The sequence below is a fragment of the Impatiens glandulifera genome, chromosome 7, assembly GCF_907164915.1.
Source record: "Impatiens glandulifera chromosome 7, dImpGla2.1, whole genome shotgun sequence".
NCBI lineage: Eukaryota > Viridiplantae > Streptophyta > Magnoliopsida > Ericales > Balsaminaceae > Impatiens > Impatiens glandulifera.
In genome coordinates, this window is record NC_061868.1 from 20,525,969 (window position 1) to 20,589,055 (window position 63,087).

Sequence of the window (63,087 nt, forward strand, 5' to 3'; positions counted from 1 at the left end):
TAAGGTAAATGTGATTCACTTCTAAGGCGTATTCCAGAAGGTGATAGAATCCTAAACCTAATGAGGCAGAAGCAACTCAATGAAAGAAATGATGAAATATGCTAGAAAATAAAAGGCAACAAGAAGTTCATTATAGGAAAGGCATGGGAAATGGTTAGAACAAGAGGACATGGGGTAGATTGGCATAATGTGGTATGGTCTCCAAATGTTATTCATCGTCACCAATTTATTCTATGGCTGGTATACAGGAAAAGGTTGACAACAAAATACATAATTCTAAAATACATAAACATTCATGATATCAACTATGTCCTATGTTCGGGAGTTGAGGAAATCATAAACCATTTATTTGGGGAATACTCTTTTGTAATACAAATTTGGATGAGGTATGCTGCAAACATGAACATCATCAACTTTTTAGAAATGTGGGAAGAAATCCAATAGTGGATGAAGAATAAAGAAAAAAGAAGATTCTTCTATGTAAGTATGCTGAAATGCTACTTTGGAGCAGTAATCTACAATATTTTGAAAGAAAGAAATTCAAGAACTCATAGTGAAAAAATTAGAATTGATGGAGATATTTGGGGAGATATAACTTCAGATGGAAATGCACTCATTCAATCCTAGAGAGGAATCGAAGGGAATGAAGAGAATAGAAAGATCTGTCAGATATGGGATATTTCATTTGAAAAACTCACAAGTAGAATCAAAGTAAAAATGATATAGGCGCTAATTGATTGTTGTTGATGTCTGTAATTCAATTCTTGTTTCATTGTTAAATCTAGAAATTGTCTAGATCTGATCTTAAACTTTTGTATTTTTTCCTTCTTTTGGATTTTTTTTTTAATGAAATGGAACTAAACTGTTTTTCCAAAAAAAAAAAATTTAACTGAAAAGTTTGAAAAAAAATTAATGGTGGATTTTTGTTGAAGGTTGATTGATGGTTGGAGTTTGAGTTCTTGTTCTTCGTCTTGGCTAAAGGGTCCTTTTTATAGTTGGCTTAGGTCGGTTGATGGCCTTAGTCGGCCGAATTCCAGATAAAGCCATTAATGGCAGCAAGTTGTTCGACTCAATTCAATCCCTTTAAGCAATCATTCAACTTAGGATCATAGGCAAAATTATCATACGACCAATGTGATCATTATATTTTCGAACTTTCTCTTTTTGTTGAGCGTGGACGGAGATAAATTTCACCGTTGGTTGTTCTTATTCTTGTCGTGAGGAAGAAGGCAACTTCAAGTCGCTTGGCCGCTCTGTTGATGATATGTCAACGTTTGTTAGTGTTTGGCGCCACGTGTCTTGGGTGTTAGCCTTCCTAACGCGTTGCGTTGATTGGTCCGGGTGAATTAGGTCTTGTTTGATTTAGGTCAAACAGTTTGCCTTATTTGACATTTTTGCTCTTTTTATTATTTTTTATTTTTTATTATATTTACTTGTAAAAGATATAAAATTTATTAAAAGATATAAAATTTATTTGTTTTATTATTTTTTTATTTTTGAACTTTATAAATAAATATTTTTGAGTTTAAATGAATACAACATTTTCTTAAATAATTATTTAATTTATTTTTGGATTAAATTTTAATTAATTTGTGATTAATGAATACAATATTTTTTCCTAAATAATTATTAAATTTTTGGCCTTTAATTTAATTATTTTGAAATAAATAAATACAATACTTTCTCTAAATAATTATTTGATTTATTTAAATCTCTTAATGAGTTTATAATTTGTAAAAAAATAATTTTAATGACTCAAAATTTTTAAAAATATTCTATAAATTAGATAAGTTAAATTTTAGTGTTGGTAATATTTTATTGTATTTTTATTATTAGGTGAACCTGATATTTATTTTTCATTTTCTCATAGTTTAATTCTATTAAATTTGTGATAAATCATATTACAGTTTTATTTATATTAATAAATATTTGCCTTCTATAGGTGTGATTTTTAAGGGGTTGAAATACATTTTAAAAATCATAATGATTGGAAGACAATAACAAAAGCTATAAATTAAATTAGAACAATTTGTAGAGTGAGGGAGACCAAACATCACAATCCATCTTTTCCTAGAATCGCTATAAAATTAACCTAGAACCCACTAATGCTCGAAGCCTTGTGGTTATTTGTATTTATTTTATCTTCCATTTCAATATTCAAACGAGTTCACTGTTCGTTAGATTTAACATGTAGTTATTATTTTATAATTATTTTTTAGAAGGTTGGTTTCGCCAATCTTTTGAAGTATAACTTATTCGGTGTGAGTTAAACATATATCCCGTAAACATACTCAATTAATTTAACAAGATTTGTCAAACGTGTCAACTGACGAACTCGAACATAAAGAGTTGAGGATATCCACTTTTGTTTTTTTTCCGCTGGACTAGGCTAGAAGAGAATCATTTTAATGTTCCTTGCAATCATAATTATCTTCATCTCATTTGATAGTTGAATAGTGAAAAATAATTATGAAAAATGGCTCACATGTTATCTACAACATCAATTAGAGCATCTTCTCATCCCACTCGTCATTTGTCAATATTGCTCAAAACGTCATAGGGTCATAAGTTGTAGTGAGAATTATTCGTCCGAACTTCTTATATAATTTATATTATATTCAAATCCTGCTATCAAATATTGATATTTTTGAAAGAAATATTGCTTCATGGTTTTGATTTTTTTTATTTATTAAATAAGTGTTCCAAACAAGTCCAATTATTCGACGATTTCACAAAAATAAAAATCATATTTAAAAATAAATTTATTATTTAGAAGAGAATCTATCAATAGCAAACAAGGTAGGATCTATGTGGTCTTTGGAGGTTTGCTTTTTCATTTCTTCTTTTTCCCCACATAACAACACTATTGTATTGCCGCGTATACTTTTTATTCTCATCGCATCTATATGTCAACTTCTTTATTTGAAAATGATATATATGTCAACTATTTTTATTATATTTTTCTTTTATAGTATGAAACTCTTGTTTTAATAAACCAAGTTCCCTTAAAATTTGTAAACAAGATGGATGAATAAAAGAAATATCCAATTTATCCATGAGGTTAAATCGAGATACTCAAATTATCTATAAACTAAAAATATATCATCAACAAAACAATCACATTTATTAAAACAATAATTATTTACAATGTAATTTTTCACAATAACTTAATCATATGTATATTTTTTATAATATAAATTTTTAAATAATTCATTAATTTATAAAATTAAATAATTTAATTAAAATACAATATTTTTAATATGTAATTTTTATATATTTAAAAGTATTAAATAATTTTTTATATATTTAAAAGTATTAAAATAATATAAATGTATTAAACATTTATATATATAGACAGAATTCAATATTGAGTCCTAGACAACAATATTAATATTTTTAACTTCTTCAAGTTCCAGTATAATCCAATTACTGTTTATAAATAATAAGACTAATGGATTTATTATCATTGGGTTCCAGATTTGATTACTATTGAAAATCTAGATTAAAAGTTGGGTCATTGTGGTATTTTTTATTAGATCATTTAAAAAATACTTACTTTATATGGATATAAATTTGTATGTATATAAATGAGAAGTTGTGAATGAATTTTTAATCTTTGCTTAACTATATTATGTTTGCAAATATAATCTGAATACGTTCAAATGAGATACATGTTTTAGTTAAATAATTGAAATAAGAACAATATAAATAAATAAAGTAGTTAACAATTATATATATATAAATATATATATATATATATTACATTATTTTTAAGAAAAATAATTAAAGAGAGAATGATGTGAAAATTTTGATTGGTTAAAAAAATAATAAAAATTCTCTATCTACTCTTCCTCCTTATATTTTTTTTTACCAACCAATAATATGATGACACGGTAATTTCTTTTCTCATTTTCTCTCCCCATATCATTACTCTATTTGACTAATCTCTACGGGTTAAGGTCATCTTCAACCAAAATACTTATTTTCAAACCCAAAATACAGTAAGAATCACATCAAACAGTAATTCATCTCCAACTCAAAAACTCAAAAAAATATTTTCAAAATATTCTTTTTTATAATAATTTTTAATTTTTTTAATATTATCTATATATTTATCTAAAATTAGAAATTAAACCCGTAACTTTATAACAACTTATTAATTACTTTTAAATTCTTATTCAATTAAAATTATTTTTTTATAAAATTAATATAAATAAATTTTTATCAATATTGTTTATTATTATAAATTTATAATACGTAAAAAATATAAATATATAAAAAAAAAATTAAATATAAATTAATCATATAAACAAATTAAAATTATCATGAATTAAACATATAAATAAATAAAACATGTAAACAAATTAAAATATAAATAAATTAAAATATAAATAGATTATATAAATTAATTAAAAACAAACTAAAATGACTGAAATGAAAGTTTTGAAAACTTTTGAGTATATGAACAGTATTCCTGTATATTTGAGTTTGGAGGGGATAGATTTTGCAAGAAAACAAAAAATGCAGTTGAGTTTGCAGGTGGGTTGGAGATGATCTAAGCATAGCCTACAAATCTACTCAACCAACTTAACTAAACGAGCAGAACTTGTCGTCTAACGGGCTCAAATCTAGTACCTTAGAGAGGTTCAGGACCTTAGAGGTTCAAAGAAGAGGAAATTACTATTCACTTTTTTTTTTATCTAAAATGGTATCAAAGTTTTTATTAATATATTTTCTTTTGAACAAAACTTGGAGGCAAAATTGTAAATTTGTTAAGTTAAAAATCAGAATAGTTGAGACAATGTCTTTGAATGATGAGAGATTTCAGATTGATTGAGTGATGGTGTGAGACAAATAAAGAGTTTATGGTCGACATCAAATTTTATAGTCGATATCAACTTTTATAGTCAATATTTATTTTATCGAATTTTATATTCAGCATTAACTTGTATAGTTGATATTTATTTTATCGATAATGAAGTTGTCATCAATTTGTGTAGTATGGATATATGTATTAATGTGTGTTGAAAACAAGATAAGAATATGTGACTAATGAGACGAAGAAGAGATGAAGTATCAACCAAGAAAGCACGATAAATGATACAAGATTTACATGGAAATCCAAGACGAAAAAAATCACGGACAAAATAGGAAAAATTCACTATGGTTAAAGTAGAAAATTACAACTTAAAAAGAGAAGAAGAATTATGTCAAATATTATGTGTGTGAATGTTGTGAATAAAACTTTAACTAAAAACATATATTTATAAGTCACATAATTGGATCTGGTGAGCACAATATCAAACCGTTAGAATTTTATATTATATTATATTATATATATTATTATTGCGAGCCTAGGTTTAGGTCCCGGTCAAAACTCATATAGGTCATCATAATCTAATAATGTGGGATGACAATAGTGGATAAAGTTTTAAAATTATGTGTGTTGATGGCTAAGATATGATGGGGTTTCAAAAATCGATAACGTGACGTAATTTGATTGGCTAAAAAAATAATAATTTTGTTCTCTCTTTTATCTCTCCTCACCCTTTATTCTTTTTTAAGTCACTGATGTGGTGACACATCATTCCCTCTCCTATCACTTCTTCAACAAAAATATGGAAAAACTGGAGAATGGAGAAGAAAAAATAAACATATAAAAGATTGGTAGATAGATTTTGATATTTTCAAGAAAATAATTTATTAATTAAAAGTAACACTTTTATGGTGTTATGAAATAAGAGTGTAAGTAGATACTAGATACTATTTAACATAGAATTAATAATCTTATATTCTCCTCTCTAACCCAATTGATAATTGTGGATGTTAACCCAATTGATAATTGTGGATGTTAAGTTGAATGAATAATAGGATAGTAAGTTAAATAATTGAAATAGAAACCATATCAACAAAAAAAATAAAAATAGTTGTTTCTTTTATATTTAGTACTCTTATTTTACTTTTATTTATAACATTAGTATTTTATAAGTTAAAATTGAAAACTAAAATTATTATTCTTAAAGTGTCTCTACATATTAAATCACTATTATACCAAATATTTCTATTAATAGTAATATTTTTCTCAAACCTTCTCACTCACATTTGCATTTTCACAAACAAATAAGGTTTATTTTTTAAATAATTTATCAAATACTACTTGACTCTCTTATGGTCAATTATATCATTTAATTTATTTTGAAAAATATATATTTTATCATCATATATTAATAGATTTAAATAAAAAAAATTAATATTAATTATAATTATAATTTTTTTAAATAACTAATCCCTTGTCGAACCAAGGCCCAAGTTCTAAGTGTGCTGACCCGAATTCGAGTGAGTTTATTTATAGATATAATGATTTTGAGTAGGTTAAGATTTTTTTATAAAAAGATTAAAGAGTATTAATATATAATAATAAGATAAAAAATGATAATTTAAAATATAAAATAATTTATTATTTTGAATAATGAATTAAGTGATATAATAAATAAAAAATAGAGTAAAATAATGTTTGTTTAAGATGTGTTATTTAAATAATTGAAATCAAACAGCACCTCAAGATTAGGATAAAAGTTTGATGTTAATGTTCCCTCTCATCTTTCCTAACTCTTTTGTCCTTGGTAGTTTTTTTCCAAAATAAAAAAATAATTAAGAAATAAAAAAAGGAATAGAAGCTGAGATAGAAAATTGTGAGTATCAAACAAGACCTATATAGAGTTGAAATAGTCCCCACTCTCTATCTCTGAGGTACACTTTTACACATGCAAATAAATGCAAAGCACTTGTTCTTGTAATTCATATTCCCTTCCTTGTTCGTACACATCCATCTTCCAGCGTTCAGCAACGCACAAACAGGCCCTCAGACAACAATGGAAGATTGTGGTCCTCCACATATACTTCTCTCTCTATCTGTGTGTCTCTCAAAAAAAAAAAAATTATTATAATTCCTCCCCAATAAATGTCCATCATGATTCTCCACTGTTTACAGTACTACTATTCACATTCATAATAAACTAAATAATAATCTATCTTCTTCTTCATCCCCACCCCACCCCACCAGTACCAGATATTGGAATCCATGAATGGAAACAGAGGATCATCAACACTTGAAGCTGCTGCAAAACAGAGATTGAAGGTTAAGAAGGAGACGACGACTCTATTCCCATCATCATCATCCTCCGATGTTGCCTCTGCAGCAGCAGCAGCTGATCAAGTGGATGAGGTCGACGTGGCGAATTATGCATTAATGGAAGATCAGGATAAGAGAAAGAGATCATCAGGCGTGAAGAAGCCGTTAGCTGGTGGTGGGACTGCAGGGAGGTGTTGTCAAGCGGAGAGGTGTACGGCGGATCTGACGGAGGCCAAGCTTTATCACCGTCGTCATAAGGTATGTGAACTTCATGCTAAGGCGCAGGCTGTCATCGTCGCCGGAATCCCACAGCGTTTCTGTCAGCAATGCAGCAGGTAATTAAGTTTCTTTTATTTCATTTTTAAAAACCCTATCAAAATTAATATAAGAAGAGTATAAATCAACAGCCAATTTTTTATTTATTTTAAGAAGCTAATTAAAGTGAAAGTTATCCTAATTTTTAAATAATATTTTAAACCCTACACTCTAATACATTTATTTTTATTGTTTGGCTAATTAGAAGAAAAAAATTGAAATTAATTAGAAATAAAGAAAGTTGAGACATATCAACGAACATATAAGAATCCAATATTCAGAGAAAGTTTATTCATTGTTTGCATAATAATATATTACACAGTAATTTTGTGTAATAAATTATTTACTCCTCCAGTGAATAAGTTGAGTATAATTTGAATAATATCAAATGTATCTAATAATAAACTAAATAAATTGAGTATAAGTTTAATTAAACCTACCCTAAAAGTTTTTATAATTTTTTTTAATAACTTATTATTTTATTTTTGAACTCCAAATATTCTATGTTTTAAGTTCATAATATAATTAAGACGCGTTTAAATTTAATAATAAAAACAATATAATATGAAAGTAGCACAAAATGCACCCAAAATATAATGGAATTTAACCATTTATAAAATAATAATAATAATAAAATATAAAACACAATAATAATAATAATAATAATAATAATAATAATAAATAGAAAAAACATAAGAATACTAGCATTAACTGGATCATAGATTTTCACTACAATAAACTAGTCGAAATATTCTAATTTATACTGATGGGATAATCCTATAATTTGCATATGTTTGCAATGAATCTGCACTTAATTGACACAAGAATAAAACATTCGGTTCACTAGTAAATAGTGATGAATTTATTTGATATATTAAAATTACTTTCATACTTTTGTATTAGATAAATTTATATTAATTATTCTTTTTAGATTTGGATTTTGTAAGTATTTTTGTTCTCTTGATATTTATAACATAATCCAGTCTCTCTCTCTATAAATATATATATTAAAGGGATAATTATTCATTTTCTCCTCCACTTTTTTTAGATAATAATATTAATTATTAAAACAATATATATATATATAAACTTTTTTTATATAATAATATTAATTATTTAAATAATATATATATATATATGATTTTAAACATATTAAAATATCATGTATATTTTAAAATTATTAATTATTCTTATAAATATATATAAATAAATCAATAAATTATAATAATTACTCAGTACATATTCAAACATTAAACATTAAATAAAAAAAATTAATAGTATTATATTTATTATTTTAAATTATAATATTATATATACAATGAACTTTTTAAATTGATTAATATATTTTTTTATTTTAAATGTTTTATGTATTATAAAAAGATGGAGAGTGATTTAATTATACTGTATCTAAATAAAAATTAAAATGATTAATTATTATATTTTTATATTGGTATTTATAACTATTCATTATTTATGAAAATATATATAATACTTTTATAAAATATAAATATATATATTCAAATATCAAATAAAAATAATTATCCTACTATATTTTCATATATTTTAAATAATTTATAAATATTTATTACTTTAATTTATAATATTATTGAAGTTGTACATTTTTATATAAAATATTATCTTATTATTTTTAAATAAAAATAATAATTAATATTACTGTTTATAAAAAAAAGTAATTATATTATTTTTGAAAAAAAAATATTATTAAATAAAAAAATGGGAAATAAAATAATAAATAATATTTAAATAAAAATAAAAACATATATTAATGATATTAAAATTTAAGATTAGTGAAAGAAACATTTAATTTAATAATACAAGAAAAAAAATATATATATAATAAAGAAAAGAAAAGAAAAGAAAATAGCCTTGTAAATATGCTCTAAAAAAAGTAAGTAAATTTAGAAAAAGACTTAAACTTGTACAAGAGTTTCATATGTAACCCAATCTATATTTATATGAATATTAGGAACTAAACTGATTGATGTAAGTAGTGAAAGTTTACAAGTTTATTTATAGATTCCACGAGGTGTCAGAGTTTGACGACGCCAAAAGAAGTTGCCGGAGGAGGCTGGCCGGGCACAATGAACGGAGGCGGAAGAGCACGGTGGAGACACAATTACCAGATGGAAGCTCCGGCAGCCGTGGCGGCGGCGGTGGCGGTGGCGGCGGCGGACAACAAGGATCGGAAAACAACGGTTGTGGACAAGTGGTGGATGAAAGAGGGAGGATTCAGTATCAGGATCCTAACTCTGGATCCAACTGCAACTACAAACACTTTCAAATCAGATAAACGACGTCGTCGTCTTCTTTAGCTTTCTCTCTTCTGTCATATCAATTATAATAATTAATTAATTAATTAATTATTCTACCCAATAAATATCATAATCATAATGAAGAAGCATCAAGAGAGTCTATTATTCTATTATTAATAACTGGGGAGATTGAGTCTGATTCAAGTATTTCAACTCAAATCTTAATATCAGTCTGAGTTTTATTATTTGTCATTTCTAATTATATAATAATATCGTAATTGTAACAATATTATCATTGAACGGTGATTGGATTTCAAGAATATTATTACCCAATTGCATATAGTAGTCTAATTTGAAAACACCCCAATACTAACATCTATAAATTATATTCTCAATTTATTTACTTAAAATATTTTTTAAATTTTAAATTTTAAATTTTATTATTATATATTAATATCAACACAATTTTTAAAATTTTAAAATTATCACGTTTTATTCAACGTTTACATAATAATCTGTTAAAATAATTTTATGTAATAAATTAACGCAACAAATTATCGTCAAACACATTTTACGTTTAAACCTAATTTTGTTTACAAAAATTACACTATTGATAATATATAATTATTCTCTAGTTTTGCACTAGATTATACCAACAACAACCAAATTTAGATTTTAGTTTCTATCCAACTTAAAATATTATGATTAAAATTATAATTATTATGTTAAATTGTAAGAAATCAAATTATTAAAAAAGACGTTCATTATTTTCAATTGCTTTGTCACTTTTATTTATTTTTCTTGTTGAGCTAATTTATTTCATGTCTGGATTTTATTTGTTAAGTGGGTTATTGTTATTTGTTTGTCTTTGAACTAAATGGATTATTACCATGAAATTTTAGGTTTAAATGTTAATTTAATTGAGAGATAATAATAATAATGAATTAATTATAATAATATTTAATAGAACCCTAAGTGGGGGTGCTCCAAAAGGAAAGGATTCCTAATTAAAATCTATTATTTTGATATGGTCATGTAAATAAGAATAGAAAAGAAAAATGGTTTAAATCAACGTGAATAAATAAGAATAAGAATTAGAATTAGAAAAGAATAGAAAAGATAAGCAAGTGTGTGTATATATTGTTGAATGTATGCGATGAAGGTGCTGTATACCGTAAAAGCCAAAAATCCAGCGCAAATCTCCAATTTCAGACTTTGACGACTCTTCTTCTTCTTCTCCTTCCCTTGCACCACACAAGACCGATCTCTGTATCTCTCTCTCATAAATCATTGCGTTAGAACAGATATAGAGGAACAGAATCGGAGAAGAAGAAACAGCGTTGAACTTGAACAGTCCTTTACTTTCGTGGAAACGCAATGCCTGCTCAAAAACGTCACTCATCCTCGGAGGATCTTCACGACGATGACTCCTCTCCTCCGCACCAGAGCCGTCGCAAGCAATCGCGAAGAGAGAGACTGGCTGAGGATGTAAGAGATGACGAGGAGGAGGAAGATGAAGAAGACGAAGAAGATGAAGAAGAAGTGAAGGAGGATCTGTCTGAAGGAGAAGGTAATCTCTATCCTTTTTGGTTTCTCTTCACTGTTTATTCTCATGCACTCTGTGTTTATTTCTTTGATTATCAATTCATAGCCTCATCCGTCTGAATTTTCAGATTCCGATGGTAGCCGAGCATCCGACGACCCAACTACCCTTCCAGAGTACGTACACGCTCTCCACATTTATCAGATTGCTGTTTCTCACACTTTTGCATGTCCTTACAACTGTTTTCCGAATCTTGTTACGACTTCGATCACGGACCTTTCTTACTTTATTCTCTTCTCATCCTTCTTCTTCTTCTTCTTCTTCACTGAATCTTCTCCCTCCGTTTTATATGGCTCTGCTACAATACTTTGTTTGTAGAACTCTCCATTTCCAAGTCTATTTTGTACTCAGCTGGATTAGACTTCATCGATAACTTTTTTCCTTGTGGTTGATGGAAAAAGGTTTGCCATTAATTACTTCACCGGTCATCTGATTCAGTCTGGTTCATGTCGTCGTGATTGATTTATTGCAAAGGAAAAAATTGATGCATCTTGCTCCTCAAAGACTTTCTGCATTCCCGATAACTCTGTGGCTACAGTATTGACTTCGATAGGCCAGATTTCATATGATTTTGTCTCTGAATGGTTTTAACTAGCTGTTGTTAAGTTATATATTGTCATGATGTTTATTTATTTTTCTCTGAGTTGGAGATTTCATATTGTTTGTTTGACTACCTTGATAAACACTTTAAGCCATTCTTTGCCATTTTTTTTCATTAATGTATTATAATCTTAGATGGGTCTGAACTTTGGAAGCCATAGACGCCCTATTATTTGTCAACATATTAAAATCATAGATATTATCTGTAGGATTAGCAATCTAGCCTTCAGCTATAAACATTTGCATGCAAATTTTGCTTTATTTCCTTAAGGTAAATGACAAAAAACAGTTACCTTGTTTGGAAGCCTACATTCTATAGTGTTTGTAAGAGGATGCTGTTAGGAGTTCATTAGTTGCTAGCATAATAACAATTGGACTTTTATTCTCTGTTTTTGCTCTTACTGTGACATTGACTCTCACCAGAACCTTTTGGTTGATTTATGGATTTATTCTTGAATAACCCTTTTAAGCCTTCTTTGAACTATAAATAATCTTCTTGTGTTAAAGTTTCTCTAGTATCTGTGGAGGTCCTGGCTAACTTGATCACTGTGTTGTTAATAGGTGATTTTGCCAGTCTTAGGATATTCACCATTTTAATTGGTTTGGTTTTCATCTGGAGGTGATTAAATCTTATAGCAGGGATTCTATATAGTAGCTATATACTTCTTCAATCTTCATTGACTTGTCATAAAGCAAGTAACTACCAATATAATTTGCTAGGATTAGGAATGTGGTTTTCTTTTTCTGTTTTCAGGGTGTTTTTTTCTCCTCGTTTAATTGTGATGATAGTCTTGTTAGTGTTAGTAAATTGTCTTTTCTTTCTCCTCATAAGAATTGTAAATGGCTGATTTATTTGGTGAATCAGAAGTTACCTGATTTGTTAATTAAACTATCATTTTGGTGTTCTTTTTGCAGATGGGTACCTGCTGACCTGATTGCTCTTCGTACCTATGTTCAATGTCCAATATGCTTAGGTTTGATTTCTTTCTTCTTTTTCGTGTTTCTCATTTTGCTTTCAGTTTACTAAGTAAGGGTGTGCTGAATGATATTTTGTGATTTAGGAACAAAATAGTTATAGCCATCATTGTGTTCAATGGTGCCTTTTCTTCATTGTTCCATTACTTCCTCATCATTGTAGCATGAGCACACACACACATGCACGTTAGTCGGGACAGTTATTGTAGGTGTAACATGATTTAAAGTTGATTCGTCTACTTTTCCTTTCTTTATAATATACAATCCTAAGAAATAGTTATCAAACTTTTGGACATATGAATACAGTTGAAGTTAAAATGACATACTTGTTTCTGCACTTTGCTATGAAACCTAAACTTTTCCGTTTCCTTGTTCTTCCTGAGGGTTGTTCTTACTGGGTCCACAGAAAAAGAGCTCAGGCTGCTTAAATGTGGCTTCTTTTGTGCATTAATCAATAGTTTTTAACTAGAGGGGATTATAACAATCCTTCGTGTTAGTACAACCTTTTATAATCTAAATATCGTGGTTGGTGATTGCATGGCTTCAAATTTCAGTGCAACTGTTTTTCTTAAATTATCTTTGTCTTCCACTTTATACTAGTTCAACCAAATAGTCAAGTGATTCTGTGGTCTGGGCATGAGATAAGTAACACCCAAAAGTGTGTTTCAGGAGCAAAGAATTGGCTACACTTAGCTACTAAGTTACATATGTGGTTAGTGATGTATGAAATGGTTTAGTTGGTAAGATGATAAGTTGAAGCAGGCTGTCATCCTGGAGTATAGCTATGGGTTGACGAGCAAATAGAAAGAAACAAAAATGGCCAACATAGTAGATTCCCCTTCATGTTGCTCCTCTGTTTGAGATCTGCTGCTGAGATGTACTTTACTGATCAAATTGTTGGAAGAAAGCTCCAAATAATACAAGCTTTGAGCCTTTTCTGTACCAATACTTTATTTACTACTCCCCTTATTTGGATTAAATCCCAAACCCTTATCCCATCATCAATCAAATAATCAACTAAAATATAAAGTACTCTTACTTTATTTTATTTTTTATAACATTTTAAAATATCAATTACAAAGGATATTTTAGTCATTTAACCCAAATAATCCAATTTTTCATCAAACAATTTATCCTTTCTCAAAAAGTTGGATTCTTTCGATAGAGCCCTACATCTAACAAACTCTTATTGTGTAAATATCTCTATTTATTAAGAAGTGGGAAAATAAGCTTAAGTTATTATGCAGGATTAAGGCTTTTTTTTTTCTTTTCTATTTGAAGCTTTGGGAAGATGAGGTTGATTTATTGCATAAACCTGTGATTAAGTCCATCTATGAATTAGTGGCATCAAGTTTGTATTGCATTAATAATTTGTTTGTTGTGTCAGGACAAGGCTATAAAAAACTTATATTTGATCAAATTGAAAATTAAGTGTTAAGTGTTGAATGAGTTAAGAATGTGTTATGTTCTTGTAATCATACAAACTATAATCAATAGACAATTTATTGGCAAAAGTAACAAATACTTTGACATAAACAGGTATTATCAAGAAAACACGAACTGTGATGGAATGCTTACACCGTTTTTGCAGGGAATGCATTGACAAGTCAATGCGGTTGGGGTATGCGATAGAAACCTTAAATCTTTATCACTTTTCATATTTCGCAGCATTAATGTTTCATTGGCTGACCTATCTCAGTAGACATTTGAGTGCACCATAACATAACAAACATATTCAGTTAACTTGAAATTAAAATATTATATGTTGCAGTAACAATGAGTGTCCTGCTTGCCGCACACATTGTGCTAGTCGACGTTCTTTGAGAGATGATCCAAGATTTGACACATTGATTGAGGTCTTATATCAAAATATTGAGAAGTATGAGGAAGAGGTAATAGTTTATTAGGCTATGTCCTTTTTATTTTGTTTTGAGTTTCAATTATGACTACACATACGTGTTCGCTGATTGACTGTTTGATTAGGAATTGGCTTTTCATGAAGAGGAGAAAACTCGTAACAAGCAGGTTAGTACAATAATGCACGATTAACTTCAAGCTGCGTTTGTCTTTTACATGCCTACATGAGTGTTGATACCAATATCCAATCTAATCCCAAATAAATCACTTTTTTTACCTCAACCAAGACTTTTTTGAATTTTGTTGCAAAAACAAAAACTAGATCAAATAAGCTCTTACTTAACGGGCACACCTGTTCAGAAAATGTGCTTGCTATTTACCACTATCAGGCCCTTGACTGAAAATTTCCTTCTGAGTCTATTTGAAAACTACTATTCTGTCACAATTCCATTGGTAAATCACCAAATTTGAAACTGAAAATTGATTTTTTTTTCTGTTTGGTATAAGATATTTTCTACAATGTGATCCATATTATAGTTTGATTTTTAGCTTTATTTAGTATAAATATTACTTTTTAGCATTATCTAGATTATAGTTTGATTTGTTGCTTCATTTGGTATTTATAAACATAACAAATATTGATTTTTCTGGATCATAATAATGCAGATGAAAACAATGGGTACCAAAACAGCCTAGTGTAAGACAATAGATAAAGGGGCCATTATTTCTCTTGAACCATATACGATGCATATGGATGTTCATCCACATAACATATATCTGTGGAGCATTTTCTTGACATGTCAATGTTCTTAAACATCACCACATTAGATTCCCTCTAGTGGCATTAAATTAGTATATTTTTTTTATGATTAATTTTGAAACTCCGCCTTGAACAGATACAAGATTCCATTGCTCAAATATTTCGAAGGCAATCAGAAGCACTTGCAGTCAAGCGCAAAACAGGTAAAGATTTAGCCGCATCAAGATTGCCACGGAATTATCGCCATTCTTACTCCAGAAGAAGACGAAGTGGCCGTGGCACAGAACTTGAAGGATCTGATGACAATGAAGATGAAAATAATCATGATGGAAACAAAGATTCATCTTCAGCTGATGAACTTAGAACTGAAACTAAGCAGAGGAGAAACAGGAGAAGGGCGGTTGCAACTCACCCTTCTTCTTCTTCAGCTGTTAACTCTGATGGAGGAGGATGTGCTGAAAATGAATTGGAAACAAACAGAGAAATTAGACTTTCCTCTTCCACACCTTTGCGGAGTTCAGAGATAATTGGTTGGGGTGGAGGTGGTGCTCGGAGCAGGAGCCTCCGGAGCTCTCGATCAGCAAAACTGAAAGGATATCTTGAAAATTCAAAAGATAATTATGATAAGGTATGTATTGTCATACTAAATGTATAATTGCGCTGTAAAAAGTTGTTATTCTGATAGTGCATTCTCTCTTTTGCAGTTAGATGTTCATCTCATGCTTATTTCCTTGAACTCGAAGACAGTGCCCGGTTTGGCGCAGCCATTTCTCTGTTGTCGTCCTAGCTTGTTGGTTCAACACCTTATTGATGTAAGATTCTACTCCATAAATCTTTGTCTAGGCAAACGGTTTAGACTATTTTTATACACTAAGAGCTTGTGTTAAGTGTAGATTATTTTTAGAAATAATCCAATCTTTTAGGCAAAAAAAACACTGTTTCATGAAAAACGGATAATTTGGGTTAAATGACTAAAATATAGAGCTATTTGAAAACTGGTATTTTATCACAATCTCATTCATAATCACATTGGAAAATTGACAAAGTAAAAAGTGCAAGTAATTTCTTTTTTGTATTTGTTACGGAAAAATGTGATTGGATTAGATAAAACTTCATATTTTGTATAATTTTTCTTGGGTATTTCTTAATCCAATTTTATATTTGGAATTTTACCATTTTTCTTTTACTATATATTCATTATTGAGTTGAAGGGTAAGAGTAAACACAAGGATCTTTATGACATTTCACCATGTCAGTTTATTTACTTTTTACTTTGGAACACTAGACCAGAAGGTGAGCCAAAACAAATTCTATATCAAATGTTTATGCACTTTTTTTTTTATCTAGTTTTGTCAAAGTGGCAAAAGAAAATCCTTTTGGTAAAAGAATTCCATGATCTACAAATTTGGCAAAATCAATTTTTTCATTTTACTTATCCAATAAAAAAGTTTCATCTACTTCAATCATACTTTTCATACCAAATACAAACAAACTCACATTGACATCTTGTTTTCCACTTTGACAATTTTAAAAAGTGATTGTGATGGTAATGGTATATTTAACCATTTGATAAAATGGCAAACCAAAACATGTTGTCCTTTGTATTTAATATTTTAAAATATTATGAGAAAAAAAGTGAAGTTATTTTAGTTGATTATTTGATTAATAAAGTGATTGATATGGGATGAGGATTTGTTACTTCATTAAATAAGGCCTAAGTTTTGTATTGTACTCTCAACATCATGTTTACAGTATGTGGCTCAAGAGACCGAAATGCAATTGGAAGATGTTGAAATTCTGCTAGTTAAAAGGGCCGATACTACAGGCAACAGCCTTGATGGGGATATAATAGACCTTTCAGTGTTACTTGGAAACGTCAGCTTACCATCCGACCTGTTTGATTTCTGTAAGGCAATGCTGCAGCCTGTGGAAGGGAAAGAAACATTGGGAAAACTTAGAAGCAATTCAAGTATTGGCGTCAACCATTTGGTGAGTATCTACTTGTTGATTTCTTATATAAAACTGAAAGTTAAGTGTTTTTTAACTTTCCAATTTTCACGTGACATTGCAGATTCTTGCATATAGGGTGAAGAATCAACTTAAATAATGGAATGTCTTTGGGTGAAAATCAGAATCCTGGTATAACTTTATATTTGAACCTTTTTCCAGGGGAATTGAGCAAGAACATTTTCCTAAGTGTGACAAAAAAAAAATATATATGATAGTACTATACCATAACTGAGTGATATTGCTATCTTATTTATAACTTACACATTTCACAGTTTGGAGATTTGATATTTGAATATTCATTATGGACTATATCTTATCTTCTCTTATATGTTCTTCAACATTACCTGAAAAACTAGCATGAAATTTTGCTTGAGTTCTAGAATTTTATACAGATTTCTAATCTGGATTTGATTTTTTTTGTGTGACCCAGGTTTATTCGGATAGTGGCTAGCATGAGCTTTTTTAGTTTTAATATACTTCATAGCCTTGTTCTCTCTGGGCTTTTTAAAAAACTCATTTAAAATCAATTTTTAATTAATCACTTCTCAACAATTTACATCACCTATTTCATTAATTAAAATACTCTCTATTTTAAATTATTATTTTTTATTTTATTTATATATATCAATACCATTTTTTAAATCTTTTTACTATTCATCACTTCTTCAAAATTATCACCAACAATTGTTTTTTTTTTCTCTCAAACAAGATCCAAAAGGGAGGCTAAAGTTTGATATTATAAGGGTGATTAAATTCTACACCAGAATCTTTTAATTTTAGGTGACTCTAGTTCTGAATTAAGGTTAGGGTTTTCCTTTCCTTTACTTTTTTGCTGTTGCTAGTGTATTATTTTATTTTGGCTTGATTTTGATTAATTCTTGACCTCATAAAATAAATAGAAAAGGATTAAGGTTAGGGTCTCTAGGGTAATAATTGAGATTGTTTGACATCATGTTAGTTCTATTAGGTTCTTTGCCATTTTGAAATACATGAGTTTATTAAAAGATTAATGTATCTCAGTAATTAAATGTAAGATTACAAATTCGAGTTTTAATAAGAAAATCATTTATAAATTAAAACAAGAATATACATGTTGTTTTGAGCTAACTTTCAAAATAAAATAAAAAAATACATTTTAAATTATTTGACATTATTCTTACAATTTTATATTAAAAATATATAAGCTTGGTATTTGTTGAATTATTCGGTTGATGGTGATATTGAATTATTTGAATAGTTAGATTTGATTTTTTTTTTTTAAATCAATTCAATAAAATTCGCTATAGATCATGATGCATAAGAGCTTGTTTGACATGGTTTATTTGGATTAATCTTAAAATTAATTAAAAACTTATCATCACTAATTTATTTTATCACATTTTTTAAATATCAATAAAAAAAAATTCATTCTTAAGCTTTGTTTGGTTGAACAATAATCAAATGTCATTTTACCCAACATCATTTAATTATATATCAATATTTTTTTAAACAAATTCTTATCTCAAAATTACCGTTAATCAATAATTTTTACACAAATCCCTAAATTTATTTAAATATTTCCTTACCGGTAATATCTTACTCATTTGTGATAAATAAAACAGTTATATGTTTCTATATCAAACAAGTCCTAATTATAAGTGGACATTTTACAATTACGCTAGCATCGGATTGGGTAAGTGGAGAAGCAATTTTATATCAGCTGCGACCCGTTGGCAGCCAATCAGAGGCTCAGAGCTCCATTAATTTCCATTTTTTTTATTATCCATTATAATTTAAAAATGAACTAACATTAAGATAGAGTTTCATGCCTATTAAAAACTTTTTAAATAAAAAGGTTAATATATTAGAGTTGAGATAACTTTCTAAAATAATAAAATAATAATAATAGTTTCTCATGTATTTTCAAACCGACTCTATTATTGTCAAGCCGCCACTCCAGGTACTATCCAATTATTGTCTCATGCCGCCGCCGACTCTTAATTAATGCTACTTTTATTATTTTAATTTTCACACTTTTTTCATTAATCAATTAATCCTACCGACAAACTTTATATATATATAAATATATATGAATTTATAAATACAAAGTTTGATTTCAGCTTAAGCACTCTATTGTATATGTTACTTTTGTAACATTTAGATAAATATAACTTAAATATTGAAGTCTAGTCAAATTAAAGATCATTATTATCTCTCCCAAGTTGCCTATTTAGAAAGTTTGAATTCAAGATAGGTCATTAAAGATATATTTACAATCAAGTGGTTTAAAATAATTATTATATTTAGTATTGATAAGAGAATTCAACGTTCAAAATATGTTAATTATTTCATCGTTTTTTATTACAAGTATGTATATATTTTAATTTTAAATAAATAATAATAGCCATATTAATTGCTTAGTAGTTAATATGATAAATTTAATTTGTATATCACATCTAAGTTATCTCTAATTACATATTATTTTTCTTTATTGATTCAATCTGAACAGATATTTAATCTATCAAATAATAATAAAATATTGCTATATTATGATCTATTTAAATAACCAAATCATTTAAGTAACACTCAAAATATATTAATTAAAATTCTGATTTATAAATATATGTTACTGTTAGATAAATCCAGACCGGTTCAAATAAACCTAACTTAAATAAACTTTCCATGCAGGAACAAGGAACCGGACCGGATGAACAATACAACATATAAAGAAATCCTACCGGGCTTCACGCAAAAGGAATGCATCGACAGATTGGAGGAAGTAGAGGACCTGATGTTGCGCCTCACAAAATCCAACACAATTCAAGAGGTACAAAGCCGAACCCGTCTCCTGATACCGAGGATCCAACTTCGGAAACTAAGAAAGCGCATCCGGAAAATTAAGGAAGAGTATATCGAGACGGGATCGGTGGACACCGTAGCGCCGCGGGTGTTAACAAGGCTTGCAAAAGGCAAAATGAAAATACTTCAAGAAATCGAGCGGCTGGAAGCGATATGCAACCGAAAGCAAGTACCGGTCTATACTGCTCCGGTAATCGAAAAATTTCCAGTTAACTGTCCAACACCTCCAAGGGAGGTTGAGGTACCGATCTTGGAGGTTGAGGTACCAATCTTGGAGGTTGAGGTACCGATCTTGGAGGATGCGGCACAATTAGAACTTCCAAATAAAAATGCTGCACCAATAGATTCCAGTGACAGAGCCGATCCAGATCCCACCGAGCACTCGCCTCCCCCACCACCGGAAGTCACCGCTTCGGACCCTCCTGAAGAATGGGCTGCTAAAGAATGGGTTGAAGACCGACTTCAAAAGCTTGAAGCATCCATATCGGAACGGATCGATGACCGCATACAAGAACACAACGTGTCCGAGCTTCAACCATTCAAAGATAAATACAACGGAATAGTTGATTCGGCCATGAAGTTCACCGATGTGACAAAGCTGCTTCTAGAAAAACATCAAGAACAACTCTCACAACTCGGCATCGGTCTATGGGAAGAAGCGGGTGAGCGCGAAAAATGTGTTCAGCAAACCGCAACTCTGGAGGATGTGACCTCCAACTTAAAGAAGGATTTCGAACGGGTCGACACGACAATTAACCGGGTCTCAGAACTCTAAAAGACAAACGAGAGTCTCGTGGCCGAAGTAAAGGCACTTACCGAACAGATGGCCGAAATTCTAAAGGCTAAGGAGAACGCGGACGCCGCGGCTATAGAGGCGGATGCTCAAGTGGCTAAAAGGGTCCAGGATGCGCTGGATGCCGAAGTTAGCAAAGATAAAGAGGCGCCGCGATCGTCTCAACTAACCGAAGCGGAAGTGGAAGCCGCGCGAATTCAAAGAGGAGAGGCCCTGTTCCCAGGGTTTGCTGATAAAGTAGCCGCTCGAGCTGCAGAGGATGCTGAACGGTTTGAAAGGGAGGAACGGAGGCTAAAAGCTTTTGCAAAGGAAAACGAGAAGAAGAAGAAGGCGGCCGCCTCCGCTTCAGCACCGAAAAAGAGACAGAGGGAGGCTCCTAAGAAAGTTCAGATAGCCGAGATGTTCAAAGAAATCTCTGAACCGGTCACTACGGGTACTTCGCAGCAAGCCGACCTAGTCGAGGACGAAGTCGAAGAACAGCTGCGGTCCCGGTCTAAAAGGCGACGCTCTTCCGAACAGACCAGGCAACAGCAACCGAAGAAAAAGAAGAGCGCCTATGATTTCACGGACTCTGAATAGGGACTATCCTTCTTTTCTTACTGGCCTTAGTATCTCTATATATTTTGTCTCTTCCGGTCATCTACATATAAATATATAAAGTTATTTTTAATCCGGCCTTATTTTGCATTTCTACTTAGTTTTGATAATTTTAAATAAAATAATCAAAAAGGGAGAAATTGATAAGATAAAAGATAGAGACTCATATAAAAACTTTTCCAAAATTTTTCTCAAACACTTTTCGAAAAATTCTCCCAAGTCAAAAATCCGGCCAAACAAAACAACCGGCCTACGGTTGCAAACTTACATGATTTTGATAATTTTAAATAAAATAATCAAAAAGGGAGAAATTGTTAGATAAATCCAGACCGGTTCAAATAAACCTAACTTAAATAAACTTTCCATGCAGGAACAAGGAACCGGACCGGATGAACAATAGAACCGACTAAAGAAACCTAACCGGTCAAGCTACCAAACCGATCAAGAGTATTCGGAACGTGACCGCACAAAGAAAGGATCGGCCAAAGCTCAAAACCGGAATCATCAAACAGCCGATCATCCACAAGACGAATAACCGGAAGAAGTCCGGTTACATCACTACCAAAGACATTCGGCCAAGTCAAAAGACCGACCAGTACAAGAAGACATTTCGGGTATCTGTTGAGAATGATACCAAAGGAACAGACTGAATACTTCCATATCCATGCAAGTCTGAGGAAAGACTTTAGGCTGCAGAAAACAGTACTACCGGATCCTTCTACTTCGGGATAAGCCAGAAAGGAAATCTTCAAAGTACAGACAACTGTCCAAACAGACAGTGCCTATATCAAGTAAAAGACAAACCCGACAGGCTTGTTCTACACACCGAATGAACAGACCGCCAGGTCTGAGACATAATGCCAGGTCTGAGATTGACCATCAGGTCTGAGGAGACGACCGCAGGTCTGAACCTCTGAAACACTGAATCACTGCACCTCTGATCAGCCAATCAAATTCAAGGCAGTGAAATATGACCGTTGGCATATTTCACCTATAAAAGGAGGCAGTTGCAGAAGAGTAAATGTGGGACAACGAGAGACTTAAGACATTAAGAGACAACTGTGATATTGAGAGCATTTACTACAAGTGATAAAGTGTGCTGTGCTAGAAAGCCTAAGTGTTGAAAGTTAAAGTGTGTTTTACAATTTCGGTGTAAATTGTAAGAGTGTTATCGAGCAGGAAATAAGTCTCGATCGGCTTGTACTTGTATTCCTTAGTGAATATCCTTCTCGCGGTTTCGAGAGGAAGGGGTGACGTAGGAGTTTTATCTCCGAACATCCATAAAATCTGTTGTGTTATTTACTTTCTGCCGGCTTCATTATATAACCGACTAACTTAACCATGCCGCTCCAAACCGACTTTATACTAACCATACTGAATATCCAGATTACCGAAACCAACCCACCATCTCCAAATCTTCATCATCCGAAACCGACCGTGCCTATCATACAAGCGTGCCGCTTCAACCTGAAAGCAAACCTCTTCCACGCTTGAACCTAGTTCAAGGGTTTGTGACAAGTTGTGTAGTATTGAAACCCCGGTGTTAATCTCTAACCGGATTAACCACCACCCTACGAGTGAGAACCGCTAACCGGTCCAACCCCCGGTCCACCAGCGGCGACCTAGATCCTAACAGTTACAAATATATCAACTTAGTCTTCCTATACTGTTTAATAAATTTTTTGTTTAAAATTATTGTTGTGGTGTTTTTTGTAATTCATTTTAATCGATTACTGAATATAATTTTTTTAAAAGTAGGACCATACTATTAAGACTTAAAAAAATTATATTGTATACTAAATTACTTTAAAATTATTCATTGTAAGCTCTTTCTAACAAAAGACATATTATTTGTTTGGTCATCCGGTTTTTTAGCCTGTAATGGTACATATTTTTCTTGTCATAGATAATTAGTTATATTTGAGTTCATGTTTTATTTTATTTATTTTATTATTATTATTATTATTTTATTATTATTATTATTATTATTATTATTTTTGTTAGATGTGGTATCTTATTTAATCCGATCATATATTTTATTTTGAATTTTTATAATTTACATAATATTTTGAGTTGGTAGTGAATTGTTTAATGTTTATATTATTCGATTGTCTTGGTGATCATTTCTCAAGTTCGTGTCCGTTTCACTCTTTTAGCTGCAAAGGATATAGAGTTATCGAATTTACATTTTTTTTTTTCATTTTTCAATAAAAAGAGTTTCTCACATTTTTGACCATATAGGTAGATTGTCTATTATTACTTGACATAATTTTTACCGGTGTTACTTACTAACCCTCGATCAATGATAATTTTTACTACTGCACATAATATTTAATTAAGATTCTTCATTTAATTGATGTATTCGGTTTACTCTACTTCATCACTAATTATTACAAAAGAAATATTTTCCTATATCCAGATACTCTCTTTAGTTCGATTGTTATTCTAAATGTTAGTTCAAGACCCTATTTTTTATGGTATTATAACCCCCGGAAAACCCTCAAGTTTAGGTTTCCATGAAAAGCTCGAGGTTCAAGAATTTTAACATCGGTTTGTATGTCAGAAATTTTCTTTTAAAATAAAACATTATTTAAAATATTTACAGTATTGGAATTAATTAAAATAATTAATTTGGGGTTCAATTTAAAATAATCCGAGGATTTGCGGTAATTAAATTACAATTTGATTTTTTAGAAATCCATTTGTTTAAATTATTTAAATATAATTTATTTAAAAGATTATTTGTTTAGAAATAGAGTCATGAATTAATTTTTGAAAATCAATAAAAAGTGGCGTACGTATACAAACATATTGGTCATAGTTTCTTTTAGTTCGTAGTTTGGTGATACTCAGGAAAGGGCTTTCGTGCTTCATCATCCATACCCGTTTTAAAAATGGTATCTACTCATAAAGTTGGTTTTAAAAAATAGGTTGTATCACATTTTTATTTTTACCGATTATTCTTCCGGTCCTAGTCATTCTTCTAGATTTAGCGTTATTTAAAATATTGAAATAATAATATTTAAATGCTAATATTTATTGCTGGTGATAACTAGGGAAGATAATACCTGAAGAGCATTAGTCATTTTTAAGCGTGTTAGAGTTTAGAAATAAACACAAATAAACATCTAACAAACCTTAATTAAAATATTTTTTGTAGAAATATCCCAAAAATATTTTAAAAGCATTTTCTATTTTTTTGGGATTTTTAAAAAATAGTTTGGGGTTCTAAAATTACAAAAATAATTTTGGGTTTTGAAAAGTGGAACCAAACAGGCCTTAGGACCGGAGTCTTAGGCCTTGGGTTCGTTTTTGTCGGTTGAGTCTAAAAACCCTCGGTCCAGGTCAAGGAACCTCTCTGTCGAGGCTTGGGATCTTCGGTTAGAGTGCCAAAGTCCCTCAGTCTGGTGGTAAGGACTCTCGGTCCTTGACTAATATCATTGGTTTAGGTGTATAAACCCACCAGTCATGGATTAGCTCTAGGCTAAGTTCATCGGTCATGGGTTAGACCCCTTTATCGGACTTCTCGGTCATGGGTGGAGGTTATTAGTCTTAGGTTCGAATTTTTGGTCGGATGTAAAAATCATCGGTCAGACCTTTTGGTCCTAGCCCAAGAACATCGGTCCTATTGAATTTTTTGGTCAGACCTCTCGGTCCTAAGTTTGAATTTCTTTGTCCTAGGTCTTGGTCCGGACTGATGATTGTCCGTCGGACCTCTCAGTCCTAGGTTAGACCTATCGGTCCTCAAGAACATAAAAGTGCATGTTTTGTAATTTTGATTTTTTAGCTTGGATTTTTTTATCCAAGGGCTTGGGTAGTTTCATAAAGTTCCCCAAAACATGTTGATCATCATCTTAAGGTATCAATCAACCTAGATGATGATCAAATTCAAAACAGTTTATGATTAAAAATTGAATTTTTGGTTTTAAAACTGCTTTGAGGAGAAATGAACTATCTAATGGCTTCTTTATATCTCATATACTTGATTGGTATCAAAACAAGAATACTGGTCGTTCATTTTGACCAAATCAAGAATTCCAAATTTTCAATTTATTTTAAAATTTTAATTTTGATCAAACATGATAAAGATGGATCAAACAAGATCCAAATAGTTGTTCAAAAATATTACAATTATATTGGGAAGCTTTCTGGGCCATGATTTAAGAGAATTAACCTGAAAATAATAAATATGTTTTTTGTTAAATTCAAATTTGGGTTTTTTTAATTTAGGTTGATTGAGTGTTTCTAACATATCCATAAAGTTTATAAATGATCCTATTTTTTATTTTCAACCATAAAACATCATAAACAGCAAACATACAAACTTATGCAATTTGAAATATAAATTCAAACTGTGAAAATGAATTAGAGGGTGATTGAAACCTTCACAATGATTGGAAAACACTCTTAGATTCTTAGAGAAGCTTTTGGGATGCTCAGATCTAAGCTTTAAAGCCTCAAACAAAAAATTTGAAAAATTTGAAAACTTGAAACTTTAATGTCGGATTTTTGATTTTCTTCGATTTGAAGGTGGAGAGTGGATCTCTTGCGTTCGGAATGATTCAGGAAAGCTATTTATAGCCTCCCAAGGTCGGTTGATCCATCCAAGTGGATCGAATCATCCAAAAACCATTAATGGTATTTTGGCTGTTATTGAGTCAACTGGCCGGAATAGGGATGATTCATCCTTATTATTATAGGAGAAATGATCACCGAAGTAGGGTGATCATTTCAGTATTTAAATCAGCCGTTTTGGTTGAGTTAGGAGGAAGTTCCACTTTTGAGAAATTAAAAGTGGATTTTGATCTTATCTTCTCCCGCGATTGCGATGAATACGAAGGTGGAGCATGAAACAACGTCGTTTCATGTGTTTTAACGCGTTCCGTCAACGGTTTGTCCAACGTTGTTGATGTTTGGGCGTTCTATTAGTGATTTGGCTAACGAGCGCTAGCCAATCTGGTGAGACGCGGACGCGCGCCTCTTCGGTTACAATCGGCTACGCAAGCGCGCTTGGAACGTTGGATGATAATCCAACGTCCATCCGATTGATGCGGTTCCTGTTGTAGAAATAAATATGTATTTCGGCTACACCCGATTAAAAATTTATTTTTATTTTAAAACCTTAAGAGTTTGTTTGAAATTGATTTTTCTTTCATCTTTTGACTTTTAATTTTGATATTTTTAAATACACAAAATATTAAAATAAATATGTCAAATATTTTACTATTTTTTTTATTTTTTTATTGAATATTTTAGGGTTAAATAAATAATTTTTGGGATGAAATGGGTACCTCATTTTATCCTTAATTATTTATTTTATTCTCTAGATTTTTTCTAAAATTATTTTAAGATAAATGAGTACATTTATCCCAAATAATTTTAATTTTTAATTTTGGTCATTTTTCTTAATTAATTAAGCTTTAATTATCATAATAATCAATCTAATTAATTATTTTAATTGGGTTTTGGCCTTAAATTAATTATTTTGATTTTATTTATTCAAAAATAAATCAAATAATTATTTTAATTTTATAAATTGGTGTGTAAATTTTTTGTGCTTACATATACTATTCTATATTTCTTGGAAGAATTTAATTCACTCTTACATTGACTATATCGCTTAGACGCCATTAGTCATATGGCTTCAAAACTTGTGTAGTCAGACATATGAGTATGAGTTCCCTACCGGGGGCTTTCCCTTCGTGGTATTTACACGTCTGGTCCGAAGCTAAAACTCAAGAAAGCTAAGATAAATAATCAGCAACCCTCTAACGAGAGAAAAAAGAGAAGAATAAATAGGATATCACTTATACTACCCCAAACATATAAAACACTTTGAAAAGCCCACATTCGGCTAAGGCTTTTTGTTGCCCTTAGAAAAAGAATTTTCTAAGAAGTCTCACTCCTATTAGTATAGAAACTCGAAGTGGAATAAAAGGTAAAATCCAAGCATATTGATATGTATATTCCATAAAAAAAAATTACATAATTACATTTTTTTACTTGTTAATATTTACTATTTGAGGAAAGAAGACTGGAAAAAGAAAGAGGATGGAGCGTAAGTCCTTGTCATCGACCAGTTGTAAATATCTGACGGCTTTGAAGCCGTTTTTAATTATTGGGCTCAAAAATATTTCGCTTCTCCTCCCATTTTGATTGATTCGCTTCATCTTTGCACAAGTGCTTGGAATGCCCCTAGTTGGGTTTTATTTTGTGATTTGTAGCTTCAGTTTCCGTTTATTGAATTCCTATTTATAAGCAACATTTCCAATTTTCCATAGATAGTCACCATAGTTTTTTTTTTTTTATCTTCTTTGTCTGAAAATAGATTTGATTTGCTTCATTTGTGATCATTTATACCAATTCTTCTTTCTATTGTCGACTCCGAGCGAATGCTTGAATGAATTGAATAAGTTCAATTCGAAGGGTTGAAAGTAGTAAATGGGTAGGTATTGAAATGTGCATACATCATTTAACTAAATAAAAGTAAGACGGTCAGAAAATAGAAAAAGCTGACATAACTCACGAAGAAATTACAAATTTGTTTTGATATTCGTTATTGTAATTTTAATTATTACAAATTTATTATATTATTTAATATTTATAAAAATTTTATTTAGTTGTTTTGATTTTATTGATGTAACTTTGTAATTTAATTTTGTTTTTAAGTAACTATTTATTTGAATTAATAATAAACTTAAAAATTTATTTTAAAAAAATAGGAAAATTCATTTTAGGATCAAGCATATCAAGCATGAGGTTTGTTTGTTGGAGATTTTTTAAATAATTTAGGTTATTTAATAAAGAGTAATGATACATACATCACTCTTATACAACACTTTCACACAGCATGTATCTCATTTGGAATTTGGAAAGAAAGAGAAAATATATTTAAAAAAAATATAAGAGAGGGAAAAATATTTTCTCTTTCTTTATAAATGAGGTAGGTGCTATGCGATGCAAAGATGTGTATATATCATTATTCTTTAATAAAATAATAATTTATGATAATTAAAAATAAGACTAAAACAGTGTGAGAATAGATTAGTTATTTAAATAACACTATGCTAATTTCTTAAATAAATAAAAAATGAAAAGGGGCGAATCCATTGACAATATAAGTAAAGGTCGTCGCTTAAATGTGAAGCGCGTCTTTCTTTTACTTTTCTTCTTTTTAGAATCCATTTGATTTCCAAAATACGCAACCAACGATAAAAGCGGTTTTATTTGATACACAACAACGCGGCAACATCTCAAGACTTGATTTCCATTTCCGAATTCTTCTTCACTCGATCTCTACGCAGAGCTTCTTCACACAGAGGAATCATGACCGGGAAAGATATTCTTAGACAAATGAAGGTAACTAACTAACTAACTCTCTCTACTATATGCATACTATTCCAATCTCAAGATCCTGCTCATCCAACTCCTATCACCGTGTTCCTATAGGCTGTTTAAGTTTGACAGAGTTTTTTACCTGCAAATCTGCTTTATTAGTGCTTTAAATGAATTTTGAGCATGTGTTTCTTATTTCATCCTACGAATATTTATCGATCCGTCCTGTAATGATGCAAATTTCACCAATAGTTGCCAATTATATTTTCATTCATCAGCTGTGTTTCTATTGGCGTGAATAACTGAAGATCCTTCAAATTCAACTCGTTTCTTCACATACTGTAGGAAGAATGTTCGTATATAGGATTTACCAGCAATAAACTCTCGGATTCTAGCGGATTTTGCATAAGTGACTGACTTTTATGTTTTATGCCTCTTTGATCTAGTTTTTTTTTTCTATTCTAGAGCCATTTTCTGGCTTGTTTTCTGTGGAGGATGATATCATTTACTCATTCATAAGTCATAACTGTAACTGTCTCGATAATAACTTGACAGGAAAAAGCTGCTACAGTTGTTGGATCATTGGTCAATGCAGACACGGCGAAAGGAAAAAGTACGACGGCGTCGAAGAACATCACTCATGGATTTCATCTCGTCAAGGGCAAGTCACATCATGCAATGGAAGACTACCTAGTCTCTCAACTTAAGAAAGTTCATGAAAATGATCTTGGTTTGTTTGCAATCTTTGATGGTCATATGGGCCATACTGTGGCAAACTACTTACAATCCAACCTATTTGACAACATTCTGAAAGAGGTAACTTTTTATGATCTGATCTGATCTGATCTGGTAATTGAATAAACTTTTGACTCTTATCTTCTGTTAAACTGGAGAACAGGGTGACTTTTGGACAGACACAAAACGTGCTTTAAAGAGAGCATATGTCACTACAGATTCTTATATCTTGGAACATTCGGTTTCCCTTGGAAGAGGTGGATCCACAGCAGTTACAGCAATACTTGTGAACGGTCAGAAGCTTGTAGTTGCAAATGTTGGAGATTCTCGAGCTGTTTTATCCAAGAATGGTGTGGCGAAACAGCTGTCAGTTGACCACGAGCCGAATAAGGAAGAAGAGAAAAGAATGATTGAGAGTAAAGGTGGATTTGTTTCCAACATTCCAGGTATATAATATATATATGTTAGTTATTATGTTGAATAAACTCATGAGTGATGCATGACAATAATATGAAGTGAACTTTGAAGGTGATGTTCCTCGAGTTGATGGTCAGTTAGCAGTGGCAAGGGCTTTTGGAGATAAAAGCTTGAAGAGACATATGAGTTCGGAACCAGATGTGATAGAAGAGACGATAAATGGGGATGCAGAATGTCTAATCTTGGCGAGCGACGGATTATGGAAGGTTTGTTTGTTTATATGTTTTGATTAACGCGTTTGTTTTGTTGTTTCTATATACGATTAAAAAGTTGATGTTTTGCTTAAAGGTGATGACAAACCAAGAAGCAATAGATGCTATAAAACACATAAAGGATGCACAACAGGCAGCTAAGCATTTAACAGAAGAGGCTGTTGCTAGAAAAAGCAGAGATGATATCTCCTGTATAGTTGTCAAGTTTCACTAATTTAAAAAGAAGCTTTTCTCCAATTGTCACTGTTTTATCTTTTCACTTTTCCTTATTTATTTATCAGGATTATTAATAAACCACTACTTCATGTAGAAAGAACAGCATGCTTATGTTTACAAAACTCATGTTTTTTATGTTTCTTATTAGCACAAAACTGCTTCTTTGGTATGAGAAATTTGTTATTTGAGTAAAAGAGTTTATTATATATAGATTTAATGAATTATTTGAGTAAAATAATCTATGTCTAGGCGAGGCCAACAAATAACAATGGCCAATTTCTCTCTATTCCTGAGCTCTACATTTATACTGCACAGGACACAAGAATCCAATTTTGATTTTTTCCCTTTGTGTTATTCAACTTTTAAAGGACAAATTCGTCTAAACCTTTGGATTAAATTTGATAAGAAATATTCTTTGCCGTCCAACCTTTAGAGGCTTTAAAATTAGTGATGACAATGTGGCGGATGATCAGGTGGTAAATTCATCTATCATCCTCGCCTCATTTTATTTCAGGTATTTTTTTACTACCATCCCCATTTCGTTCGGTTTTGAGGAATCCCCACGGGCCACCGTTATACCATATTATTTATAAAAAAAAAAGATTATTTCATAAAATTATGGGCCACCATTATACCATATTATTTATAAAAAAAAGATTGTTTCATATAAACGGATATTTAATATTATATACATATTGTAATATATTATGAATTTATATTATTATAAAAAAAATTAAAACTTTTATAAAATATAAAAAATAAATAAATATATGGGTAATGTTATATATTCAATTATGTTTATTAGTGTTTAATGTAGAATCATGATGAAATCGGGGGACACAAATATCATTTCCAACTATCCCTGTTCAGTTTCAGGGAAAAACCGTCCCTAACGGGAGAATTCGACTCAAAGATCGTCGAACGAAGTATAATTGACATCCCTAATTAAAACTGTTTATGATGGTGTAGATCATAACATAGTTATTTGAAAAAAAATATATATTAAAAAAAGTTTCTCATACAACCTGAATCAATTGGGCTTAGGCCCTATTTTATTTGGATTTTTTTAGCCTGCGAAACCAATACAAAATATTATTTTACTCTAATTTGTGTTTTATTTATTTACTATACCTCAACTTGGGTCTTTTACAAAATTGTTTAATAATTAAATTGGGATTGTTTAATAATTAAATTGAAATTCAACTGATAATTATGCCAGACTCTCTTCCCAGTCCAGTCCAACCCATTCCATTCCAGCCCAGCCCAGCCCAGCCCAGTCCAGTCCAGTACAGTATTTTCGTGTCCTCCCCTTCAAAAGCTATAGAAAATTTTTAAATTTTATAAATTTAGAGGTAAATTTTGAGTGTCTACCATCTCAATTATAAATCCGACTCTAAACCATTAGGGTTTCAATTTCCACGGATCTTTATTGCCTCCTTCAAGTTTTCGGGTGTTTGTCCATGTTTTGAATCATCAATGCAATATGGGGCTAAGAAGAGTAAAATTACAAATTACAAAATTATATTAGTTTGAATTTCATTCAATTATAATTAAAATTACCATTTATAATTTTACATGTCTAATTACACACATCAAAATTGTAATTACATATTCAATTCCAATTGAAAATGAAATTGTAATTACAGCTTCAAATTCATTTTCAAATTTAAATTCAAAGTTATCAAAATCACCAATTTGTGAATAGACCATTTAAAAAAATTATAAATAAGGGATTAAATGAGTGTCAATATTAGAATTTTTATCTGGAACAATCAAATATGTATATATATCATCTCTTGCAAACTTATTTTGATTTCTCAGAAAGTCTCTTCTCCTTTGTGGATTAACTTTATCAGTTTAATGAAAATCTTGTTTTTTCAAAACTTATTTAATTAGACTTGTTCAAAGTAATCATACACCACATGTTAATGATTATAACACTTAAAAGATTGGGTTGACAAAGTAAAAATTAAATAAACGAGATAATGTTCTCTCAACTAAATATTAAGGGCTAGTTTGATTTTGAGTTTATAGGAATTTTATGAGTGTGTCCAAAAATAACTTATTTGAGATTTCTTAAGATAAATTAAGTACTAAAATATCTTTTTATATTTAAAATTTAAATTAATAAAATTAAAGAATATTTTAGTTGATAAATTAAGTTATTTAATTATTAGAATGATATTGATACAATAACCTCAATTGATAATAATAGGTGCTTAAGAGTATAAAGGTTACCGTATCAATTCTCATTTAGAACATCTTAAATTAACTATTCCGATATTCAAAAAATGAATACCATTGATATATGAAATAAGATTTTTTAAAAGAAAAAAACATAAAAATGAAAAAAAAAGCAAAATAAAAATAAATCCTAAGATCAAAGTAGCTCTAGAATATCAATAATTATTTTTACTTATATCTTGTTTTATGTTTGTCGTTGATTATTTGAATTTAATATAATTTATTATTCAACAAAATAACATATATTAACAAAATTATCCGTTCCATACATGAAATTGATTTTTCTTTTTACAATAATAACAATCAAATGATGTTTATATATTATTGTTTTTGCCAAATAGAAGAAAAATCAGATGTCAAAACATTTGCAATATATTTATAAAAAATAATTATCTTAGTTCTGACCAAGCATCAACTTGATAGTCTTACTTTATTATCCAATGATCACATATTTTTGGCTCTTTCCCAAAACAGATTTTAAAATAAATAACCTATTTGAAAAAACACTTAATTTGAATGAAAGATGTTGACAATTTTTTTAAGAAAATAATTTTTTGTCGTTAAATATTTCATCTAATTATTGATTTAGATGAGATAATTGTGTAGAACATAACTTAATTAGTCTTATATTTATAAAAAAAAATTAACGTTTTTTCTTCCAAAATTAATTTGACGAGAAAAAATGTGTCTAAATGATATCATTCAAACTGAAATGCTCGTCTAATATCATAGATGATGCCTCTCAATATTCAAAGATATTTGGGTAGAAAGTAATGAAAGTCAAGACATACCTTAAGAAAATAAGTATGGAATAAATATTTTCATTGAAATTACATGTATTATTGTGATTAAGAAGAGGATATTTAGCTTGGTCAACAATATTAGTGGAAATAATATGATTTTCTTAGGAGGAATCTATTTGTCCCCATGATAAGGTTGGTTTCTTTGTAGCCGTTAGAATCCTTTTCAAGTTTAAAGGTTTCTCTTGAATCTATAAAAGCCAATATGACCCACCATTTTGGACTCTTAAGCTTTCTATAGAACTTCCATTAGAGATTCATCCTTCAAATGTTTCAAAAATATGTTGAGGATCATATCCTCATTTCTTGTAATGAATGATAATTACTTGTTCCCATCTCATAACCATTGATCAATTTTATAGCATATTAAAGAAAAGAATAATATTAGGATAAAAAATAAACAAAAACATTTATCTACATTTTTCGCAACTACAGTCTCATTCAGTACACACACAAAAATAGCATACTAAATTCTAAGAAATTGTGTTTTATAATATTTTCAGCATTTGGAATTCTTTGATTTAGATCAATTACCAATTACCAATTACCAATTACCAATCCTAAAATAACTCCATCATCTTAACATCTAAATAGAAAAATCATTTCTTTTTAAATGATTATATATGCTAGATCTCATGAATTTAGAATTCTAAACCGACTCTCATGTGTAGAGAGATGTAAAATATTGTACATTATAAAAAAACTCAAGAATAATGATCTTGTTGAATCATCTTTTCTTACATGTAATAATTCTCTCGATTTAATACAAGAAGTAGATTTCAAATTTTTTAGTAAAAATGATCTTTCCTTTTACTCTAACTTATACTTCTAAACCAAACACTTCTTAGAAATTAAGGATGAGAATGTTTCCACCACGAAAAAGACAATCGAAATCAATCTAAACACGGCTAACGATCTTCATATTATATTGATAAACCAAAGTTTAAACCCTCAAGAACATCTAAAAAGCCAACAAAGATGTCTTTTCCTGGTCATACAAGGATATGCCATGCATTGATCCAAAGATCACACGACATCATATTCCTTTATATCCTGACGTTTAAGTCCGTGAAGGAAAAGCTCAAACAGATGAAAGAGGAAGTCGTGAATAAAATCCGAGAGGAAGTCCGAAAGTAGCTCGAATATAGATTTCTCGAGGTAGTGGAATATTCTACCTAGATTTCCAATGTAGTCCCCGTTTTGAAGAAAAACTGAAGACTACGTGTGTGTAGATTATCGGGATCTAAACAAGGCCAGTCCTAAAGATCATTTCCCACTACCACAAATCGACATATTGGTCAATCATGCCGCCGGTCATGAATTGTTATCATTCATGGACTGATTCTCAAAATATAATCAAATTATGATGACCCCGCAAGACAAGGAAAAGATCACGTTTATAACAGAAATATAAACTTTATGTTATAGGGTCATGCCTTTCGGACTTAAAGAATGCAAGAGCCACCTATCAAAGGACAACCACAATGATTCTTCACGACATAATCCACAAAGAAGTGGAAATATATGTCAACGTCATGATTTTCAAATTCAAGGATTGAGAAGGACATGTCTTGAACCTCGAAAAATTTCTGCAACAGATCAGGAAATATGAAATACGGTTCAACCCAAAGAAGTGTACATTTGGGGTCATAGTAGGTAAAATGTTAGGCTTTTTAATCACACAAAGGGCCATCGAAGTTGATCCCTCTAGCATTGAAGCAATCACGTCTATGTCGGTCCTTCGAAAGAAAAGAAAGGTCTGTGGATTTTTGGGTAAAATTCAATACATTAGTTGATTCATTAGTAAGTTTACCATGACATGCGATCCGTTATTTAAGCTACTGAAGAAATACCAAAAATTCATATGGGATGAAGAATGTCAACTGGCTTTTGACAGAATTAAGGATTATTTAAAATCCCCTCTCATACTCATGCCGCTCAGAGCCGACATTTCTCTCATCCTTTACCTTACTATAACAGACACAAACATGGGAAGTCTGTTGGCTCAAGAAAACGAAGACAAACTCGAAACGATTGTGTACAACATCAGTAAACGGATGATTGAGTGTGAACTTAATTACACTCTAGTTAAAAAAATATGTTAGGCCTTAGCATGAATCACTAAAAGATTAAGATATTACATGCAAGCCTACCCCATCAAGTTGATATCAGGATTGGACCCGATCCACTTCTTATTCCAACGAACCCTTCTATCACCAAGACTAGCCAAATGGATGATGATGTTATCCGAATATGACATAGCCTATACAGTACGAAAGTCTATCAAAGGAAGCATTGTTGCGTACTTCCTTGCTAACCAACCCATCATTGTTGAGTTAGTGAACGAACTCAAATTCCACGATGAGGGAATTATGAGTATAACATCAGACACTTGAAAACTGATGTTTGACGGAGCTTACGGAAAGTAGGGTTACGGGATTGAGATTTTGTTAGTTGACCTAAAAGGGACGTACAACTCAATATCTATAAAACTCAAATATCCCGTCACCAATAACAAGTCCGAGTACGAGGCATGCCTCTAGAGTCTCAAGTTGGCATATGAAAAAGGGTAATAAAGCTAGACGTCGTTGGTGACTCTAACTTGGTTATATCCTAAGCCAATGGCACGTGACAAGTGAAAGGGGAAAACTTGAAGCCCTACCACACCCACTTGACCAAACTCATGAGTAAATTTGATTAAGCATCATTTATTCACACTCTAAGAAGCCAAAACTGCTTCGCGGATGCTCTAGCTACTTTGGAAGCCATGACTCAAATTCTTGATGGAATCAAAGTCAAACCTCTAAAAATCCGATAAAAGCAACGACCTACTTTTGAATCAGGAGCAGTGAGAGTACTTCATGTGAGAGTACTACTAAACCCTGGTACAATACTCTCTAGAAGTACATTGAGAATAGAGAATATCCCTCTCATTTCTAAGCCAAGAAACAACGGGCGTTGTGCTAGTATTCCACAAACTACGCTTGGATTACCAACAGACTTTGTCGTCGATCTTTCGATGGTTAGAACATGCTCTACATAGATAATCTTGAATCCTAAAGGATCATGGAATAAGTACATGTAGGGACATGTGATCCACACATGAATATAATGGTTTTGACTAAGAAAATACTCTGTTTAGGATATTATTGGAAAAATATAGAATAAGAATATGTGAGGTATGTAAAGAGCTATCATCAGTGTCAAATATATGCTAACCTGAAGCATATACCGCCCTCGCTCCTTTACAATATGACATCTCCTTGACCCTTTTCTACATGGGGCATCGCCGTAATTAGGAAAATCTATCCCCACGTGTCAAACGGACACGAGTTCGTACTTTTTGCCATAGACTACTTCATCAAATGGGTTGAAGAAGCTTCTTACAAAGTCTTGAAATCATTTCAAGTGGCAAAGTTCATCCAAACTAGCATCATCGCTAGATATGGAGTTCCTCATGCCCTAATTTCTAATAATGATTGACACTTACAAAGAAAAATGTTGCAATTAGCATCACAAATCATCGCCCTATGAACCTCAAACCAATGGTGCAATCAAAGTGGTAAACAAAAACGTGATTAGGATCATCAAAAAGATGATCAACACATATAAGAACTAGCACAAGAAGTTGTCATATGCCTTATGGGGATATTGTACAACTGCTTAAACTGCGATGGAAGAAACAACATACTATTTGGTTTACGGCATGGACGTCGTATAATCTATCGAAATCGAGATTCCAACTCTAAGAGTATTCTTAGAAAGCCATGTCATAGAAGAAGACTAGCTCAAGTCTTGATATGACCAACTAATATTAATAGAGGATAGAAGGTTCAACGCTTTATGAAAAAATCTTAGCCTACCAAAAACGCATGTTAGACACCTTCAATAGAAAGGTCAAACCTAGAAACCTCAAAGAAAGTGATCTAGTTCTCAAATGAACCCGTGAACTCCTAGACCCCAAGGGCAAGTTTCGACCCCAATGAGAAGGACCATTCCCACTTAAGATAATCATCTCTGAAGGAGTTGTCCACCTATCTAACGTAGAAAGCGAAGAGTTCATTGCGCCAAACAATCTTGATGCGATTAAAATATATTTTGTATAATATCAAGCATCACATAATGGTTTAAAGCGCGACCTTGAAAGAATCTTATCTCAACATAATTCAATCTCAAGTCTTGTATAACTTGAAACATGGATAAATGACTCAAAAATCCGAACTACGGAGACCTGATTATTCTCTTACAAAAAAATAAACTGAGAAGATACGTAGGCAACCTACATGTTTACGGGCCCGGTCTAAAATACATAAATAAAACGGGCCTAAAGAAAACCCTTAGTCCCTTCCTCAAGAGAAACAATTTTTTTTGAGAAATGAAAAAAACTTCGATCTCATCCTAGAGCCGATGTTTCGGATTTTAGGAAATAAGTAAGGGCAAAGCCAAAAGCATCGCTTACTTTCGAGTGATATTCTCATAAATAAAACCGAGGATTTCACAATAAACCCAATACAAGAGATATCGATTATAAGCTATTTTTTGTTTGTAGACGATTATTCTAAGAGTAACCCCCATCGAAGATTTTTAAAGAAAAAGAACATAAATAAACCCCATAAAAGCGAGGCCCAAAGCTCCAAATTGATAAAGAACACCTTATCGTTATTTTTATTAAAGAAAGAGATGTTTGAAACTCATGCTTTGGGAAGAAAAAACTCCAAAGAATGAAAATACCCAAAAGAGAATCAGAATAAACTCAGAAAATCTATAAAACATTGAAAAATATTCATGTATTAGTTGAGGTATTGAAATTACCATTCGAGACTAGTCTTGATTGTTACGGTAAGAGCAAAATGTACCGATTCTACCAGATATATCTCGAGAACGAAAAAATAAAAGGCTCAAGTGGTTGAGGTATTGAAATCACCATTTGTGGCCTACCCAAGATCTGAATCTTGATTGCATATAGAAAATGCATGGATGAATCGATTCTATCAGATGTACTCGTGAGCCAACATAAAAAGAGAAAAATGGCATATGAAAACCCAAAGAAGAAAGTTAAAAGCCTCTCCTAAATGTTTTTGGGATGAGTCGAACTTTCAAGAAATAAGCTACACTCTTTTAACAAAAGGTCAAGATTTTGACTGCCTTCCTAAAGGGTTATGATCATGGATAATCGTATGTACACAAGATTGAATTTATAGCCAATATCTCGAAAGTTGAGAAAAAATCACATTCCTTGATGAAAGAAAAATCACCACAAAGGACAGAAAAGATGTTCAAAATCTAGCCCCGAATATGTTTTGAATCCGAAACGTCATGATTCATTCCAAAGGATCGAGATTTCATTCCAATCTCAAACAAAAGAGATAAACAAGGATAGAAACTAGGGAAACAAAAAAATGTTTCTTCATCCAAAAACATGAGTCATTTGTCCTTAAATAAAGCTAGAAACCGTCAAATGACGAAATTCAACTAGCTATAAAGGAGAATTTGAAAAAATAAAGGGAAACAAGAATTCTATTGAAATATTCCCTTAAAAGGCATCGAGCCGCGACCGATACTGTAAAAGCGATAATAAACAAAATCGAGTCTTCTAAACTCTGTCTGTTGATAGGTACGTGAGATTGTTCGTACACAATCCCGTAAAAACCCTAGTTATAATTATGTATCCAAAATCCTATTTATGGATAGATGCGATAGATCGTTTTTATACAATTCCGCTAAAAACCTAGTTATAGTTAGGTATCCAAAACCCTATCCGTGGATAGGTGCGATAGATCATTTTTATATGATTTCGCTAAAAACTCTAGTTGTAGTTAGGTTTCCAAAACCCTATTTATTAATAGGTCTAAACATCATTTGTATATAATTCCGCTAGAAACCATATCTGTTGATATATATGAGAAATAATCCGTACACGATTTTATTAATAAACCCTATTTGTTGATAGGTTGAGAAAACATTTGTATATGATTCCATTAGAAACCCTATTTATTGATAGTTACGAGAAGTCGTTCGTACACGATTCTGTCAATAAACTATATTTGTTGACAAGTTGAGAGATTATTTGTATATGATTTCATTAGAAACCTTATATGTTGATAGGTGCAAGAAAATGTTAGTACACGATTCCATCAATAAACCCTATTTTTTGATAGGTTGAGAAAGTATTTGTATATAATTTCGTTAGAAATCCTATTTGTTGATAAGTGCGAGAAATTGTTCGTACATGATTCCTCAATAAATCCTATTTATCGATAAGTTGAAACATCATTTGTATATGATTCCATTAGAAACTTTATTTGTTGATAGGTGCATTAATCATTTGTACACGATTTTGTCAATAAACTCTATCTATTGATAGGTCGAGACGTAATTTGTAAATGATTCCTCTAGAAATCTTATATGTTGATAGGTGCAAGAAATTGTTCGTACACGATTCTGTATGTAAACCCTATTTGTTAATAGATTGAGACATTATTCATACACAATTTAGTAACCAAACCCTATTTGTCAATAGGTTGAGACATCGTTTATATACGATTCCGACAAAACCCTATCGTTCGATAGGTATTTCCTTATGCAACATCAATGCATTAAATGCACTCTTAAACCAAGCTCTATCTTTCGATAAATAATTTAAACCTGGTCTGTAGGCAAGTCAAGAGATCATATGTACATGATCCAATCACACGAAACTCTATCATCCAAACAGGTAATCCAAGCCTTATCATTCGCATAGGTACTCAAGCAAATCCTATCTCTTGATATATATCCGGTCAAAACCCTATTTTTCAATAGGTGCATCTCCCAAATCACAAAAAGCATAGCCTTGTTTTTCAACAAGCACAGTGACCGTTCGTACATGATCCTGTCCAAACCTTAAACCCTATCACTCAATAGGTCCTCGAATAAAACATTATCACTCGATAGGTAACTAAATTCCATCTCTTGATTGTATATTCAAGAAAACACTATCTCTTGATAGGTATTCAGACAAAAACTATATAATCCAAATAGGTATTCCAAACCCTATCACTCGATAAGTATTTAAGGCTTGTTTGTCGACAAACACAAAGATTATATTTATATAATCCTATTCAAATCCTATCTTCAAATATGTAATCTCACAAAATTCTGTTCGAAATCCTATCTCATGATAGGTACTCCAATGAAGTTCATGTTCTCTAATACTATTTGTTAGGAATTTCTAGTTGAATAATACTTCCTATTGAAATCAATTGATCTGATTAATTTCACAAGTCAACCAAATCATACTAGCAGATCAGCAAAGTAATAAAGAACACCAGATTTACGTGGAAAACCCTCTCAACACGGAGGGTAAAAAACCACGGGGCAAAACCAACAGATTTCACTAATCAGTAAGAAACCGATACAATTGTTCCTCTCAACTTTAAACCTAAAGTTGAGGTATACATACAGAGAAACTAATTTCATTCAAACCCAAACAAATCTAGGTTTGAGAAAACATGAAATTCCCTTTACAAGTAAGAGAGAAATGAACCTGAGGGTAATCAAGACAAAGAAGGTGATACTCTGTTCTCCTTCTCTTCTTCTTCCTCTATATCTTCTTCCCTTCTTCTTCCTCTGTATTTTCTTCACTCTGTTTCTCTTGATCTCTTCACAGAACTCTCTCTGAAAATTGTGGTAGAGAGAGAAACAAAATTAGGGTTTATTTGGTTTTATATTGCCTAATTGGGCTGGACCCATAAGGCCCAACAATCTCCCCCTCCAGCCCACGGAGAGAGGCACACCGATCTTCAAGTCATCACTTGGTATTCACGCCGACAAGCCGACAACAAAGCTCAAACTTGTCTTTTGGAACTATCTTCGTAAACATGTCTGATGGATTCTTATCAGTGTGAATTTTCTTCAGCTTCATCTGCTGGCTTTCTATTGCATCTCTTAACCAATGAAATCTCACATCAATATGCTTAGTTCTGGAATGATATGTAGCATTCTTGCTCAAATCTATAGCACTCTGGCTATCACAGAAAACAACTGCATCTTCTTGTTGCATACCAAGCTCCAAGAGAAATCTAATCAACCACAATAGCTCTTTACCAGCTTCAGTGGCTGCAATGTATTCTGCTTCTGTGGTTGACAAAGCCACACATTTCTGCAGTTTGGATTGCCATGACACGGCTCCCCCTGCAAAAGTAAACACATAACCTGAAGTGGATTTTCTGTGATCCAGATCTCCAGCCATATCAGAATCAGTGTAACCTTCTAGCACATGTTCACCATTTCCAAAACTCAAACACAAATTGGAAGTGCCTCTTAGATATCTAAGAATCCATTTCACTGCTTCCCAATGTTGTTTTCCTGGATTAGAAAGGAATCTGCTTACCACACCGACTGCATAAGCTATATCTGGCCTAGTGCAAACCATTGCATACATCAAACTCCCTACAGCTGAGGAGTATGGCACACTTGACATTTCATCCTTTTCTTTTTCTGTTGATGGACACAACTTCTTGCTCAATTTCAAATGGCTAGGAAGTGGACAACTTACTTTCTTTGCTCCTTGCATGTTGAATCTTTCAAGCACCCTTTCAATGTACTTCTCTTGTGACAACCAAAGTCTCTTAGCCTTTCTGTCACGAGTAATCTTCATGCCCAATATCTGGCGTGCTTGACCCATGTCTTTCATTTCAAATGTCTTGGACATCTCTTTCTTCAACATAGCTATAAACAGAGCATCCTGTCCTGCAATCAACATATCATCAACATAAAGTAAAAGGATTATAAATTTTCCATTAGGAAATCTTTTGAAGAAAACACATGGATCTGCCTTGGTTTTCTGGTACCCATGACTCATCATAAAGGAGTCAAATTTCTTGTACCACTGTCTCGGGGCTTGTTTCAAACCATATAGACTCTTCTTCAATTTGCAAACCATGTTTTCTTTTTCTTTCACTTCAAATCCCTCTGGTTGCACCATATAGATCTCTTCTTCAAGGTTACCATGAAGGAATGCAGTTTTTACATCAAGTTGTTCAAGTTCAAGATCTAGGCCAGATACTAGACCTAACACTGCACGAATGGAAGTCATCTTTACCACTGGTGAGAAAATTTCCCCAAAGTCGATGCCCTGTTTCTGTCCAAAACCCTTTACGACCAGTCGGGCTTTGTACTTCATAAGTTCTCCATTTTCATCTCTCTTTAGCTTGAACACCCATTTATTTCTCAAGGCCTTTCTGCCCTTAGGAAGCTCCACAAGCTCATATGTGTCATTTTCTTGCAATGACTTCATCTCGTCTTTCATTGCATCATGCCACTTAACTTTGTCTTTATGAGCTTGTGCCTCCTGAAAACTTTCTGGCTCTCCTTCTTCTGTCAACAGGATATACTCTGAAGAAGGGTATCTTTTAGAAGGTTGGTGCTCTCTCTCAGACCTTCTTAATGGGGGCTCTTCTGGCTCCTCTTGATGATGTTGCTCCCCCTGCTCAGGAACACCATAAACAGTCTCATCATCATTACTACCATTCATGTCAGAGGTTTCCTCAGTGGCTTCTTCATTTTGTTCATCTTCATCCGTTACTGTTGACTGTACATGTGAAGGAATTGGTATGAGTTCTATGGACTCATCAACCCTCTCTGACTTCTCAATTATTTCTGGACTTATCCCTGTCTGACCTTCAAAGAACACAACATCTCTGCACCTGACAATTCTCTTCTTTTCTGAGTCCCATAACCTGTACCCAAATTCTTCATTTCCATATCCAAGGAAAATACATGGAGTTGCTTTATCATCCAACTTGGATCTTTGTTCCTTTGGAATATGCACATATGCTTTGCATCCAAACACCCTTAGATGTGAGTATGAAACATTCTTCTTAGACCATACTGTTTCTGGTATCTCGAATTTCAAAGGAACAGATGGCGACCTGTTTATGAGATAGCAGGCTGTGCGAACTGCTTCTCCCCAAAACTGTTTTGGCAACTTTGCCATCTTCAGCATGCATCTCACCTTTTCTACAATGGTGCGATTCATTCTCTCAGCCACACCATTGTGCTGCGGAGTTCCAGGCACTGTCTTCTCATGTCGAATACCATATTTGGTACAATATGTTTTAAATTCCTTGGAGGTATACTCTCCCCCGTTATCAGAGCGAAGACATTTCAGCTTACTGTCTGTCTCTCTTTCTACCATGACATGGAACTCTTGAAAGTAATTGAATACCTGGTCTTTTGTTCTCATAAAATAAACCCACACCTTTCTAGACGCATCATCAATAAATGTTAAAAAATATCGATTGCCACCCAATGACTCCACTTCAAAAGGACCACACACATCAGAATAAATCAAGTCTAACACATTATGTTTTCTTTCTGATGTCTGACTAAAAGAGACTCGATGTTGCTTACCAAATGGGCAGTAGTCGCATAGATCCAGAACCTCATCTTTGGTTGAGGGGATGTGCAGCTTCCTCACCAGAATTCGCAGCCCTTTCTCACTCATGTGGCCAAGGCGTTGATGCCACAGATTTAGAGAGCTTTCAGCTTGTACTGCATTCAGATCATCTTTGAGTACCTTCACATGTGTTCTGTACAATGAATGCCACGACTTCCCTTTTGCTACAATCATTGATCCTTTGCTGAGTTTCCATTCACCACCACCAAGATAATGCTTGAATCCATCTTTGTCCAATGCATCACCTGATATCAAATTTAGACGTAAATCAGGAATATGCCGCACATCTTTCAGTGTTAACCGATGCCCCTGTTCTGTCTGCAAATAAATGTCACCAATACCCACAATGCTTGAGTGACTAGTATTACCCATCTTCACTGTACCAAGATCTCCAGCCTTGTACGTGGTGAAGAACTCTTTATTCGGTGTAGCATGATAGCAAGCACCTGTATCAACTATCCACTCAACTCCTTGGTGATCTTCTACATGTAGATATTGTTCCTTTTCACAAGAAAGAATAACTACATCCTCTGCAGTTACTGTGGCTGTGGTATTTCTGTTTTCATCATCTTTCTTCTGATTTTTGCCTTCATTCTGTAGTCTTTTCCAGGCTCTACAATTTTTCTTCATGTGACCTTCTTTACCACAGTGATAACATTCTCTCCCCTTAGATTTTGATCTGCCTCTTGACTTGCTATGGCCTCTTGATTGTTGTCGGTGTTCAGCTCTTCCCCTGTTCTCTGTGACTAGGGCCTGTGCACTATTTGTATTAGTTGACTTCCTTCTTGTCTCCTCATTGAACAAGCTGCTAGTAACTATACTCATAGTAAGCACACCATTCGGAGCTGCATTACTAACAGTCACAACCAATGTCTCCCAACTGTCAGGCAATGATCCCAATAGCAATAAGGCTTGTAGCTCATCTTCTAAGGTCATCTCCATCACTGATAATTGATTAATCAAGCTCTGGAACTCGTTTAAATGCTCAGCAACACCTGTGCCTTCTCTAAATTTCAGATTTACCAACTTTCGGATCAGAAACGCTTTGTTACCTGCCGTCTTCTGCTCATACAATGACTCTAGCTTCTTCCATAGCTCATGAGCACTTTTCTCACTTGCTACATGGTGATAAACACTATCATCAAGCCATTGTCTGATTGTGCCAACTGCTTTCCGGTTCAGTTTTATCCAATCAGCTTCAGCCATCTCTTTTTGGCTTTACACTATCTCCTTCAACTGGCTCATACAGATCCTTACAATAAAGGATGTCCTCCATTTTGGATTTCCAAATCTGCCAGTTATTGTTTGTCAGCCTGATCATAGTGCTACTGCCTTCCATCTGAACCTGAGGGAAAAACACTCTTCAATAGAAAGCAAACCTAACAGCTCTGATACCACTTGTTAGGAATTTCTAGTTGAATAATACTTCCTATTGAAATCAATTGATCTGATTAATTTCACAAGTCAACCAAATCATACTAGCAGATCAGCAAAGTAATAAAGAACACCAGATTTACGTGGAAAACCCTCTCAACACGGAGGGTAAAAAACCACGGGGCAAAACCAACAGATTTCACTAATCAGTAAGAAACCGATACAATTGTTCCTCTCAACTTTAAACCTAAAGTTGAGGTATACATACAGAGAAACTAATTTCATTCAAACCCAAACAAATCTAGGTTTGAGAAAACATGAAATTCCCTTTACAAGTAAGAGAGAAATGAACCTGAGGGTAATCAAGACAAAGAAGGTGATACTCTGTTCTCCTTCTCTTCTTCTTCCTCTATATCTTCTTCCCTTCTTCTTCCTCTGTATTTTCTTCACTCTGTTTCTCTTGATCTCTTCACAGAACTCTCTCTGAAAATTGTGGTAGAGAGAGAAACAAAATTAGGGTTTATTTGGTTTTATATTGCCTAATTGGGCTGGACCCATAAGGCCCAACACTATTATGTTCCAGTCCCGTTCAAAATCCTATCTTCCGATAGGTACTCCAATGATGTTTTGTTCCCAATTCCTGACACGAAAGCCTATTTATTGATAGCACCACGATCATTTATACATGATCATTTTCAACGTCACCTGTGAGTGATCTTCATAGAAAGTTTGTTAACTTCCGCGATAAACAAGTGGCAATACCTTGATCATATATACATGATCGTATGATAACAAAACCCATAGGAAAGTTTGTCAATTCCTCACCAAAACCTATCTATTGATAGTCACATAGTCATATGTTTATGATCACCCTAAAAAGTTACGTGTTAGTAACCCACATGAAACATTACTAAAACTTTTATGTTCCCTACATATCTCACAACGTTAAATCTTTAGCCATTTATACATGACTAAAACATGAATAATATGTTGATATTCGGGCTAGATAAGAATTGATATTTCAATACCTATGATTATCTTTACCCCATGGATTTTACGGATACTTTGTCAAGCTCTATAAAGCATGATTTTCAAGAATCATCCTTGTTAGGATAAAACACCAAGAAAAGGATTTCCTAAAGCAACGCTTGGAAGCACTCGACAATTGCTACACACATCATCAGTAGGTCACTCCAACTGTGACACGTCATAGGTTCCATCTTTCCTAACTCCCTCGTTATAAATTGGACATGATGACTTAGTGTTAGATGTCAGACTCGAATCAGCGTTTTTAAAACCAATTTATTGTATTCAAACTCGATTCGAGAGGGACACTCTGTAAACACTAAAAATATGCACTCTAATTTATAATATTAAAATAATTATTTTGAATTATTTTTAAATAAATAAGATCAAAATAATTAACCCCGTGGCCTAAAGCCTATTTAAAATAATTAATTATGATTAATTATTATACTAATTAATCAAATAAATTAGGGGTTAAGGCCAAAATAAAAAATAAAATTATTTGGAATAATTGTTGTACCCATATTTATCTCAAAATAATTTTAGAAATAATTAAAGGACAAAAATAAATAATTTTGATGAATTGTTGTAACCATTTCATCTAAAAGATTTATTTATTTAAATCCTAAAAATATAAAAAAATGGTAAAATATTTTCCATATTTATTTCAATATTTTATATATTTTAAAAGATCAAAACTAAAGCCAAAAGGGTGAAAGAAAAATTAATTTCAAACAAACCCTCAAGGTTTTAAAATAAAAATAAAATCGTGATCATAAGTGGCCGAAACCAAGAGAATCGGTTGCAGCACACGCCAAGACCATCGGATCAGTACGTGATTTTAATTTTATTTTTGAGAAACTTCAATAAAATCACGGGAGATGGTTTGGGATTAATTCTAAAGCATTTTAAATCATGTTAGGAAGTTTTTAGGTTGATGGTGGCCGGTCATCGTCAAGGTTATGAGAGTTTCATATTTGGCGTGAGTTGAATATTCGATCGAATTCAAATTCACCAATTTAAATTCACTGAATTCAAAATTCATTTTCGGTTTTTAATTGAATTCTAAACAAATTGAAATTCAAATACAGTTTTTGATTTGGTTTTCAAGTTTGGATTTCAACTCGAAACCAAACTAAAAACCGAATTCATTTTTTATTATTTATTTTAATTATATAATTTATTACATATAATTATATATTAAATTACCATGGGCTTCCTACTAGTTCCTATTATTCTTATCTATCCCAATAAAACTCTAATCCCTCATTTCCTTTCTTCTCGTTTGAGTCGTCCACCTTTCTAACTTCTTGATCCTTCTAGGCGCTCACCTCATTTCTAATTTTAAGAATCTCTAAAACTTTTTACCTATCTCTCTATCTCACCACTAACATCTTAGTACTTATCAACATTGTTTTACTTCCGCCGTTTAACCGTCGAATATTGAAGATTAGTGGTAAGTCACTAAGAATAGTTTGAGTGATTTTTACTTCTTTTTTTAGTTTTAGACTTTTAGTAGATAAGATCACTCTAATTCGAATTCGATTTTTTGTTTGAATTCGAATTAAAATTTGATTTGGCAATAAAATTTAAAAAAATTGAATTCGGATCGAATTATTCGAATTCGAATTTGAAATCGAAAAATAGAATTTAGTTCAATTTTTGAATTGGCTAAAAAATTCGAAGAACCTGAACCAAGTAACTTGAATAACTCAAAAACCAAACTGATGAACACGCTTAGTCAATGCCCAATATTCCATTCTTGAACAAAATCTCAAGAACATCAACCCGTTTTTCAAAATAAAAAAATAAAATTCAGCGTTTTTTTATTAAAAACAAATTAAAGAAATATATCTCGATAGAAAATTTCTAAATCATACAAGTAATGTATTTCAATTTAGAAAATGAAGATCTCGGTGTCCATTTCCCTTGCCTTAAGGTTGGTATTTATATTGGTCTCAAGGTGTCATTCGCTTCTTTTATGACCAATTTTGATTTTCTCTTTTCGACTGCCAAAACTTCGGGGAAGAAATTGGGAGTTTGTGGCTATCAATTAGCAATTTGAGCACATAATTAGTTTTCTTTTCCAATATCGGTCATTTAGTTCTATTCTATGATCAAAATGGAGTTTCTAATAAAAGTTAGCGTTTTGATTTTTTTGGTTTATTTTCTTTATCGACTTCAGAATGTTTTGAGTTAAATTTGGAATTATATGGTTGATAATTGAGCTCATAGTTAACATTATTGAATTCCCTATATTCTTGGGTTCATTTAGTTTTTTCCGTGGTTAATTTGGTAAAGTCAATCAAAAGTTAAATTTTTTTTTGAAAGTTTTCTTTTTTGTTGTGTTCGCAACTTTCGATTCGTCGACTGGCCGGAGAAGATGGAGTACGTTCGATGATGGGGAAATCCGCGTCTAATATCCATGTCGGCGATCCCCGTCCTTGTCGAGTTGGCAATCCGTGTCGATATTGCATTCAGGCCCGGCCCAAGGGGAATGCAACTAATGCAATTGCGCGATCCCCGTCCTTGTCGAGTTGGCAATCCGTGTCGATATTGCATTCAGGCCCGGCCCAAGGGGAATGCAACTAATGCAATTGCATAGGCCCCCACTTTTTAGGGGCCCTAAATTTTTAAATTTTAGTATATAATATTATTAATTATATATTATAAAGTATCTATTTTATATATTTATTTCCTTATAACACTCTAACTTTCTCCCTCTACATTATATATAAACATATATATTTTTCTCTTTTCATACTTTATAGTAATATATTACTTATTTCTCTATGTATCATATATAATATAATAATATATTAATTTTTTCTCTCTCCATATTATATATAATATAATAATATATTAATTTTTTCTTTCTCTATTGTATCATTTGTAAACAGTTTTTATTATTTTTTTATTGAATTTTTTTTATCATTAATATTATGCTTATTTTCTATCTATTTCTATTATAACTCTTTTACATCATTAATCGTAATTATATTATTTATATTATATCCGTCTTTCCATCTATAATATTTTAAAGTCTTTTATCATTCATTACATTTTCATGCTTCTAAATTTGTTTTTTATTTGTTCTTATTCTTATGTTTATCTTTATAATCTTTTCTCATTTTAAAATATCTATCATAATTTTTTTATTATAGAAACATTATACACAATATATCACAAATATTATTAAAGAATACTTCAAACTTCAAAATCATCAAAAGCATATTAATACCTACCACCATATGTATTTTTTTTCTTTTTTTAAATCAATAATCTAACTATATATATATATATATATATATATATATATATTTTAATTTGTATATTTAATATGTTTTTGATAAAATGTACAAATATTATATATATTTTAATTTTGGGGGTCACAACATTTGAATTTGAATTTGCATTGTGTTAGATAAAATTAGACCGGTTCACATAAACCTAACTTAAATAAATCTTCCATGCAGGAACAAGGAACCGGACCGGACAAACAAAAAACCGACTAAAAAAGCTAGTCGGTCAAGTCACTAAACCGACCAGGAACACTTGGAATATAACCGGACAAAGAAAGGATCGGCCAAAGCTTAAAACCGGAAACATCAGACAGCCGACCAGCCACAAGGCAAAGGAATAACCGGAAGAAGTCCGGTTACATCACTCGTACCGGAAGCCATCCGGTTAAGTTGAATGACCGACCAGTAAAAGAAGACAATTCGGGTATCTGTTGAGAATGATACCAAAGGAACAGACTGAACACTTACATATTCATACAAGTCTAAGGAAAGTCTACAGGCTGCAGAAAACAGTCCTACAGGATCTTTTCACTTCAGGATAAGTCAGAAAGGAGATCTTCCAAGTACAGACAACTGTCTAACAGACAGTGCCTACATTGAGTAAAAGACAAACCTAGCAGGTTTGTCTTACACACCGGAAGAACAGACCGCCAGGTCTGAGACAGACCGCCAGGTTTGAGGTTGACCGCCAAGTCTGAAAAGATGACCGCAGGCTCTGAATCACTGAATCACTGAACCTCTGCACCTCTGATACCAATTGTTAGGATCTAGGTAGCCGCTGGAGGACCGGGGGTTGGAGCGGTTAGCGGTTCTCACTCGGAGGGTGGTGATTAATTCGGTTAGAGATTAACACCGGGGCTTCAATACTACACAACCTGTCACAAACCCTTGAACTAGGTTCATGTGCGGAAGAGGTTTGCTTTCAGGTTGAAGCAGCACACTTGTATAATAGGCAGAACCGGTTTCGGATAATGAAGGTTAAAGAGAATGGTGGGTCGGTTTCGGTGACCTGGTGATTCGGCTTAGATAAAGTTAAATAGGTTATAGTGGTACGGATCGGTTAGATAATGGAACCGGCAGAAAGTAAATGACAAAACAGATCTTCTGTGCAAGCATTGCCATGGCACCCACTTAAAATGTCCCAAACAGTTGCAGTTATAACACCTTACATTGGATTTATCACCATAGTAGTTGTTTGTCGGTTGGCTTCTTTTTATGAACCTCCCAAACTTCTGTGCAAGCATTGCCATGGCATCCTCGGTGAACTGTTCGGCGGTTCTGATCGGTACAGGTGCAGGGGCCGGTGCAGGTGCAGGGGCCGGTGCAGGTGCAGGGGCCGGTGCAGGTGCAGGTGCAGGTGCAAGTGCAACCGGTTCTGTAGATGTGATTAGTGCTCTGGTTGATGTTGAGGCCGAGACTTCTTCTTCAGTCCTAGATCTCATTTCGAACTCATATGCCTTAAGATCTTCGAATACATCGTGTAGTTTCATCTTACGTAGGCTCTTTGATTCCCTCATTACCATTGTTTTTATGTCCCAAGCACTTGGAAGAGATCTCAAAGCTTTCATAATGACCTCTTTGTTGTCGTACCTCTTGCCCAGAGTTGCTAGCTCATCTAACACACCAGTGAACCGGTCATTGTACTCCTTCATAGTTTCTCCCGGTTTCATTTTGATGCTTTCAAACTTCTGTGTAGCCACCATTATCTTGTTTTCTTTTGTTCTTTCATTTCCCTCAAAGATCTGGATAACCGTGTTCCATGTCTCCTTCACGGTTGTGCAGTCTCTGATCTTGCAGTATGTGTTTCTGTCCACACTGTTGGAGATCCGGTTTCTAGCATGATTATCCAGGTTGTTTCTTCTCCTATCTTCAGTCGTCCATTCCTTTCTGTCCTTATCAATGAATATCGGTCCTTCTGTCAGAATGGACTCCATTTCATCATCCAGGGTGATTAAATGCAGGTGCATGCGTGCCTTCCAGTTGGCAAAGTCATCACCTTCTAGCATTGGAGGCCTTTCCTGAAACATGCTTGCTTGAGTATTGAAACTACCTGCTCTGATACCAATTGTTACAACCCATAGGAGAACCACACCCCTTAAAGCAAGCACCTAGAGCCTGGTATGATACACTAACCGCATTTCTATTAAAACATGATTTCACCATCGGTTCGGTGGATAAAACGTTGTTTAAATTTGAAAAGAAGGAACATATCTTACTTGTTCAAATCTATGTAGATGATATTATTTTCGGTTCCACCGATCCTAAGCTATGTGATAAATTCTCAAAAATGATGACTGACAAGTTTGAAATGAGTATGATGGGAGAATTAAGTTTCTTCCTAGGACTTCAGGTTAAGCAACTCAAAGAAGGAACATTCATTAGCCAACCTAAGTACACCAAGGAGCTTCTAAAGAAGTTTGGAATGGACACATGCTCCTCAGCGGCTACTCCAATGAGCTCATCGATTAAATTGGACAGGGATGATGAGGGCCAATCGGTAGATCAGATCGCATACCGGGGCATGATCGGTTCTCTCCTATACTTGACAGCGAGTAGACCGGACATTCTGTTTGCAGTCGGCGTATGTGGGAGATTCCAAGCAAATCCAAAACAATCCCACTACACAGCCGTAAAGAGGATACTGAAGTATCTAAAGGGCACACCTGATGTCGGTCTGTGGTATCCAAAGGACTCGTCCTTTAATCTAACGAGTTACTCAGATGCAGACTATGCAGGTTGTAAGATTGACAGAAAAAGTACCAGCGGAACATGTCAGTTCTTAGGTGACCGGCTTGTTTCATGGCATAGCAAGAAACAGACATCGGTGGCCACATCCACTGCAGAAGCTGAATATCTGGCGGCCGGAAGCTGTTGCTCACAACTACTTTGGATACAACAACAGCTGAAGGACTTCGGTGTCACGGCCGAAGAGTCCCCGATCTTCTGTGACAACACGAGTGCCATAGCAATAACTTATAATCCGGTTCTCCACTCTAGGACCAAGCATATCGACATACGGCACCACTTCATCCGGGAACATGTCACGCTGAAGCATATCCGGCTGGAATACGTATCGCCTAATCAACAAGTAGCCGATATCTTCACGAAGCCTCTACAGGAAGCTAAGTTCTCTCAATTGAGACTTACTCTCGGTTTAACCGACATTAGTCAGATACTTCCTAAGGATGCTTAAAGGGAAACCGGTTCGGACAGATAAAACCGGTAGTTCCTCCTAAACTGTTGGACTTCAAATTTTCAAAATACCTATGGAAGAACCGCCCAGCTCATCAGATAGAGTAAACCGACCGGCTACTTGGTGCATGCACCAAATAACCGCATCGGGATGAACAACTGATGTCTGACCGGTTTGGAAGCAGGTTATCCTAGATTATTTGAATTCCAAATAGAAGTGGAATAATTATCAGTGTTTAAAGATATCTGTTCTGAAACATTGCCCTTTCAAAGTAAACTGGTCGCACCTAAAAAGACGTGAAGATCTGTTGATATCTGTCACAGTCCAGGTCTATGACCAACACCCTATACTGCAAACATACTTATTTCATGCAATACCTCTTATCCTGCAGTTAATAGATATCATCTCATGAAATACCTGGACAATAGGATATTCCCCAAACTAGTATTTAAGTGAAGCGAACATTCACCAAAACACTCACAAGACAAAAGATCATTCTCTCACTAAGGCAAAAATGTCTCAGTTCCCCAACATCCTTCAGGTTGATTTTCAATCCTGTTCAAGCACAGAGCACTATGAGGTGTATAAGATGATCAAATCCCTGGAAGATACCGGTCTTCGGTACTTCCTAGACGACAAACACACCATTTATCCTGAATCAATACTAGAGTTTTTCTATCACGCCAGGGTATTCAGGGGGACTCCCCACTTTGAAACTCACATTCAATCTAAAGTGGGAGGTATCGTCTTTGATTTCACCGAGAGAGACTTTGCACGGTGCTTTAGCCTGCCAAAGCAAGGGTTGACAGATCTCGATGTTCCAGCCAACGTAAAGGCCGAGATCTCCCTCACCCTCGCACGGTTTGACGAACTGATTGAGGATCACGGTACTAAATCACACCTGAGAGCTGAATATCAGCTTCTCAACTATGTGATCGGTAGGACCATCTTCGGAAGAGATGTCACCAATACCTACTGTACCTCGACCTTCAACATGATGGAGGCTATAGTCACCGACACACCGGTGAACTGGTCCAGGGTGATGTTTGACGTCCTCATCTGGATGGTTGGTATCCGATCAATCGGCCTCATCCCCCAACTAAGCTGCCTTCTTGTGGAGCCTGGTGTTCCGACCTGTCCCGGAGAAGGTCTGAATCATGCCCAGGTGCTAACCAAAGAGATAACCGACTCATTTTATGATCGGTTTGAGAAGGCCTGGAGGAGGAGGAACCGCCGTAACAACCCTACCGGTGTCGTCAACTCCCAAGCACACTGAGTCACTCCTTCCTGCACCCGGTCGTTTTGCTGCATGTACCGGGTGTATCCTTATCCAACATCATTATGATCACTTCGGCTTTTCTTATGTCTTTCCTCGGTTTTATTTATGATTCATTCGGTTTCTTTTGATCACTCTTCATTATGTTAGCACATTAATGAAAAAGGAATCTTTATTTAATGAGGTAACTCCCAACTAACACAAGTAATCAATACCCAACTAACTTGGTTACCTTTCAACAAACTTTTACCTCGAGAACCGCAAATAGTCAAAAAGCACACTCCTCCCAATGACCTTGGAAATATAAAGATTCTCTTCTCTAAAGAGACAAAACTGTCACTCAATGCAAACATTTTCCCTCCAAAACCGGTTCTATAAAAGGAGAACTTTCCTAATGAAATCAACACACCTCGAATCATAAACTCCCTCTCTCTCTACTATCAAAGTTTAGAAACATGCCGAGCAGAACCCTAGGAAACTTTTTGAGCGTCGATTTCAACTCATGTATGGAAGAATGAGACGGAAATCATTCAAAGAAAACCATGTTTGAATCCCTTATTGATACCGGCCTTCGAACCTTCCTCGAAGAATCCGGTCCCATATTGATTGAGGATGTCAATGCATTCTTCAGAAGTGCCTGCATCAGGGGCAACTACATTGTCTCTACGGTAAGGGACCACACCTTCTGGCTTGATGAAGCCGAATTTGCCTCCCTACTCACCTACCCACGGAAGGGTTCTCTGATTTCCCAACTCTGGAGGGAATTAATGCATTTTATTATGCACTACTCTTCTCTGGAACCCTTGATCAAGTGGAAAACTATGGGTTAAAAACCCGCCTCGGTCGTAATGCTCAACTCCTTCTTGAGATTGTGACTCGGTCAATTCTCTGTCAGTCCCCAAATCAGCGGTACTCAAAGAATACCTACAACATGATGACCCATATCTTCAGCAAAACGACCATCAATTGGTCAGCGGTCATCTTTCAAAACCTGAAGAACATGGTGCTGACCAAGAAAGGTCTCGGCTATGCACCTCACATAAGTAAGCTGATTCTCAAATACCGGCCAGAGTTTGGACCTGGTACACCGGCATCCCCCTCAAACATCCTTGATGTGGATGCGGTGGAAGAGAAGTTCTCCAAAATGGTTTTTACTTCTTAAATGCCTATTTTTGTATCGAACTATCTTTCAGTTCTCTTTCTGTATTGTCTCTTGAATAAAATTTCATTTTAGTTTAAATGACCGGGTCTTCTTAATACCTTAAATATCTATCTAAGTAACCGGTTAACATCTTCAAATTATAACCGCGCCCTTATCCGGTCACATAAAATCGCTTAAAATCAAAAGATTGCAAAACTCTGATCATTCAAAATAACCGGTTAACTCTAGAAAACCGGTGCATCAATCGGTCTCAAAAGAAGATTGCGTAATCAATGGCGAAAGCAAAAGTTTTGGAGGGAAATTTCCCGCTCAAAACCCCCGCCCATGGATTGGCGCCTATTCCATTCCCGCCCATGGTTTGCCGCTCATTTGGGTTGGAGGGAAATTTCCCGCCCAATGTTGATGGGACGGTTGGGCTTCCAAACCGCACCTATAAAAGGGACTCTCGGCCATTCTATTTCATTCTCACGCGAAACTACTTTCTCTCTCTAAGCTCTCAAACTCTCTGAAGCGGTTATTCCTCAAACTTTCTCAAACTCTCTAAGATGGGGCGCGATTCGGCCTTGTTTAAGCACTTGACTCAGGTGGATTTCGAGGAAATCCGACAGAAAGGCATGTCTGCGGCAAAGGAGGTTATTGACCGGGTAGCCGGAGCCGGTCTGGAATATTTTCTTGGCGGTCCTCATGTTCTATATAAGGATGCGGTTACGGAATTTTTCAATACCGCAATCATCTCTGACAATAAGATCACCGCAACTGTATGCGGTACTAAAATAGAGCTCACCGAGACATCGGTGGCAAAGAGCCTGCGCCTTCCAACAGCCGGCCAGGATGCAACGGCAGACATAGAGATTAAGACTTTTGAGGCAGTTTGTCAGATACTCTCGGCGACTAAGGAGCCGATAAAAGTATCCGGTAGCAAATCAACGTTGAAACCGGAGTATATTCCAATTTGTGATATCTTCGCAAGGGCGATTCTAACAAGGGGAGGAAACTACAGCAGCCTAACCAAGGACAAAATCAGGATGCTGGTCGGCCTGATAGAGGGAACAAATGTTAACTGGGCAAAGGCAGTGTTCCACAACTTAATGGAAATGGTGAAACCGGACTCAAACCGGTCATGGGGATACGCCGTTCCTCTAGGTAAGATCTTCCTTCATCATAATCTCAACATCGGTCCCGGCGTCACCATCTCCTCAAGAAGCCTGATACGGTCCAAACAATTCCTGGAAAGGAAGCAGCCGGCCTCCGGTTCCAAAGATGGCCGAAAGAAGGCAGCCGGCAAGAAAGCGGTCCCAGCAAAAGACAAGGCCAAGAGCAAAGGGAAAGAGAAAATAGTCTTCTCGGAACTGCCACCGCCAATGGAGGATGAAGAGTCGGCTTCCACTTCTGAAAGAACCGAATCAGAAAAGACCGATGACGAAAGATCGACCAATGAAGAAGAGCATTCGGGCCACAGCCCCGATAATGCCGGTCCTGACACAAATCCTGAGACCACCGAGGGTGGTGAAGAAGGTGGTGAAGAAGGCGGTAATGAAAGAGGTAACGAAGAAGAGAAGGAGGACGAAGAGGCAGAAGCCGATAGGATAGCGCTCAAACTTCTAAAGGGCACTAAACAGCGAGCCGAGACAATTGACGAAATATACCAGGAATGGCACGAGCACCGGTTCGGCAAACGATATAGGGACATCCTACCGGGCTACACAGACGAGGAATGCCTCCAAAGACTGAAGAAAGTGGAGGACGTGGTCATGGATCTCACAAAATCCGATACCATTGAAGAGGTCCTACACCGAACCTATCTCTTAAGACCGCGAGCACAGCTACGGAAGCTAACTATACGCATCCGGAAGATTACGGCGAAGTTCGAAGAGGTAGCATCGGAGGACACCTTAACAACGTTGGTGTTGGAAAGGCTTGAAAAAGCAAAAGGAGAACTTATCCAAGAAATTGACCGGCTGGAGGCAATGTACGGTCAAAGGGAAATACCGCTCTATACGGCTCCCCGGATCGATACGAGTCCAGCTCACTGTCCGACACCTCCAAGGGAGAATCCGGCAACAGTGGAATCTGATGAAAGGACGGACCCTCATCTCACCGGACAATCCCCACTTAAACAACCGGAAGCCTCCGAACCGGGCGTCACAAAAGAATGGGTTGAGAGCCGCTTTCAAGAGTTTGAAGACTCCGAGGTTTTTCCTTTGAAGGAGAAATTCCAAAGAACCGTCTGCTCGGCACTCAAGTTCGCCAACACTACAATGCAACTTTTGGAAAGAACGGAAGAACGGTTCTCAGAAATCGACGAAGATCAACGGGAAGAAGCGGTTCTGCACAGCAAACATCTTAGGCGAACCGTGATTTTGGAAGATAAGACTTCTGAGATAGAAAAGAACTTTGACCGGCTTGAAAGAGAGACCGATCAACGATTGACGACGATTGCTAATGACCTGGTAGGCACAACACTCGGATGGGTCTCCGAACTTGAGAAGAAGAATGTCGGTCTCGAGGACGAACTCAAGGCGCTTTCCGCACAAGTTGTCGAACTGCTCCAAGCCAAGATGAATGCGGATGCCGCGGCTGTAGAGGTTGATGCCCGAGCGGCTAAGAAGATTCAGGATGCGCTAGACGATGAAGCAAGAAAAGAAAAGGAGGCACCGCGACCATCGCAACTTACCGAGGAGGAAGAGGCCGAGCGAATTCGAAGGGCAGAAGCTAAGTTCCCGAGACTTGCAAAGAAGGCAGCCGCTCAAGCTGCGAAGGATGCTGCGCGGTTAGAAAGAGAAAGTCAGAGGCTGGAAAGCTTTGTGGCCGATAACAAAAAGAAAAAGGCGGTCTCTTCCTCGTCGATACCGGCAAAGCGGAAAAGAGAACCTTCAAAGAAAGCTCAAATAGCCGAACTGCTAAATGAGGTCACTGAGACGGTCATTGACAGCACACCGCAGCAGGTTACTCAAGTCGAAGATGAAGTTGAAGAGCACCTGCAGCTCCGGTCTACAAGACCGCGAGTCTCCGAATCAGCCAGTCGACCACAATCAGCGAAGAAAAAGCAGAACATTTATGACTTCTCGGACTCGGAATAGGGGCTCCCTTTTCTCTTACCTATGCTTGTCTTAATATTTCTATATGTTATTATCTAATTTCGGTTATCCATCGTATATATATAGTTATTTTTGAAACCGGCCATCTTTTGCATCTCTACTTGGTTTTGATAATTTTAAATAAAATAATCAAAAAGGGAGAAATTGATAAGATAAAAGATAAGATTTTCTGGAAACCGAAAATTCTTCTCAAAATTTCTTTTCAAAATTTTTTGAAAAATTCTCCTAAGTCAGTTTCAAAAATCCGGACAAACAAAACAATCGGCCTACGTTTGCAAACTTACATGATTTTGATAATTTTAAATAAAATAATCAAAAAGGGAGAAATTGTTAGATAAAATTAGACCGGTTCACATAAACCTAACTTAAATAAATCTTCCATGCAGGAACAAGGAACCGGACCGGACAAACAAAAGAACCGACTAAAAAAGCTAGCCGGTCAAGTCACTAAACCGACCAGGAACACTTGGAATATAACCAGACAAAGAAAGGATCGGCCAAAACTTAAAACCGGAAACATCAGACAGCCAACCAGCCACAAGGCAAAGGAATAACCGGAAGAAGTCCGATTACATCACTCGTACCGGAAGCCATCCGGTTAAGTTGAATGACCGACCAGTACAAGAAGACAATTCGGGTATCTGTTGAGAATGATACCAAAGGAACAGACTGAACACTTCCATATTCATACAAGTCTGAGGAAAGTCTGCAGGCTGCAGAAAACAGTCCTACAGGATCTTTCCACTTCAAGATAAGTCAGAAAGGAGATCTTCCAAGTACAGACAACTGTCTAACAGACAGTGCCTACATTGAGTAAAAGACAAACCTAGCAGTTTTGTCTTACACACCGGAAGAACAGACCGCCAGGTCTGAGGTTGACCGCCAGGTCTGAAAAGATGACCGCAGGCTCTGAATCACTGAATCACTGAACCTCTGCACCTCTGCTCAGCCAATCAAATTAAAGGTAGTGAAATATGACCGTTGGCATATTTCACCTATAAAAGGGGCAGTTGAAGAAGAGTAAATGTGGGACAAGTGACACAGACAAACAGTGAGACAAGTGAGAAATTCTAATAGCATTTATTCTACAAGTGATAAGACTGTGTTGTTCTAGAAAGTCTAAGTGCTAAAGTAAAAGTGTGTGTTTTACAATTTCGGTGTAAATTGTAAGAGTGTTATCGAGCAGGAAATAAGTCTCGATCGGATTGTACTTGTATTCCTTAGTGAATGTCCTTCTCGCGGTTTCGAGAGGAAGGGGTGACGTAGGAGTTTTATCTTCGAACATCCATAAAATCTGTTTTGTCATTTACTTTCTGTCGGTTCCATTATCTAACCGATCCGTACCACTATAACCTATTTAACTTTATCTAAGCCGAATCACCAGGTCACCGAAACCGACCCACCATTCTCTTTAACCTTCATCATCCGAAACCGGTTCTGCCTATTATACAAGTGTGCTGCTTCAACCTGAAAGCAAACCTCTTCCGCACTTGAACCTAGTTCAAGGGTTTGTGACAGGTTGTGTAGTATTGAAGCCCCAGTGTTAATCTCTAACCGGATTAATCACCACCCTCCGAGTGAGAACCGCTAACCGGTCCAACCCCCGGTCCTCCAGCGGCTACCTAGATCCTAACACATTGGGTCTCCTAACCCTCGGGTCGGCCCTGGTTGCATTGGGCATTCCACATCATGCTTGGTTATGGGATTTACGCCTTAATCCAGTCTTTACGCTTGTTGACTCGAGTTTGGCACGCGTTGATTGATCCGTTGGTCTTGTCGCTGGTCCAACCATCTGACCGTCTGTAGAGCGGTGGTCCAGCAACCATGCGTGCACCTATTTCCGACTACTTTCAGTCAACATTTGTTTTTAATCCCTACTAAACCAATAAACCCAATATTAATACAAGATATATAGCCATTACCTAGTTTATATTATATTGTGTATTTTTTTTTGGGTTTAAAAATAGTCCGGAATAATGAATTTGATCAACACCACACCGTCTCCAAAATAATTATTTATTAAATTCCGTGCAATGATCCCTTATAAGAATTTTTAAAAAATAAATTTATCGGTTCATGATTATTTAAAAAATATAAATTCGCGAATATTAGTTCTTACAAATTTATATTTTTACATTTATACTCATAGCTTTTTGCGAATCATTTTTTTTCCTTATTTTGCATAAATGATATTTAAAAAAAAAAATCACATTAATAAAATTAAAACAATTAAATAAAAAAATATAAACAATTTACAATAATTAAATTCTAATGAAGAAGATCTAATAATCTTAATTTTTTTTATGATGACTCAAAAAATCTATAACGATGAGTGATGAAGTAGAAAAAATCACATAATCCAATAAAGACGTAATGCAAAATTTCATTGACCGAGAGTTGATAAACAATACCGAAAAAAATATGTCAAATGATAACTGACAATCTATATATGTGGTAAAAAAAGTGAGAAATTCATAAAAATAATGGGAGAATATCTTAAGATAATTTCTAACGGAAAGATTAGTTTCAGTGACTCTTTATTTAAATAAAATAAAAAACAAGTTTAAATTTAATAATTTTATCTCATTTGTTGCTAAAAAGAAACAAATATAGACTCAAAAATGAACACCAAGACAATCAATGGTATAAACAACTAAAATTGAGAATATTATTCAAATTATAAAAATTCTGAATGAACGTATCGAACAAAATACAAAATCAACTCAAATTTAAATTGTAAAAAAAAAAAAGCAAGACACTCTTTATACTAAGAGAACTATCAAATTAACCATAAGAAAAATTCAACCTTCTCCTATCAACCAAAACAAAATTTAGTAATTGAAACTTTCATAATAATAATTTTGGATCAATCCTTAATATTCTCCTTGCACTACGTGCCAAAAACAAAATATATTACTCCCATTTTATATATAAAAAAGTAGATACACAATTTACAATAAAATTGTTTTGAATATATTTACTAAAATATTAGCCGACATGAAAGGGAATTGGAACTATATAAATATAGGTGACAATAAATATTAGGGGAAACTTAAGAACGTGACAAGAGTGAGTAAGCAATAATCAAATTGGTCCTTTAGTCCTACTTCCCAACCACCACCTTTCTTTGGGTGCCCCAAACTATTCTTAATCAAAATAAATAAATTATATTTACTTATAAATCCAAAGAAACTTGCATGTGTTTTTTTTTAATTCAACATTATAACATAAACAATTACTTCTTTTTTTAAGTATAAGACTATTTCATTAATTCATATATATATTATAAAGAGTAAATTTATTATAAAATATAAATGACAAGTAAAGAATTATAAATCATGAAAATAGTTTAAAAAAAACATCTTATTTATGATATCAAGTTATTCTCATTAAAAACATTCTAATTTAAACGAAAGTTCGTGATAACTTTTTATAAGAATAAATTATAACCACAAAAAATAAACAATTACTAAAATTTAATAAATTAAGTTGTTGCGAAGAGTCATTAAAATAAAAATACTGTGTAAAAAAATGAGAAAAATAATTTAACAAAAATAAATTGGGCATACAAGACTAACAAGTTTTTTTTTTAAAGACTCTTAGTTTATAGATATAGTGCAATAACTGATAGTAAAATGTATTGAGTCGATAAATCGAACTATTTAAAAGAAGATATACTAGTTCGAAAATGATAATTTCTTAGTAACACCTATGCAAATTCAAGCGAAATGAAATTTAAGCTCCATTGAATTTCTAATCAAAATTGGATCATGAGTAGACAAGTATTGTATTGTGGTATTCAACAAAACCATGATGACTTAAAAGAAGGATTTGTCCAACCCATCTATATTCCTCTTTGCCCATTGGCATAGAGAAGGAGCCAAAATATGGTACACCCATCAGCATTTATTATGTTTTAAATTTTAATAATCCCCCACTTCTAAATCTTACATTACTTATTTAATTATTTTCTTTTTCTTAAAATTAGGTTTAACTGATATTGGCAACTCAATTAATTTCTGAAAGAGACCATTTAACAAAATTACACAATTCAAATCATTTTTACAATGTGTTTAATTAATAGCGAAAACCTACTAACTAAATAGTAAAAACCCATTAAGTAAATAATTGAATTTAAGTTATGACATAATTTGTCATAAGTTATCTAGATAGAAAAAATTAACAAATACAATCAAACTAAACAAACCGAGCAAACTGATGGTCAATCCAAAGCGGACAAATGTTCTAGTCATTCCGAAATTCTTAGTTGAGGCATCTCTTTAACGACAAAACCATCTCCTCTATTTTTGTTTAAGTTGCGTTGTGTATTAATGTCACTCTCTACATGTTGACTATTATAAGTTTGATTGATTTTGTAGTTCAAATTGTGAAAAAGAAAAAATAGATTTGCAATATTTGTATTTTTTAAGTTTATTAGTAGAAGAA

At 33.6% G+C, this 63,087-nt stretch overlaps 3 protein-coding genes across 3 annotated transcripts; all 3 read left to right on the forward strand.

Annotated features, from left to right (window-relative positions):
• Positions 1-7,068: 7,068 nt before the first annotated feature.
• Positions 7,069-10,037, forward strand: LOC124910457 (squamosa promoter-binding-like protein 4). The gene is made up of 2 exons (XM_047451099.1): positions 7,069-7,467; positions 9,485-10,037. The coding sequence occupies exons 1-2, from the start codon at positions 7,082-7,084 to the stop codon at positions 9,756-9,758; spliced, it is 660 nt and encodes a 219-aa protein (XP_047307055.1). The 5' UTR covers positions 7,069-7,081; the 3' UTR covers positions 9,759-10,037.
• Positions 10,038-10,876: 839 nt separating this feature from the next.
• Positions 10,877-17,834, forward strand: LOC124945076 (putative E3 ubiquitin-protein ligase RING1a). The gene is made up of 10 exons (XM_047485448.1): positions 10,877-11,290; positions 11,394-11,439; positions 12,839-12,897; positions 14,438-14,519; positions 14,670-14,790; positions 14,882-14,923; positions 15,652-16,143; positions 16,220-16,327; positions 17,268-17,504; positions 17,587-17,834. The coding sequence occupies exons 1-10, from the start codon at positions 11,098-11,100 to the stop codon at positions 17,620-17,622; spliced, it is 1,416 nt and encodes a 471-aa protein (XP_047341404.1). The 5' UTR covers positions 10,877-11,097; the 3' UTR covers positions 17,623-17,834.
• An 11,109-nt stretch (positions 17,835-28,943) lies between these two features.
• LOC124945132 (probable protein phosphatase 2C 58) lies at positions 28,944-30,966 on the forward strand. The gene is made up of 5 exons (XM_047485512.1): positions 28,944-29,112; positions 29,644-29,904; positions 29,987-30,269; positions 30,352-30,506; positions 30,589-30,966. The coding sequence occupies exons 1-5, from the start codon at positions 29,080-29,082 to the stop codon at positions 30,724-30,726; spliced, it is 870 nt and encodes a 289-aa protein (XP_047341468.1). The 5' UTR covers positions 28,944-29,079; the 3' UTR covers positions 30,727-30,966.
• The last annotated feature ends 32,121 nt before the right edge of the window (positions 30,967-63,087 follow it).

What these genes read in the sequence shown, in the direction of transcription:
- LOC124910457 (XM_047451099.1), top strand. Translation starts at nt 7,082, where the DNA reads ATGAATGGAAACAGAGGATCATCAACACTTGAAGCTGCTGCAAAACAG. An exon ending in TTCTGTCAGCAATGCAGCAG is followed by an intron (nt 7,468 to 9,484) that starts GTAATTAAGTTT and finishes GTTTATTTATAG; the next exon opens with ATTCCACGAGGTGTCAGAGT.
- LOC124945076 (XM_047485448.1), top strand. Translation starts at nt 11,098, where the DNA reads ATGCCTGCTCAAAAACGTCACTCATCCTCGGAGGATCTTCACGACGAT. An exon ending in GACCCAACTACCCTTCCAGA is followed by an intron (nt 11,440 to 12,838) that starts GTACGTACACGC and finishes TTCTTTTTGCAG; the next exon opens with ATGGGTACCTGCTGACCTGA. An exon ending in CAAAAGATAATTATGATAAG is followed by an intron (nt 16,144 to 16,219) that starts GTATGTATTGTC and finishes TCTCTTTTGCAG; the next exon opens with TTAGATGTTCATCTCATGCT.
- LOC124945132 (XM_047485512.1), top strand. Translation starts at nt 29,080, where the DNA reads ATGACCGGGAAAGATATTCTTAGACAAATGAAG. An exon ending in TTGACAACATTCTGAAAGAG is followed by an intron (nt 29,905 to 29,986) that starts GTAACTTTTTAT and finishes ACTGGAGAACAG; the next exon opens with GGTGACTTTTGGACAGACAC. An exon ending in CGAGCGACGGATTATGGAAG is followed by an intron (nt 30,507 to 30,588) that starts GTTTGTTTGTTT and finishes TTTTGCTTAAAG; the next exon opens with GTGATGACAAACCAAGAAGC.